Source organism: Aulonocara sp. 'chitande type north' Nkhata Bay, linkage group LG22 (genome assembly GCF_057382095.1).
Source record: "Aulonocara sp. 'chitande type north' Nkhata Bay isolate Kocher_YH1m ecotype deep benthic linkage group LG22, A_spYH_male_GT1.1, whole genome shotgun sequence".
Lineage (NCBI taxonomy): Eukaryota > Metazoa > Chordata > Actinopteri > Cichliformes > Cichlidae > Aulonocara > Aulonocara sp. 'chitande type north' Nkhata Bay.
In genome coordinates, this window is record NC_141364.1 from 2,037,144 (window position 1) to 2,107,977 (window position 70,834).

Below are 70,834 nucleotides of genomic sequence, written 5' to 3' on the forward strand. Positions count from 1 at the left end.
GCCCTGGAGTGAACCATCAGAGCTGAGACCAGCTCTGGAAACAGTGAACCCTCAGAGCTGGCACGAAATCAGTGAACTACTGGTCTGCTACACCGACCCCAGGTCTGTAACGCTCCTGCAACACTGAAGTATCAACAATTACTGGATCTGAGCTGTTTAAGATGGTAGCTAGGCACTAAGGCTAATAACGAAGTGACAACGTTAATGTTGAAGTAGTGAGCAAACGTCATCTGTCCTACCTGTGTGTAACGTTGGTGGACAGTGTCAGTGTGGGATAACAGTGTTTGTGTGCCCTGATCAAAACTGAGAAAAGTACCTGCAGCTTTGCTAACTATCAGCAAAGTGATGAGGAAGCACAGCACGACCTAAAAGGCTCTTATTTGTCAGACACAGTTACTTTACTGAGCAGAGATATGCAGAGAATGAAACTATCTCAGCAGGAAGTGAAAATGAAACAAGGAATCTCATTTTGGAAGCATTAAAGCTTAATGTGGTCGAAACATTGAGATATTTACATTTACAGTTGTGTCCAAAATGAATCCAGATGAATGTCTTACTAACGTTACTTCATCTTTTTGATTTAAAACACTCCCCTGTATGTAGCTGGTGCCAGTGTGTTAAAGGTTAAACGTGTTTCACACGCAGATGTAATACAAATAAATAAACAGTCGGTTTCGGTGACAAATCAGAATCAGAATCAGAATCAGAAAGGGGTTTATTGCCAAATGTTGAGCAGGTTTACAACATTAGGAAATTGCTGCGGTGCTTCAGTGCAAACATAGTGTCATAAATGGCACTTAAATAGACATGAAAAAATAAAAGTAGGGATAAGAATTAAAAGTGCTACGTGGAAAGATATGTGCATGAGATATACATGAGATATATACATGAGAATAAGAATTAAGAGTGCTACGTAGAAAGATATATACATGAGTGCAGGTGGTGATCAGTGCCAAACATGGAATGATGCAGTGACACAGCGTAGGGTCATGTGTTAGTGGTGGGAACAGTCATACGGTTATTGTTCATGTGTCCAACAGCAGAGGGGAAGAAACTGTTCTTATGGCGAGAGGTTCTGGTGCGAATGGACCGGAGCCTCCTGCCTGAGGGGAGCAGGTCAAACAGACTGTGTCCAGGGTGAGAAGGGTCAGCTGAGATCCGGGCTGCACGCCCCAGTATCCTGGAGGTGTACAGGTCCTGCAGAGATGGGAGTCTGCAGCCAATCACCTTCTCAGCAGAGCGCACAACACGCTGCAGTCTCTGTTTGTCCCTGATAGTGGCTCCAGCGTACCACACGGTGATGGAGGAGGTGAGGATGGACTCGATGATTGCAGTGTAGAACTGCATCATCGTCCGTGTTGGCAGGTTGAATTTCTTCAGCTGCCTCAGGAAGTACATCCTCTGCTGGGCTTTCTTGATGACGGAGGTGATGGTGGGCTCCCACTTCAGGTCCTGGGTGATGGTGGTACCCAGGAAGCGGAATGAGTCCACAGAGGTGATGGGGGTGTCAGTCAGGATGATGGGGGGGAGTGGGGCTGTGTGCTTCCTGAAGTCCACAATAATCTCCACTGTCTTCTGGGCATTCAGCACCAGGTTGTTGTGGCTGCACCAGGACACCAAACGTTCAACCTCCCTCCTGTAGGCAGACTCGTCCCCGTCCGAGATGAGTCCAATAACGGTGGTGTCATCTGCAAACTTGATTAGCTTGACAGACTGGTGGGTGGAGGTGCAGCAGTTGGTGTACAGGGAGAAGAGCAGAGGAGAAAGAACACAGCCCTGAGGGGAGCCGGTGCTGATGGTCCGTGTTACACGCTGGACCAGTAATGCAGCGCACACCAAAGGACAAACACAGAGCACCTGACATTTTATACAGCGTCAGTCTAAACAGTTATTTTTTGTAAAGCTTCATTATTTAGACCCAGACTTTATTAAAGCCACACTGGGGAAATTCACGTTACTGCAGCACAGGGGTCAGCAAGAACAGGGAATAAGAGATATGTTAGAAAATTAAGAAAAAATAGTGCACAACATATATTTTACCAATATTTTTGTTTTATTGGAGACATTTTCAGTTTTGCTGAACATAAGAAATATGAAACAAAACTGTTGCTTGTTCCTGCAGTTGTTTCTGACACCTGAGTCGCTGACAGCTGTATCCCGGACCGAGACGCTCAGTCCTGTGAAGCCCTGAAGTCTCCATCAGATGTACACACAACACCAGATTTACCAAAACATATTTACCAGTGTGCAGAGCATTAAGACTAAGGGTTTTTTTTAGTAGCACATTTTCCTTTTAATGCATTGTACAGATTAGGAAACTGATGAGTCAGCATTAAAATGAGGTTCTTTGAAATGAGTTTTTAAAAACGTGCCTTTTTAAGCTGAACCTCAGTCACAGTGAACGTCACATGAGGTCAGAGGTGAATTCAGGTTTTTATGTATGTTCATAAGTCTTGTTTCATTATTATTGTGTTTCCTGGTGTAATTTCAAGTGAGCCCTGCAGACTGGCCACATGTGCAGTGTGTGTCCAGAAAAGGATGGATGGAGAATTTCATGCAGTCCTTGTTGGAGCGATTTGTTCTTTATTTTTAATTAAGTTTGTTGTTGGTTTACTTATATTTTTTGTTATTTACAAGTTTTATTTGTAGGTTAATACTTGTTTAATTTTTTTGCTTTGATTTGTTGCTTATCTTAAGTCAGTCAGGAAGAACTGTGGGGCCATTTTTTCTAAAAAATAAAGGGACCTGGTATAGGACCAGCATGCACTGGGGAGGGCCAATGTTTTTTTTTGTTGTTTTTTTTTTTTACCAAAACAGGAGAAGCAGCAGTAAGCAACAGAAATGGATCTTTGTTATTGCTCGCCAAACTGGATAAATAAACCATAAAATGCAACTTTCAGGTTTTGGACATTTGACTTCTTTTGCCTGCATACAAAATACCACCACAGTGCAGCAGTGGCTTGTAGATTTTAAATTGTTGGATGTTTGGTTGGACAAACAAAGGAATTACCACTACAGTCCCATTGGAGGGAGGTTTTCAAGAAAGCAAAGAGAAAATAGATTTTAGTGTCTGAACTGAGTGTTTAAGTAGGAAAAGTGACAGTAGAAAGCATAAAAAATGACATGAGTCCATCTTTTGAATTAAAGGATCATTTATATGGCTGAAAGTGGCATCACTTTAGCTGCACAGTTCTGTACATGTGGCATTAAATACAGTCAGTCAGGTCAGGTGATGTTTAATCAATTAAAGATGTTTAATCAATATTTGATCCATTTAAAATTAAATAGCTTTGAAAAAACTAAGCAAAATTATTTTATTGTTGTATGTCTTAAATGTCACAGTTTGAAGCATTAACCTTTTATTTGAATTGAAAACATCAGGTTCCAAGTAGATTTCTTAATTGAACCATTATTACTGGTTGTTTGAGAACAGAGGGGGAGAGAAATTGGATTTTTATTCACTAAAAGAATTAATTATCTTCACTGATAAAGCAAAGAGCCGCAGATCGATCCTTCTGAGAGTCAGCACACAGATAAACAGCTGCTTTGAAAACATCTCTACTATTATTATTATTATCAGTTTACGCACCACGCGCATTACGGCATGACGTCAGCAGGCGGCGGCAGAACCCTCGCGTTTGAACCACAGCGGTGCAGCTGTGCGGTCTGTCGGCTTATCGAGCTCGTGTTTGGGTGTGTTGCAGCTTCAGCTGAGCCTCCACAGTCGGAGACGCTCTTCGGGAACAAACACACTCGGAGGTCGGAGTTTCTTCGGAGTTTCTTTATTTTTGTCGTTAAGGCTAACGTCGTTAGCTTATGCCTGCGTCGTTACCATGGTGACGCTCCGAGGCAGAGGGGACGCGGACCGGAGAAACGGGCCGAGCACGAGCACCGGGACCCCGGCACGATCTGAGATAAAGACCCGGAGGAGGAAGAACGCTCCCCGGACTCAAGAGTCCGGACGGTCCGATGTGAGTGTGTCCGTGTTCGGTGTGTAAGGTTCAACTCACGGCGACGTTTAAATGACCGTCAGTTTAACCGGAGGGAGGAAAACGTTAAACTGACCGGGAGAGGACCGGGGGGCAGCTTTTCAAACTTATTTTGGTAAAAATCAGTAAACAGGTGGAGTTTCCTCCTGGTCTCACTCGCTGCTTTTTAACGAGCTTTAGTAAAAGTCCGGTAATAAATAAAAACCCTGTGTTTAAAGATGGCCGCCGAGTGAGAGCGAAGCTTAGTCTCTGAGAACGAAATGTAAAGAAATACGTTTAAAAAACAAATTAAATGTATAAATTACATTTACAAAAAAAAGTAAACACATTTTTATCATTATTGTTATGAAAATAACAAAAAAAACAACCTTTGAGATATTATCATTAGTGTTGGGGTTTAAATCGGAAACTAAACGTTTTTTACGCTGCAGATATTTTACTAGCTTATTCTGAGCTCAGCCGCACAGAGAAGCGGCTTACAGCTGCCTCCTCACACAGTCACGTGAGCGCTCTCCTTCTGCCTGCATGATGGCAGGGTCATCTGTCATTCACAAAGTACCGGACATTCAGCTGGCTCTGAGCGGGTCTCTCTCTTATTTTGTTTTATTTTTCTTAACTTTACATCAGCCTCGTGTAAACTACTGTAAGGTCACATGACATGTGTAAAATACCCCTCTGGTCTTTAGCTGCAGTCGTGTGAAGCTCACTGAGTGTAAAACTATCTTTGATGCGGATATGACGTGTAGCGCTGCATGCGCTTCAAAACGAGTTTGAGTACCCCACCTCTCAAATCTTTCTCAGGTATTTAAATCAGAGGATGAGGAGCAGAACTTCACCGATTCCGAAACACCCGAGGATGAAGATGAGAAAGCAGCAGGCACCATCATCAGGTCAGACAAAAGTCACCAGTTAAAGCTGTTTTACTGAGCATGCTCAGAGCTAAAATGATTAGCTGGGCGATTACATTTCATCATGGCACCTGTGTCAGCGTGCAGGAGGAACTGTGCTCAGAAACAATCCAACTGCAGGCCACAGGACACAGATGTAAACGGTGCTTTTAAACCGGTGTTGTGCCAAAAAGTGATTAAATGCCAAAAACTGTTTCTGTGTAGTTTTTATGTGTAATATCTTTACGTATGTTGGTAAATAGACTTCAGCGAACAGCGTTTACAAAGGGGTTATATAGAGAATTAAAAAATATCAGTTTTTCAAGTATCTTCACAACTCTGTGTTATTGTGCTGACGTTATAACCAACCAGGCCTTTATCGCCACTTACAATATTTTTACAGAACTATTGTAATATTTGCTCCCAGTTCTGCTGTCCTGTTGGCCAACTTACTCTTACAAAAGACATTTTTGATGTTAATGAGATTTTTTTAACTGCATAAATAAAGGTTATATAAAAGTCGCTGCCAAAAACTGATCGCGGCTTCTAGCTTGTTACATGAATGTTGTTTGTGGCTCAAGATGACTTTATGTCATCCATGAGGGAAGCATTTGACATGTTTCACATATTATAGCCCAACAAGTTACTTATAGCAGTTTAAATACGAGCAATCACTTTTTGGCACAACACCGGCTCTAACTGTGGTTCAGGAGTCAGTGTGTGACGTGAATCTTTCATTTTACTGTCACTGACGTTGGTTTTGTGTTGGCAGGAAATCTCAGCGGCTCCAGAAGCGTTCAGGTGAGAAAAACAACGCTAGCAGGAAGACGTGAAAGGTCTCAGAGTTTACACTGTGCACTTTATTAAACTTTACACACAAAGACAGGAAAACATCTCACACAGGAACAGCGCAAGACCACAAAGTGCTCCATTATTTTTCCAGCTGCAGAACAAAGCATTTCTCTGAATATTTATTTATGTAAGAGCATCATTCAAAGTCCTGATATTTTATATGTTTATGAGGGGAAACGGTTTTAATATGTATTTAAAATATGCTGAGCTTCAGTGGTGGTTTTACCCATCAGTGCTGTGTACCTGCACGTCTCTAATATTATGACTTCATATTGAAGATGCATTGGACACAACATTAGAAACACCTCTTAATGTAAAACAGTCCAGCATCAGCTGGAAACACGAGCTCAGGAATTAAAGGTTGTAGTTTCTCCGCTGTGTGTGTGTGTGTGTGCGTGTGTGTGTGTGTGTGCGTGTGTGTGTGTGTGTGTGTGTGTGCGTGCGCGTGTCAGGCGGCCGGCTGAGGAGAAGCACGAGGCTGACCAAAGTGACGAGCAGGTACGAGGCCTCCAACATGTTCGACGGCATCAGCACCAAGTAAGAAAATCCTCCTGACATGTGAGGTGATGGACGTGCAGTAAAAGCCGTGACGTAGAAACTGAGATGAGTTCAGGTTATGATGCCATCAATGACACTTTGATTGTTAACACTGAGACAGCCAAAGAAAGAAGCACACAGAACAACAGCTCTGTGTTTGATCGTCCCTGCTGGGATTCACGGATGTCTTTGATACATTAAAAGTCTGAAGTTTAACCTGAGCAGCTCAGAGTGATGTGATGAATGAGGCCACATGTGGCCGTCCGCCGTGTTTGCACTGATCTTTATGCCACAAACCTGTACGATTGTGATAATACGGTAAATTGAATCGTGGTGACGTCCACGCTGTTCTCTCTGCAGCGCCGCCAGGTCGGTCCTGAACAGGATGGACAGCATGAAGAAGAAGAGGCGGCTCAGTAACAACAAGGAAGGAGTGAGTGGAGCCGTTAGAGTGGATCAGTGACTATAAGTATTTATAAGTATTTATCCTGCCTGTTTGCACAAAGAAACGTCTCTCTGTTCAGTTCTCAGTTATTACAGGCAAAATCATTCCTCTGGACACGCTCGGGTAGAAGGACTGGACTGAAAATGAGTGACAAAGAAAACCTTTTTCAGACTTTTGGCTCATTGGAAGAAAAATATAAAGAAACGAGGGTCAGCACAGTACTGTAATTAAAGAGCTCACAGATGCTCATCTGTATAAGCGAGGACTCAAACCAGACGCTGTGTCAAGTATTTTCTGCCACAAGTCAGAGGTCATCAAAGGTCACGACCCCGTTGACCAGGAGTGACATCGGCCCAAACAGTGTGCTCAGATACAGACAGCTGTGCGCTGGTCACCAGCTGTTCTGGGGTCAGTGTGATCGTCTCCATCATCACAAACAGTCCGAGTCTTTTTCGTTCTTTAAGGATCAAATAGAAAACACTGAACAGAGGACATGTTTCCCTCACCCTAACCTTTTGGCATCATTACCCAGACTGCACTGCAACACAAACATCTAAGGCAGCTGCAGTGTTTATAAAGGCACACGCGTGTGTGCGGTTTGTGGCGTCACTGTTGCCGTGGAGCTGTGTCGTGTTTTGTTGTTAGGAGCTGTGTTTATGTTTTTACGCTGATAATCAACGCTGAGAGTTTGTTTACATCCCGAGTCAGCTGTAAACCCTCAGCTGAGGCCGCCGTCTCGGTGGGCGCTGCCTCTCTTATCAGGTCTTTATGAGGGCGGTGGACCCGGCTGCACCCAGCCCCCCTCCCACTGCTCGCGGCTTGTGGGGAGGGGGCAGCGTCTATATCAGCTGGCACCATATTGGAAAGCAGCCGACAAGCACCAGCCCTTATTTTGTGCCCACATGTTCATATTTCCTCCTCACATGGAGTTTCTGCTGCTCTGAATGAGTAAAACAACGAGAGTCGTTGAGACGTTTGTAATCAGAGTGTGTGAAGTGTGGCGTGTGCTTTACAATCTGTCAGAGAACAACAGCAGGCTCGCAGATCTTCTGTCCCAGCCGTGGATGTTCACATCAGTCAGGTTTCTAATAATGAGTCTGTATGTGCAGTAATCCCAGTGAACCAAAAGCTTGCCTGAAACTCTCAGTTTGGTCAAGTTTTCTTCTACTCATGGATCTGTGTAATGTCTGAGTTGTCAGAGCTGTGACATCACACAGGCCCACAGCTCTGTGTCCAGAGTGGGAGTTTGTGTTTATATTAGCGGTTCTGAAATGTTCCTCAGTAACGAGTTAACTGATCTGTGAAATGTCCAAAAACAGTCCCATCCCTCGTTGTCACGTTGGTCACTTTAATCAGATGCATTACTTGGATAAACACAGGGATGATTAACTGATCGTTACACACCTAATAACTGATACATTTGCAGAAGATCTACTCTAAAGCCCAGAGGAGTAAAACACCAGTCCCACTACGAGGAGAGCTCAGCGACAGCGAGGACAGCCGAGGTCAGTGCAGATGGTTAGGAGCAGAGGAATGATGACGAGAGGGAGACGTGGTGGTAAAAACGTCTTCTCTGGTGTCTCCAGGGGCGGGCTTTGACGAGGACAGCAGGAAGGCCGTAACAGCAGATGAAGACAGCAACTGCAGCGTCGGCCACAACGTTGATGCCAAACTGAGCCGAGCCTCGTCGCTGTACCAAGGCCCGACCAGCGGTCAGTACGCCGCTCCAAACACGCCGTCTGTACATGCTGAGTAATACAATAAAAACCCTAAAAGCCTACAAATCGGTGAACAACGGGTTCTTCAGGAGAAAAATAAAACCACACACTTGAAACGTACTGAAGCTCCAGCTCTGATGATTTTGTTTTCTCTGGTATCGATTAGACGTCCTGAGAGGAACCTTCCCGGTCAGCGCCTCCGGAGCGAACACGACCCGCAGAGCAGCCTTCAGGTCAGAGCGTGGACACGCCTTTCCTCTCTCCTTCAAATAAAGCAGGACACAGCTGAACGCTGAAGTATGATGTAGTCTGAAGCAGGTTGGCTACACAGGCTAAACCCTCGAAAACTCAGGTCACACTTTTTCTGCATTCTTGTTTTTATTAATTTTCCCTCACAAATGTTCCTGTATCGTTTGATCCTGAGGGGCCACCATAGACTGACGTATAAACTGTGACATCACTGGCTTTTAAAACCTTTACAAACTTGCTTTTAAAGTCCTATGATTTCACCAAACTGGAGCTCAGCCCTGTTAGTGCTGTAACCTCAGCAGCCATGCTGTTGGTCAGCTGATGTCATCAAAAATGCTCCAGCAGCACAAACACAGTGCCGAGGTGGGTGATGTAAAATCACCGCCTTCACTACAGGAATAACAGATCTTATCATCATCACCAAAACTTCACCTGTTGGATGCTTCACCTTCATCCGTCACACTCAGGTCTCTGTTTCTTCCTGCAGACCCACTAAGAGCGCCTGGTCCAAACAATCTGATGAAGACTCTGATGATGAAGAGGAGGAGGCCCCTGACAGGTCAGAGACAGCCAATCTGATTGGATCATCAAACCACTTCCTGATACATCGTCCATCATCAATGCTTTTAACTGTGAAGCACGAGGCGTATGGAGTAGATTAGATGTGGATTGCTGCCTGTCTTACTGAGACTTGTCTCTCGCTCTCAGCTGTCTCCCACTCAGCCTGCGTACCGGCAACCTTTTGGAAACCCGCAACGACAAGATGGCTGCAGGAGCGGGCCTGGCGGACATCGATCCCATGGCCATCGACCAATCTGTGAGATTAAACCTTAGATATGTTCTCCTGTGACCTCGTGTTTTACACATGATTCACAGAAAAATCTTCTCATTGTGTTGTTTTGTTCTCCACCTGATCCTGTTATATCCTTCCTTTCCTTCCTTCCTTCCTTCCTTCCTTCCTTCCTTCCTTCCTTCCTTCCTTCCTCAGGTGGGTTTTGACAGTATTGGGGGTCTGTCAGGTCACATCTCAGCTCTGAAGGAGATGGTCGTCTTCCCCCTTCTCTACCCTGAGGTCTTTGACAACTTCAAGATTCAGCCTCCCAGGTGACACACACACACACGTCAGGTATTCATGTCTTGTGGGGACGTCTAATAGACGTCATGCGTTCCCTAGCCTCTTACCCTAACTTTAACCTAACTGTAACCCTGAGACTAAAATCCCTTCAAACTCTTTGGTACCAGAATTTTGGTCCCCACAAGTATAGTAAACTTTCTATATTTGGTCCCCACAAAGATATGAATACACGCTTGTGTACCCCAGATTCTAAATATATAAAGAAACCTTCAGAGGTGAGTGATGCTTGATGCAGGGACATGATGAGTTTACCTTCTCACAAAGGTAAATGTGTGCTGTAGTAGTTACTGAGTCCTGCTGAGACTGAATGATGTGAGTGGGCCGAGGTCAAAGGTTGGACTTCATGTTTTTAAGACGGATTACACAGTGAACACGCTCCACCTGCGTCTCTCTGCAGAGGGTGTCTGTTTTACGGCCCTCCCGGGACGGGGAAGACGCTGGTTGCACGGGCGTTGGCCAACGAGTGTAGCCACGGCAACAGGAAGGTGTCCTTCTTCATGAGGAAGGGAGCCGACGTCCTCAGCAAGTGGGTGGGCGAGTCAGAGCGGCAGCTGCGGCTGCTGTTTGAGCAGGTAAACGTTCACCTGAGTCATACTGAAGCAGGAAATATGATTTGAGTGAGTTTAATGAGTCTGAGCAGAGAGAAGCTGCTTCTGAGCAGACGCTGTGACCTGTATCTGCATACATCCGTTTGTGTCAGCAGCACTTTAAACTCTGAGAGTGTCTGTGTTAGAAACTTTGAAATCAAACTCGTTAAACAAACCCTGTGAATTTAAATTCATTTAATTCATCGTGAACAGGTTTAAAGTGTGTGTGGGTGTGTGTGGGTGTGTGTGGGTGTGGGGTACTCAGGCGTATCGGATGCGTCCGTCCATCATCTTCTTCGATGAGATCGACGGTCTGGCTCCGGTCCGATCCAGCAGGCAGGACCAGATCCACAGGTCAGTTTCAGCTTCTCCACACGTGTCACCTCAGCGGTGTCAGAGTTTGAGGTTCAGTGTAACGGGTCAGAGGCGCCGCCGCCGCTGTAGATTGTTTGTAAACGTTTGTAAAGTTATTCCTGACACAAAGGAAACGTGTGCCAGACTAAATAAATGGAAATCCTCGCAGCTCCATCGTGTCGACGCTCCTCGCTCTGATGGACGGGCTCGACAGGCGAGGGGAGGTCGTCGTGATCGGAGCCACAAACCGGCTCGACTCCATCGACCCTGCGCTGCGGCGGCCCGGGCGCTTTGACCGCGAGTTCCTGTTCGGCCTTCCCGACAGAGAGGTGACTCTTTACTTTATTAGATTTTATATATTTTCAGCTGCATCCATAATCTCTGCAGTGTCAGTGTGGGCTGGTGTTAAAAAATCTACCAGCACGGTTGTGATGAAGGGAAGTGATTGTTTCAGGATCAGGATGTAAACGTGTTTGTTTCCGCTGTAAAGTTTTACTGTGGGAGTCGGAGGCCGCCTCTGCTGGAGCCTCTGCTGGACATCAGAGGAACTGCAGCAGGGACCTTAATTTAGGTGTGTGTGTGTTTCAGGCTCGTAAAGACATTCTGAAGATCCACACTCGGCAGTGGAAACCTCCTCCGTCTGAAGACTTTCTCGATGAACTGTCAGAAAAATGTGTCGGTGAGAAAAATGGCAGCAGCTTTTTTTTGTCTCAGGAAAATGTAGTTATTTTTTTATTGGTAACCTGACTTCCTGAGCCTCTGTCGCTCTCAGGTTACTGCGGCGCTGATATCAGGGCGGTGTGCACCGAGGCGGCATTGTGCGCTCTGCGCCGACGCTACCCGCAGATCTACGGCACGTCCCAGAAGCTCCTGCTGGACGTCTCCTCCATCGCCGTCAGCAGCTGCGACTTTGCAGCAGCCCTGAAGAAGATGTCGCCCACCTCGCACCGCTCTGCCGCCTCCCCGGCCAAACCGCTGTCCCCTGTGGTCCACCTGCTTCTAGGCGGCGCCCTGCAAGAAATCCTCAATGCCCTGCAGAGGATGTTTCCACACGCTGAGGAGGGCATGAAGAGGAAGAGGGAACCAGGTGAGCCAGAGGCCAAAGTTCTGCTGTGTCTACACATCACTTCCTGTTTACAAACTTCCCGTTTCCTGTGTCAGACCTGACCTCGGGTATCGTCGATGACACTCTGATGTTTGACGAAGACGAGGGCCCCAGCATCTCCAAACCCTCCAAGAACAAAACCTTCCTGCACTTCTTCAGGTGAGCCTTTATCCACACCTGAGGGGCGTGACTATGAAGTGAATCACCATGGTAACAGAAGCCGAGTCTAAAGCTGGGTCAAAGCGCCACATTTTCACTGATTCCTGTGATCCGAGGTTAGATCCTGTGTGTTAAAGTGCAGTAAAGGTGCCGCAGCAAACACTGCGTTGCAGTATCGCAGGTATGACTTATACATGTACGTGATTTATGTGTTCAACTGGTCATGTAGAAAGCAGGGATGGTCTCTATAAACACTGCGTGCTCTCATCGATTATCTCCCCCACGCTGCATTCTCTGATCCTCTCCCCCGACCTGTAGGAGTGCCGTCAAACAGCCGACGTCTCACCGCCCCAGGATCTTGCTGGCAGGTCGTCCTGGCGCTGGTCAAACCTCCCACCTGGCCCCCGCCATCCTGCACGCTTTGGAGCGTTTCACCGTCCACAGCCTGGACTCAGCGGTGCTGTTTGGTGTCAGCAGCACCTCGCCAGAGGAAGCCTGTGCACAGGTGACTCCTCCAGACATGTGCATCTACAGGTCGACACGCATGTGCACACAAACATAAACACACTTCATAAAAACTTCATTTAATCATTTTAGAAGTGTTAACAGGCGGCTCTGTGGTTCTTTCTGACTCTGTAATGTTTTTAATTATTTAAAGCAGCCTGTCTGTGCCGGACAGTCTCAGGATGTGAACTTTGACCTTTCCCCTGATCAGGTGTTCTGTGAGGCCAAGCGGACGTCTCCCAGCATCCTCTACATACCGCACATCCAGCAGTGGTGGAACACTGCGGGGCCGGCACTGAGGGCATCCTTCCTCAGCCTGCTGGGCAGCATCCCGTCCTTCTCCCCCATCCTCCTCCTCGCCACCTGCAGCGTGTCCTTCCAGCAGCTGGACCCAGAGGTGAGGACTGAAGCTTTATCTTTCCTTTGTCCCTCAGCTGTGTCCCTGTGCGTGGAGGTTTTACAGGTTTTTATCTTTGATGCTGTGCTGCTCCCAGATCCAGAGCCTGTTTCGGGAGGACTACGGGGAGGTCTACGCCCTCAGAGTTCCCACCCAGCAGGAGAGGACCAGCTTCTTCCAGGATCTCATTCTGAACCAGGCGGCCGAGGCCCCTCCCTCTAAGAGAAAAACATGTGTGTGTGACTCCGCCTTCATGCTGTGGTTGTTAAGCCCAGAGTGTGATAGATCGCTCACTCTTTCCTCCTCCTCCTCTCTCAGTATCTCAGGCAATGGAGGTCCTCCCCCTAGCTCCACCGCCGCCTCCTCGCAAAATGTCGGCGCAAGAGCACCTCCGCCTGGAGGAGCAGGAGGAGGACGTGCTGCGAGAGCTCCGTCTCTTCCTGCGAAACATCACCGAGCGCCTGTCTCTGGACCGCCGCTTCAAAGCCTTCACCAAACCGGTCGACATCGAGGAGGTGAGAGTTTGAGAGAAAGACACGCCGACATCTGCCGCTCAGTTTTAAGGTCGTGAATAATTAAACAAACGGAATCGGATCAGTTCACGCCTTCCTCCCAGCTCCACGCCGTACATGTTATTAAAAAAGCGTGCAGCAGATTCAGTGCAGGTTGATGAGGTCAGATGGCAAGACCAGACTCACAGGTCAGCAGTCGTCTTAGCTGAGCCCGGTTCTGTCGGAGGTTTCTTCCTCTTAAAAGGGAGTTTTTCCTTCCCGCTGTCGCCACAGTGCTTGTTCATGAGGTCGTCTGACTGTGGGCTGTTCTGTTTTCTTTATATTATTGTAGGGTTTGTATCTTACCAGATAAAGCACCTTGAGGCAACTGTGATTTAGTGATGTATAGATAAAATTGAATAGAATGTTGGAACAAATCCACACATTCAGCATTCACTAAATCAGATTTTAGTTTCCCATCAGCACGCGGAGCAAACGTCAGAAATGTTGACTACAATCACGTCAGACCGCAGCCACACGCCGACACTGTGCATGACATCATGATTGGCCTGTTTCCTGTTCTGACTGTTGATTGGCTCATTGGTGTCAGGGGAAGGCCAACCAGGGGTTTATAAAACGGAAACAACGCTGCCGCTCTCGCCTGTTCGATCTGTGAATCAGCCCAGAGTATTTGTCTCTGCTGCCCCCGAGTGGCCAAACCAAACACCATCAGCAGAAACCCTCCTTCCTCTCCTCCAGGTCCCCGACTATCTGATGGTGATTAAGAAGCCCATGGACCTCTCCACCCTGCTCACCAACATCGACCAGCACAAGTACGTCACCGTCGGCGAGTTCATGGCGGACGCTGACTTCATCTGGAAGAACGCTCTGGAGTACAACCCGGACAGCGACCCCATGGGTGAGACGACATCACCCGTGACCGTTCTCTTGGTTTGTCCTCTGCCCCACAGTCTCCTTCCTTTTCTTAAGTTTCTTCTTCTTCTGCTGTCTGTATGAGACAGACGGAGCAGGCGTCTCCAGGTGGAAACATTTCCACAATGGGCGGGGCTATAAGTTCAGCTGTTGGGTGGGGAAAAAAAAAAATCCTTTTCTGTTTGTCTGCGTCTGTTTGAGGAGAGACGAACTAAACAGAAGCAGATTTCTCAGCTGGACTCACCTGTGGAGAGGTGATAAAAAACATGTTTGTTTTACTGCGTGTGTGCGTGCGTGCGTGCGTGTGTGTGTGTGTGTGTGCGTGCGTGTGCATGTGCCAGATCGCAACATCCGTCACCGAGCGTGCGCCCTGAAGGACACGGTCCGCGCCATCATCAGAGACGAGCTGGACGAAGACTTCGAGAGAGTCTGCGAGGAGATCAGAGAGTCGCGCATCCACAGAGGTGAAACTCAGCCAGATGTTCACGCCTCATCCAGCTGCTGCTAACAGTGTACTGTCAAACTTTATATTAAGACTTTTATTTTGGTGACAGCTCTGATGGTGGCCAACCCGCAGGAGGCCGATGGCGTCTGCAGATCGGCGTTCTCCAGAAACACTCTCCAACGTAAGTTCACCCCTGAACTGAAACAGCACGGGGCGGCTCAGAGTCTCTGCGCACTGTTAGTCACAGACGTCAGCAGCTGCTTTACAAAACTGTTAGAAATATGAGTGACGTGAGAGCAAACCAGCAGACATCACATCAGGTCTGATCACCGTCAGGGTCAGCGTGTACACCAGTGAGCCGTCAACCCCCCGTCAGGTTCTCCTCAGCCACTGTTAGTAGTGCTGATAAGCCCTGCCCCTACTTTTAATTGGTCCGTGAGAGAGAAGTGACAGTTGATGAGTGCACCAGTTTCACTTCCTGTTTCAGAGTCTGGACTCACGTACCAAACATTAGGACATCAGGCTGCTCCAAAAATATTCTTCAGAAGTTCTCAAAACTCAGCTGCTTTCACAAAATGCCAAAAAGATGACATTTAAATCACAAAAACAGTCGATTTTATAAGATTGTAACCATCAAACTTTATAAAAACCTCAAGTAATGAATCAGTTTTAAAGTCGTCTGTCAGCCAGCGAGCTGATTCTCCTCGTCTGTGGATCTACAGAAATGTGTTTTTTCTTTGGGATCGCCTCCTCAGAGCAGCTTTTAGATCAAATGAGAGTAAAACAGAAGTCGTCATGTTAACGATGGATTCACAGACTCGCAGCAGGACTGAGGCTCCGGGTTCGTCTCACGCTGTGAAACGTCTGATGAACAGAGAGCTTGGCGCTTCTTTCGGCTGCTGCAGCAAAAAGCTGCTTTTAAAAACGTCTCAGTGAAAGCGAAAGCAGCGAGAGCAGGAAGCCACAGTGTTTGCTCAAACGTGAGAGCCGCAGGGCAGGCGAGGACAGGAAGAGGCAGAGAGGACGAGAAGTGACCTTTCTCTCTAATGACCTTTACTCTTCCTCCTCCCCGCTCCACCCCCACCCCCACTTCTGTTTTCCAGCTCGTAAGAAGAAACGTTACAGACGGCCCCGAAAGTCCAAGTGGAGCACCGGCGTCATTAAGAAACCTAAGAAGAAGAAGAAGGAGGAGGAGCCACCAGTCCCATCCTCCTCCTCTTCCTCCTTCACCTCCCTCTCCTCCATGTCCAGTAAGTTCAGCTCTGAGTCGAGTGCGGGGGAGGTCAGAGCTGCTGGACGGCGAGCGGTGAACGGGTCTGCTGGTGCTGGCTCGTCCAGCCCATCAGAGAGCAGTGACGGCGGCCTGAGTGGGTTCCATCGCACCCCAAACCGCATCACAAGATCCCACAACGGAGTCCTCACGAACGGGTATCACCGCCACACCGAGCCGGTTCATCGCCAGCTGGCTGATGGCGTACCTGTAGGCGTGCGTCGAACCCGCTCATCAAAGACCCTCCCAGGCCCGGAGACCGTGCTGAACGGCCAGACCGCGGACAGCTTAGGTCTGTGCGCGTGAGCACGAGCAGTGCGAGCGCCTCGCTGTACTAACCGACTCACTGGACCGCTTCAGAGCGCAGCCGCTGCCGATCGAGCTTCTACAGGCCGCCGCTTCACGCTACGAGGCTCCGCAGCGCTCCGGGCATCGAGCAGGAGGAGCGTGTGAGGTGTCAGAGCCGGCTGCTTTAGTCTGAATGAAACGCACTGCAGGAGCACTAACGCGGCTCTGTGGTTCAGCACACACTGTAAATACCACACACACACACACACACACACACACACACACACACACACACACACACAGCGGAGCTTTGCATCTGTAAATCTGATGGCTGCATCACGCCAATCAGACCTGACCTGTTAGCTTCCGCCTCCAGGTATGAGAACACTGCAGTTCCTCTGACGCAGCGCTGAGTGGTGTTTTTTAAATTATCTGACCAATAACACGGCTGCTGTGTGTGTGTGTGTGTGTGTGTGTGTTGCAGCTTTCTAACAAATCAGAATATTAATCCCAAAGGAAATGATGTCTACCGTTAGCTGAAAACTCCACAGTCATTTCTTTTTGCCATAACCTGGTTGATTCCAGCTGTGAAGGCATAGAGTTGGCTGTTTGTGGGAGGCACTGCAGGGTAATGCCCTCTTCCTCTGCTTGTCTTCCTCCTCAGAGAAGAGCGAACAGTCTGAGTCGAGGGCCAACAAGGCGGCTTTGGAGCAGGTGTTGAGTCGGGACAGGCCGGAGCAGCAGGAAGAAACTCCACCGCTGATCGTCGATCGCAGCAAACTGAAGGTGAGTCCCAGCTCGCCTCTTTAAGGGGCTCAGACTGAATAAAACATGACGCTGTGTTCATTAGAGCCAGCATTCATCAGTGAGCAGATCCTGGATCAGCGTGAAGAGAATAACCTTCACACTGTACTCAGTGTGACCGTAAACCCATCAACGCAGAGTTAACAAGGTCACAGACACAGCTGGAGCCCCCTGCTGGCTGTTAACGTAACTGCAGATTTACATGTCCAGCTTCGTTTCACTCTTCATACCTGGATGGTCCGTCTGAGTTTACATACAGAGTGAAGTATACTTGACAAACATGAGGAACAAGAAGCTGCGGCTGTCCTGCTTTACCGGTCAGACGCCTTGAGTTTGTCCTTTTACGATGAGGAGGAAGCTCTTCATCGTCTCCGTCTGCTCTCAGCGAGTCGTCAGGAAGCTGAACATGAAGGAATCTGCTCACGTCTGACTGTAGGAAGCTGTCTGCTCACATCTTCAGTCTGCAGCACCAACGGTTGAAGAGCTGCTTTCAGACCGGAAACAAACAGGAAGTCGCACAGCATCCCCTCCCCCACCCCAGCAGCCAGTAATGAATAAAGCAGGGGCCGTGGGCCCCACGGGCCTCTGCAGGCACCACCTCAAACTGGTTTCTGTTTTCCAGGAGCTCCTGAGGAGAGCCGTGGCGAAGACGGATGGCGCAGAGGTGGAGCCACTGGAGAAGCTTTACGCCCGGCTCGCTCAGTGCATCTACCGACACAGAGACAACTGCAACAAGGCAGAGCTGCTGCAGGTACGACGCCCACAGAGACCCAGAGGGCGCTCATGTGACTTCAGTATAAATAACTGATTACAGTAGCTACTTTATCAGGTACCAGCCTGCAGCCTGCAGCGCACAGACACCAACAGCACATTTTCAGTTTTCTCACTTTTGCTTTCCAGGAAATGAAGACAGAAATCGATCGATTCTCCTGACCTCCAGCAGCTCGACTTCAATAAACCTCAGTGTTCAAACAAACGCGTCGTTCATTCGTCAGGAATCGTTCAGTTTCTCCTCTCAGGTGTGCTTTATCGCAGTGCTTTTCAAACAGTAATACCATGTTTATCTCCATGCTGTTTGTCTGATGTCGCTTTAATAAAGTCTCTGTGAGCGTGAATGAAGCCGCCGTCTGTTTCCTGTTCAGCTGACCGCTGAAAGCCTGCACATGCGACTCCAGCACGAAACCACAGAATAAAACCATGAAAACATGCAGCTGGGGTCACAGGCCTCAGAAGAGTTGACAGAAATGCAGATGTGGGAAACGTTAGTATCTGAGTGTTTACAGAGAGCTGGAAACAGTTTCAAGGGCTTCAGACTCAAAGAGCTTCTTTCAGTTTCTCACATGAATCCGTTAGTATTAAATAAAATAAATGATATTAGTGATTTGTAAGTAAGGCTAGAGTTCAGTGTATGATGGTGGATTTTCTCTCCTGTGTGTGTGTGTGTGTGTGTGTGATGGTACTTTTACTCTGAAAGTCGCAGCGCAGCCATGTGACGTAACCACAAAGGCTCTGCTCGTGCCCCCCATGCTCATATGTGTGTGTATATTTAAAAAATAAAAAATAATTAATGTATGTCACACACTGACCTCAGCACGCTGACAGACGCTTCCGCTTTCTTCAAAATAAAGTCTTTTTATACATTGTTAGTGGTTTGTCGATGCCACGGTGAGCTGAGTGCTGATAAGTGATCGTCATTAGCTTTCATTTAAATATATTTTCTTAGTTTCCTTTCATCTACATTGCGCTTGCGCGTACTTTTATTTTGACTGAACACATCCCAGAATATGAAACGCTGTAAAACAAACTTATTGTTTTTACTTGGAAGAAAACACCACCCAGGGCTGGAGCCTGTGCCGGCTACCGCAGGGCGAGAGGCGGGGTGCACCTAGACGGGTAACCAGGCTGTCAGGAGCTAACACAGACGGACGACCGTTCACTCACACAGTCCACGTAGAATCACCAGGTATCCTAAACGCTTTGGACTGTGAGAGGAAGCCGGAGTACCTGGAGATAACTTCCACACAGAAAAGCTCAGAGGATTCGAACCCACATCCTAAACATTATTACACTAACTGAAATTTAAAATAAAAAATAACAAAGGATCATTTTTAAATGAAATATTTCTAATACTATTAGTGATATGTAAGAACAGCACCGCAGGTTGTAGGTTTTGTGAGATGTAATTACTGTAATTTAACGTATTTAAATGGGTTTCGTCGCTGTGGTTGTTGACTTCAACTACAGCTGTGAGTGTGTCAATTACACAGTTACCCACAGTTCATGTTACTGGCGTTTCTCGTGTTTGCGTTGATGCTCTTATTGCGAAAAGCTCAAACCGGATACATTTCTCGGCCGTTGCTCGCTTGTAGTGGCGGTATGAAAAATGGCCATCGTCAGATTCGGTGAACTATCGGACCCTTTTCACTTAAACGGTCCGTCTCATTAACAAAGCGCGACAGCGAGCAATGCGAGTCGGAGCGGCGACCGGCCCAAACTGGAGCTAGCCGGCGGTAGTTAGCATGTTCCCCGGCCGCTGGAGCGGCTCTGTGTCCGGCTGAAGCAGATGGGAGCCGCGGTGAAATCAAGCAAAAGGCGGAAGACTGCGTATCAACAGACACGGCTACAGCTAACTGTTCGCTCCGGCATGCAGGAAAACGGAAACCGACAGTGCAGGTAAACACGCCCGGGCTCTCAGCAGGCTGCTAGCGGCGTCAGCTGGAGCCTGCTGCCCGCTGCAAGCAGCGGAGCGTCGGCTACCACAGCGCGGAGCGGCGGGGCTAGCTAACGTTAGCGGGAGGATGTTCAGTGAGGACAGGGGAGATTCGTGGAGCTCTAACATGTTTACGTGTGTGCTGGGCAGGAAGTACACCTAGTACGAACCGAGCCCCCACACCGCCGAGGCAAGGTACTGAGTACTGCAATCAGTGCTGAGCAGAAGTATCAGAAGTACCTTCCCTGCAGGAAATGTATCTCTGACTGAAGTAGTACTGGTAACGGTTTATAAACCGGTCCCCAAACTAAGGCCTGGGCCCCTCTGAAGGGTCACCAGGGATCATACGATGATTAATAAGAAAACAAAGGAGGACTTTGGACTAATCAATGATCCCGATCTGAAGCTATCAGCTGTTTACAGCTGTTTCAAAGGAATAAAGCACAGACTTAATTAAGTAGAGGCTACAGTCAAAGTAGGGCAGCAACAAGTGCAAATATTTACCTCAGAAATGCAGTACAGCAGCAGTATAAGATTAGGATATACTGCAGTAAAAGTTTATTTAGGTCTGCCACTGTACCAGACGCATCTCCAGGGTGCACAGTAGCAAAGTTACACTGGCTTTGGTGGAAAACTGCTTTCATTCTTTTATATCTCCCTGATGTCCCACAGTGAGCTGTAGGGTTAGTGGTCAGAGTTGTTACTCATGGAAAGGATCCTGTGATCATCCCCCACACTGGCACTATTTTAATTATGATGTTGTTGTTGTTTTGTTTACAGTATTTAAAATCACGTGTGGTTTTCTGCATACTCTGCGTTATTGCCCCCAAATCCACGGCTGAAAGGAAAATGAAATCTTTAGGGTCACCATGTTTCTGCCCAAACAAAGTCAGGCAGCTAGGAGCCTGACATAAACAAACAGAAGAAGAAGCCATCAGCTGACACTGACTCAGGCTCCTCCCCTTTCACCGATGTTAGTAAAAAAACGAATTAAACCAAAACTGGGACTATTGGCAACTTCTGATTTTATTAACAGTTAATAAACAAAACTGTAGAAAGCAGCTGAGGAGACAGACCCAACCAAGACAGCTTCAACACCTCTGAGTTTGTTTGTGTACGGGGGACGGCGGGTTAATTAAGTGGTAATAGAAACACAGTCACGTGGTCAGTAACACCTGATATGTAATATGACAGAATAATGATAAAGACTTTAGGAGTTAAATTTATCATCTAAAGGATCCTGCTGTCATACACCAAAGCTGTCTGTAGCTGTAGTTATGAAGGTTTATGTGACTAAACTATTTAACTCTCATACATTTGCTGTTTATGCCCAAAATATTCGTTTAAGTAATTATTGCTGTCGTCAGTGTAAGCTAAAGCCTCGTTAAATTATATAATCCAGCAGTTTGCAAAGTTGGACAGACCATGTCAGCGTAGGCTGGCCGTACTTTTCACCATAGCTTACAGGACAATGTGCTGCCGTCTTCCTGACCTGCAACTCGGAGCAACAGAAAGATTATTTGTTGTTGTTTTTTGTGTGTGTGTCTGTTTTTTTTTGGGTTTTTTGTATCCTCTGAGAATCAGACTGATTTCTGCGGCGTGACACTGTTTGTGTTGCCCTCGTTGCCCTGTGGCTACCATGAGCAGTTGCTCTTCTGAGACAGGCTAGTTAACTAGTCAGAGCTGCGGAATAACGAGCTGTCGCCCTCCATCTTTGCTGTAAACGGACATTTTTTTGTGTGATGTGTTAACAAATGGATCGTTGAGTTTACGATACTGAGCGTGGTCGTGATCACGCAATCATAGGAAGGATTCACTGATGGTGCTGGAACAGTTTAATAACTGATTTCATCAGCATGAACGTGTTTCAGCATTTACAGCATAATAACTGCACAGTTCATTTAAAAACATGTTACTTCACTGTATACAAAGCCTCTGACAGACAAGAGCGATGAAGGAGGATGAAGGTGGAGCGACCCGTACGTGATAATTTAACCCTTTAAGACCTACCATAGAACCAAGTCCGCCAGAGCTTATATATTTTTTTTTACATGCTGTGGAGCCATTTTCGGGAGCATTTCAAGTTGCTATACATCAATACAACTGTTATAGCCCAAATTCTAATAATATGTATGCATTAAGTCCATAGTAACTACATAAAATGCAAAAAAAGTGCAATAAACTACAAAAAATTTGAAATCTTTTTTATTTTTTTTACATATTTCTACTTGGAGAAATTTTAAATACAAAAAAGTTGCAAACAATAGTTTACAACAACAGGAAATTTATTTTGAGTGTCTTCATAGTTTTATTTTTGTGATACACCAATTTTTATAAACTGCAGAAAAAACGAAAAACAATCCTATGATGCAAATTTGCAAAGAAAACAGCATCAAAATAAAATAAACTATTTCCAGCAGTGCAATTTGAGTCCTAAGCATCCCAGCAACTATTCAGAAAATCATAAAGTCAAACATGACTTTTAAAAACACCACTATTGGCTTTTAAGGCCTACAAGTAAAAAACTACATTTTCCGCGAAAATGACGTCACTTCCGGTTTCGGGGAAGTAATGGCGGACATGCATAGTTCGCACTGACGTCTATTTCAATGTAGGAAGTGTTACGAACAGCTGATCGGATCGGCTAAGCCAGTTTCTGGAATATTATGTTTTTGTTCCTGCAAGTGCTTTTTATGCTGTTTTTGCAAAGCTTTATGTGGAAGGAAACCGTGATTTAGGACAAGCTGATGGCATCAGATGAAAGTACAACTCCTCTGGTTTCATATGCAAAAAAATGACTGCGCTAGCTTGTAGAACCGTGGTTCCGGTTCTACAGGGATTTAAAAATAGTTACGCAAAACGGAGCATGCCCACGCCATCCGGCTTTAAAGGGTTAACTGCTGATGTTTGATCTTAAAGAACAGGTGGCGTGATCGTGGGGATGTGCTCTGAGTAATGATGCATTTCTGTGCCACAGGGTTTAAAGACAGCGAAGGGAACATTTCGACTGGTGACCTCCTCCTTTATGGAGCCACGACAGGACGGCTTGAACTGAGTCGGCTCCAACACTCGGCTGAACGCGGCACTCACCCAAACTCAGGATGGCGAGCAGGAGGAAGTCCACCATCCCCTGCATGGTTCCTCCCCGAGAAACTGTGGACTTGGACCAGGAGATGGAGGATGTAACAGGTGCGGCGGATCCAGAGGACAGCAATGGCGCGGCAACCGTCTCCTCGGAGGCTTCCGGCCTGCTGGAGGAGCGAGGAGAGGAGGCCGACGGCAGGCGTGACGTCGCGGCGTCGGACCCCTACCTGGACTTGAATGCAGCGGAGGGAGGCTACGAGTGCAAATACTGCAGCTTCCAGACGTCGGAGCTCAACCTGTTCACCATGCACGTGGACACGGAGCATCCCGATGTCGTCCTCAACACCTCCTATGTCTGCATGGAGTGTGACTACCACACCAAGAGGTACCACGCTCACACCACCTGACAGGAAGTGCGTTTATTTAAAAAGAAATGTGAAAGATTAAGAGCCAAAACAGTCCAGATCCAGGCCCTGAAGGCAGGTTAGAGTAACTGATAACACCAAACACACCAACACGTGTCAAAGTTCATCATCTTCAGGCAGAAAAACGCCAACAGAGCGATTATGGCTCCACTCGTCCATTTTTAATGTTTCATTTTTAAACCTCCTGTAAATGCACAGCAGCAGTCCTTGTCCCAGCAAGCAGAAGGAAACAAAACTTTCATTCACTTCCTTAAAAAAAACACACAAACACAGCAGAAAGAGCGATTTTTAATCTCTACAAAGAGACGATTAAAGAAATCACTGTTTTAATCCCTAATTTCAGGGCTGAAAGCTGCTACTCAGTGACGTTTACGCCAAGATGTAAAAATGATCTGTAACTGAGCATCAACACTGTGGACTTTACCATAGTTTGAGTTCTGAATCTCCTTTTTTGCTTTATTTACCCATGATCCTCTGCTTCCAGCTACGACACGCTGCTGGCCCACAACGCTCGGCTGCACCCGGGCGAGGACAACTTCACGCGGACGATGGTGAAGCGCAACAACGAGACCATCTTCCAGCAGACGGTGAACGACCTGACCTTCGACGGCAGCTTCGTCAAAGTGGAGGAGGACGAGGCGGAGGAGACGGCACGCAGAGGCATCGCCTTCAGCAAGACGCCCATCATGAGGAACAAGAGCCGAGCTGAGCCCAAGAAGTTCACCGCCGCGCACAAGATGGCCGTCGACGATGTCATCAAAGTGGAAAGCGACGACGAGGATGATGACAAGGAGCCGCCTGCGCTGTCGCCCGCGCCGACGGCCCCCGCTACCGTCGCCCCTCGCCTCATCCCCATCACCGCGCCGCTGCAGGTCCAGGCCGTGCCGCAGAGCATCGTGGTGAACAGCCCCAACGTGCTGCAGATTAAAGGCGGGGCCTCCCCCGCTGGTGGCGGCGTGCTGCCTCCGGGGACGCTGGCGCAGGTTCTGTCAGCCCTGCAGAGCCAGCAGAACAGCACGCAGACGCAGCTCCTCATCCCCATCAGCAGCATCCCCACCTACAACGCAGCCATGGACAACAACGTCCTGCTGGTCAGCGCCTACAACAGGTAAGCACACCTGAGGTACACCTGAGGGGCGCCGCACACGTGGAACCGCCCACTGATTTTAGCTTTTTGTATATTTAATCACTGTCAGACAGTTGGCTCGCTCTTATTTTGAAAGGCCAGCTGTCGCTCATGCTTTATCTTATTTTACTGCACTTCTCTGTGCACCTGATGATATGAAAACCGACCCGCCCGGTTACTACACCCGCATTTACTGCATCAGTCACAGCTGGATGGAGGCTGGGTGGTAGCACAGACGGGTGGAGGTTACTGCTGTGCTCCACGAGCACACAGACGTGTTTCTTGGTGTGTAATCCCGCTGCCGTTTCAGTGTGCGTGCTTTTTGTGTCGCAGGTTTCCGTATCCCTCGGTGTCGGAGATCGTGGGCCTTTCGTCACAGACCAAGTTCAGCGAGGAGCAGATCAAAGTCTGGTTTTCTGCTCAGAGGCTCAAACACGGAGTCAGCTGGACGCCGGAGGAGGTGGGTGCTTCAGCAGACGCTCACACGCAGACTGACCGGCTGCAGTTAAACTTCCCGTCACGTCTGATGTTGTTCCAGTTACCACGCGAGAGTCTAATTTGATCAAATATCCTGAGTTTGTGTGCGAGCAGCCTGAAGGACGAGTCTCAGCAGGTCCCACAGCTCTGAAAGGCCACCAGAGGCTTCAAACTGAAAGTGGATTTTGCAGCAGAGGCTGTTCAGCAGTTTGTTTCAACGTGTCGCTGATGCTGCGTCTCCGGGTCCATCTGCAGTCAGCGTCAGCGACACGTTTCCTTCACAGTTTACAGATGAATCCTGGTAAAAGGAAGAATCTGCTCCTATGTCAGATTTACTCTCAGAGAAAAGCATCAGGAAACATTATTGTGCTGTTGAGTGTCACACTGTGTGAGTAGAAACTACATCGTTAACTTCTTCCTGGGTCATTAAAAAAAGTGCTTGAGCACAAACGTGGTCCAGTTTTTAAGAACTGCAGTTATGAGTGTTTATTAACTGCTGCCAGACTCGTCAGGTCGCTTTATAAAACAGGTTTTTACAGGCCGTCACCGCCTCACTGATCACGTGACTCCCGGTCAGATTTTGTTGTGGCTGATGATGATGATTGTGGTTCAGTTTCCTGACAGGAAGTCGTTCTGGTTGTTTCGTAGATGTAGAATAAGTCTGTGGCTCTGAGGAAGCCTGAGGCAGGAACTTGAGCAGTTCTGAGAAACATCTTCACTGCAGCATCTAAACAATAACTCCCACAACTTTAATAACTTTAGAAAGTCGGTGACGTCACACCTTACCTTTGACCTTCTACTGCTCCTCTCTGCAGGTGGAGGAGGCGCGGAGGAAGAAGTTTAACGGCACAGTGCAGACCATCCCTCAGACCATCACAGTCATCCCCGCTAACATCGCCGCCACCACAAACGGCCTGCAGAACATCTTCCAGACGTGTCAGATCGTCGGTCAGCCGGGCCTCGTCCTCACTCAGGTGGCCGGGAACAGCGGCGCGGTCCCCGTCGCCTCTCCCATCACGCTGACGGTCGCGGGTGTCCCCGGCAGCCAGCCCAAAGCCGCCGAGCCGTCTACGTCCGAATCGAACGCCGAGATGTCGTCTTCGTCGGCCGGCGTATCGCTCGGTCTGGACTCGACCACAAGCAAGCCGAAGAAGTCCAAAGAGCAGCTGGCAGAGCTGAAGGCGAGCTACAGCCGGCGGCAGTTCGCCACCGAGGCGGAGATCTCGCGCCTCATGCAGGTCACCAAACTCTCCAAGCGAGCGATAAAGAAGTGGTTCAGCGACACGCGCTACAACCAGAGGAACTCCAAGGACCACCACAGCCTGCTGCTGACGCAGGCCACGCCTGGCAGAGCCGCGGCCGGCGGCGGCCGAGGAGGAAGGAGCGGCGGCGGTGGCATCAGCATTAACGATAGCAACAACAGCGACAACACCTCCACCATCGTCATCGACTCCAGCGACGACGCCAGCGACTCCTCGCCGACCTCGGCCGGCGCTCCGGGCTCAGCCGGGTCCTCCAGCGACCTCCGCATTAAATTCCGCCACGCCTTCCCCGACTTCACGCCGCAGAAGTTCAAGGAAAAGACTCCGGAGCAGCTGCTCGTGCTGGAGGCCAGCTTCCAGAAGTCGGACACGCCCTCAGACGAGGAGCTGAGCCGGCTGCGGGCGGAGACAAAGCTGACGAGGCGCGAGGTAGACGCCTGGTTCACGGAGAGGAGGAAAATACCGTCGGCGGGTCAGTCGAAGGACAGCGACGCAGAGGGAGACGACGAGAAGGCGAAACCGGCCGCCGCGCCTTCGCCCTCGGCTCAGGAACGACAGGGCACGCCTCCCATCAGCAGGAAGTTGGTGAAGAAGACGCCGGAGCAGCTGCACATCCTGAAGAAGGCCTTCGTCCACTCGCAGTGGCCGACGCCCGAGGAGTACGACCAGATGGCGAAGGAGAGCGGGCTGCCGAGGACGTACATCGTAAACTGGTTCGGAGACACGCGCTACGCCTGCAAGAACAGCAACCTGAAGTGGTACTACCTCTACCAGAGCGGCAAGGTGCGCTCGCAGGAAACCTTTTTTGTGATGTAACACAAACGCCACGCTTCATCTCCTGGTAACATCTGACGTTTTTTTTTCTTGTTCCAGGTGGACGAGGCGTTGAACGGCGGCGCAAAGAGCCAGAAGAAGTCAAGGAAGCGTTTCCGTGGTTGGTCCAGGAGGACGCGCCGGCCGTATCCCTGCAAGCGCTCTCCACAGGGCGGCGACGGTGCCATCAAGGTGCGTTTTTAGAAAAAAAAGAAAAATTCCTACTCGGCTGGCCATCGTTGGGCGAGAGGCGGTACAACAGCCTGTCTCTGAACTGCTGGAGAGCAGCTGGAGAACTCGAGTATTCAGCTGGATTTTAGCAGGTCGTCTGCCAACCAGGGCGCTGGTTCGATCCCCGGATCGTCCACATTTCACAGTCCAGCCTCTCCTGGACTCATTGTGTAGCAAATGTGAGGATTACAAGTGACTGAAGGTGATCTTTGTTCCTCCTGCAGGTGAAGTCCGGTAAGGCTTTTCTGAAGGAGTACTACCTCAAGCACCGAGCCCTGAGCGAGAAGGACCTGGACGAGCTGGTGGCAAAGTCCAGCATGAGCTACGAGCAGGTCAGAGACTGGTTCTCCGAGACCGCCAGGAGGGCGGAGGAGGGCACGGAGCTCTTCAGCGATGAGGAGGCGGAGGAAGAGGACGAGGAAGAGGAGGAGGAGGCGACGGCGGAGCACGCAGACAGCGAGGGAGAAATGGAGGTGAAAGAACAAGGAGAGGAGGCATCGGACGACGACTGCGTGGAGGAAGACGAGAAGGACGCAGAAGAGGAGGAGGATGAAGAGATCCAGGAGGGATCTGAAGGTTTCAGCCAATCACAGCCTCAGGCAGAAGAGCAGACGTGAGCAGACAGGTGAGAAATGTTTTCAGTTTTATTCCTTTTTTATTTCCAGAGATTCAGCAGAAACTAAAACCAGGAAAATTACCGCACAGTTTGCAGACACGTGAGTCGACGAGCAGGTAGAAGCAGTTTCTGTTTCATGAAACCTTTTGTCCTCAGTCGACCCAACTACAGATAAGAAACAGATAAGAACCACAGCCTGTCAGCACAGGAGGAGCTGCCTGATATTACAGCTCCTGATTGGTTGAATCTGCTCTCTGCAGGGACATGTGCTGCAGCTTTGCCTCCTGACTTCAAATAGACTGAACTTTATTCATATAATAGTCGTTAACAGGAGACAGACTACATGGCCCGGTCTTTAACACTGCAGCTGTGCCACAGATTTGATGTTTGCTCCACTTTGCAGTGGTTGTTCAGGAGATTTCCATGTTTCTGTTTGATTTCTGAGCTTTGAACTGAATCCAGTGCAGTCAGTGTGTACAGCGCCGGCCCTCCTGTGGGTCCCTGTAGTCAGTGCACAGTCAGTGTGTACAGCGCCGGCCCTCCTGTGGGTCCCTGTAGTCAGTGCACAGTCAGTGTGTACAGCGCTGACCCTCCTGTGGGTCCCTGTAGTCAGTGCACCGTAGGCACGTCCATGATTCTGATTGGTCAGATGCTGCAAACTTGGCCTCGGGTGAAGGTGCTGTTAGCCATCTCACCAAACCTGGGGCTGACTTCCTGAGTCACCTCCATGTGACGCTGTTGGGATAACAAGATGAATCCTGAATGACCCGGCGTGTTTCTCCGTAGTTACCTGCCTCTCTTCTCCCCACCTGTCCTTCCTCAGGTTTATCGTTGCTCCCCCCGCGCAGAGATGACAGAGGATGTGGTGTTTCTCAGTTGGTGGTTCGGGACCCAAAGATGGCTGCGGTAAGGTCAGATGGACATTCGCTTGTCGAGCGGTGGGTTGGAGCCTCGGAGGCTTTGGGTCGCGGTGCAGCTGAGAATCGCCGCGACGGAGGACGGAGCGTGTGGATTTAGTCTGCCGGGGACCGAACGGCGCTGCGATTCAGCTCTGCTCCTGTACAAACGACAAGCTTTTACTCTGACAGCGACTCGGCTTTTACTCAGATTTTCATACAGAACTAAAAAGAAATCAGCGTTTGTACAAAGACAGAAGTCCAGGACATTTCTCAGAGGTCAGACCTCGCATGGTTTTCTCTTTATTAAAAGGACTTTTTTCAGAATAACGGAGGAACCGCGGGACGTTTTTTCCGGAGGGATCGTCCTCCGGCCCAGAAACACTCGGCTCCTCTGAAGATGAGGTTTTTAAAACCGCTCCGATCAGTGCCATTCTGTTTCTACGATTGTTTAAATAAAGACAAACGCAGCGCTGGAAAGAGACCCACAGCAGACCTTTTGTATTTTTCCAGGTGATTTCTTAAAGTCTGAACAACATAAAACATATAATGGAAGCTGAATCTGTTTTTGTTTTCAGGCGTTCGGGTTCAGTTTCAACATCATTTCAGTTTGAACCAAAACAACCAGAGAACACGTGACGCACCGTTAACGGGAAAATCCACTTTAAAACTCAGAGCGTGGTCAGTTTTACCCTCTGCGGGGTAACCACAGACGAGCACGCCTCGACATAAACAGATTTTTGATTCTCGCTGTTGTTTACTCGTCTGTGCCGACGGAAACATTTAACCGCTGGTTTGAAGCTTCTAATCAAACTACCTGCATCGCGACTGCACCGCTCACACCACCAGCATCCATGGATGGTGTTCGACGGATGCCGGTCCAGAGGGTTTCAGCCTCAGGTGGGTCTCGCTCATAGATCCCAGGATGCTAGAGGAGCGATCCCGTTTGATCCTGGTTACAGAGCGCTGCTCCAGCTCGTCCTCCTGGGGTGGGGGCGGGGCGGCTCCGGTCCCTGCAGGGCTGCGGTGCGAGCTTGGTTTGTTCCCTTCAGTGGACGGAAGATCTGGGCTGAGCGATGGCCTCCACCTCTGGGTTGGTCCACTGGGTTGGTCTTCAGCCGCAGGTCAGCTGGGTCCAGAATCAGCGAATCAGCAGGCTGGGAGTGAGAAGCCGCTCCAAGTTTGTCTGCAGGAACGGGACAGGTTGTCTGTCAGTTTTCCAGATGCTCTGCGTTCCCTGACCCCTGCTGACGGGCTGCGAGTGGTGACCGCAGGTCGGTCGCCTCCTGACCGCCCTGAAAGGAGGCAGCCGAGGTGGCTCGGACTCCCGAACACCTATCAGAGGTGTGGCCAGGACACACTGGAGAGGTAACAGGTAAACAGCTGTGATCCAGCTCAGCGCTCGGAAAGAACAGGGACATCACCGGACGTGTCACAGAGCAAAAACTAAAAGTTCAGATGGAAGTGGATTTTTCCTTTAACGCTGTGCGGACACAGACTCGCTGCTCGGATGATTTTTTTTCTGGGTTTTTTAAAAAAAATAATCGGAACTTTACAAACCGATGAAGTTGAGAAACGTTTGAACCTGAGCGCCGCCTCCTCGTCTCCTCGTCCAAAAAGCAAACACACACAGGCAGGTGCGCTCTACTTCAGGAAACAGGCAACTTTACCTCAGTCGGTTAAACTACAAACTCGGCAAGATTGTGACATTTACACTCGACGACAGGTTTCTCCTTTACTTTATGCATGAAAATAATTATGTCTTTCAGACAGCGTTCGCCACCACAGGCAGCGAATCGCTTCAAAGAGGAACAGCAGAAGAAGACATAGTTATTACTGCGTTTATTAGCTCAAATACGGGTGAACTAGTTAAACGAGATCTTTCAGGTTTCCTCGAATTAAAGACGATATTTTAGGGACAATAAACCACCAGGCTCAGTTCTTACGGGAGCTTTTTAACTTTTCATATGGGGGGAAAAAGCTTTTATTTTGCTTTTCTGTGCTCTTCCTGTGGTGAGGGAACCTCGTAGGTCTCTGATAGGATATGCAACCATCAAGGAACAATCAGCAGGTGGAGGTGGGCAGTAAAATCTTCTCTGTAACCTTTCAACCACTCGTCCTCTTCTTCTTTAAATCGCTTTAATAGTCGACGGTTTTTAGTAGTTAATTTATTTATTATATCTGGACTTTCATGGATCTTTTTTTGTCTGCAAGCAAAAAATAAAAAGTGAAAAAACGAGTTTTTCCTGTTTTATGTTTGTGTGAACGCGTTTTATCTTCATGTTCCATATACAGTCGAGTCTTTGTGCCTCTGAACGAACTTATAAAGATGTAAACGATCAAAAAAATGTCTCGAGTAAATAAAACTGACAGCGTGTTGGTGTTACTGAAGGTTAAAAAACCGGCACATTTAGCAGAAACGAGGAATAAAAAAGGAAAACCATTCGGAAATGTAAGAAAATCTCAGAAAGATGTGAGTGGGTCCTGGATGCTCATGTTTACTGACAGCATCTTGCTGCACTTTTAGTTTTCAGTGTAGTTTTATTTAACTGCATTTTCAGATATTGTTCTCAAATTATGTCTGAAACTGTAACTGCTGTAATTTACCTTTAAATTAAAAAAAGGAGTTTTTCTCCATAAATTCTTCAAACATTTGATGTTTTTTGTTTTTTAGAAATCATTTACAATAGATGGCAAACTCCGGTCTTTCAGCATCTTTACTCCAGCCCGCGGGTCACCTCGGTGTCTCGGCGCAGTGTTGGCTCCTCGGCCCGATGAGGACAAAGACCCTAAAATAAAGACGAACGCTACATTTTGACGTCATGTTTTTATCAGATGTTAAAACTAAGACCTGTTGTAACATTTAAAGACACACACAGCTTTGTTGTGTTTCTCTCTCATGACCACTAAAAAACAAACTCTGGGTTTGGGTGTTTTCACACCGGCTCCCAGGGCTCATTTAAAACCGCACTGGTGTTTCTGAAGGTCCTTCGTGGCCTCGCTGATGTCGCCGTAATGCACCAGCTGGAGGCTGAAACCTGAAGGCGGGGCTGTTGGAGGTGGAGCCCCCGAGGCTCAGGATCGACCTGCCCAAGGGACCTCGAGGCGTCTGAAAGGCGTTCTGATCTTATTTCAGGTTTTTCTCTTTAGTTTTGTTCTGCTGTGAAACAGGAAGGAGTCGGTGAGCTGAAGCCTGCAGACGTGAACCGCGGGCTGAGCAGCTCAGGTTTATCAGACCACCTTTAATGAAACATCCTCTGAACTCTGGTGGAAACACATGCAAATGTGAAATCAGCAGTAACATGCGAGGCTGCTGGATTTCTCTTAAATTCCTGAAACCACCAGCAGGTGTCGCACTGGCACCGGCGCTGCTGTGACGGCTCAGAGTGACTGATGTAGAGACTTCGGCAGGACGACATGAGCGTTCGTTTCAGATTAACAACGTGCTCGTCGGCCCTGGATGTGAGTCGCACCTAACCCCCTCCTCAGAGTCAGCTGATTTTTTTTTTTTTTTTAGTTTTCTGACAATTCGCTGAAAAAACCTGTTATAAACTACTGTGGAGTCACATGATGCAGCAGCTTTCCTGGTCCTTGTAGCTGCTGTGGTCTGAAGCTGATTCTTGATGCCGTGCGCTCCAGTGTTACAGACGCTCCTCCAAACTGGACCTTTTTAATGTTCGTGAGGTTCGGACAGATCAAACTGACACAGGCTGAAGTGTGCTGGTGGCCACCGGTGGGTTTTTGGTGATTCCCAGTGTTACCAGCTGGAGATGACTGGAGCTTTATGACGTGGTGTGTTGGCCTTTTGGAAGAAGCCGGGCAGTGTTTCCCGGTGGTCTGTGTCCAGTTTTGTTGAGTCTATGAGCTGTAGCCTCAGTTTCCTGCTCTGAGCCGACAGGAGCGTCGCCGGTGTGGTTGTCTGCTGCTGTAGCTCATCCGCCTCCATATTGGACACGTGGTGCACGGAGAGATGCTCTTGTGCAGGCCTCGGTTGTCTCCTCTGACCTCGATAAGACAGATATGACGCTTACTGGATATTGTACACTCTAATCCCAGTAAATGAGTTGGTGTCATGTGATTGAATGATTAGATATCTGTGTTGACAGTCGGTTAAGTGACCGGTGCGAGCACACGTGTATGTTCACTTTGAGCTTTACGATATCTGTGTCTGTCTGCGTCTAAAAAGATTCATTTCCAGCGTTCTCTGATTGTTCCTTCTTTAACTTGCGGCGCTGTTTTCCCTCCTCGCTGAACCGCCTCAATTATTCGAGGTATTCAGCGCCGCCACCAAAAACACCGCCACCATAGAAACCATCAGCACCATAGAAACCAGCCGAACCAGTCCTGGGAACACGCTGTTCTCCTCCAGATATTCAAACCACTGTATTCTCCTCTACATCTTCGCTTTAGCCCTCATCGCTCGGCGTTTCAGCGCCTTTCAGAAAACATCTTTGCTTACACTCGGTCCGGGTTCGGTGTGAATTTGTGCCACATTTTTGGGAGCCATGATGGGGCATTTTGGCTCGTCTGTGTGGTTAAAGGGGGGCTTGTCCTCGCACTGTCGCTGCTTTCCAGCAGATGGCGGTGTGAGCTCAGCCACCCGCCCCTCTCTAACCTCTACTGTAAATCATGTAAAGCTGGCCGGGTTGGGTAATACACCATTTGTTCACAGATCTGGGTTTTATCCAGCCTTCCTGGAAGTTCACTGGCTCCGTTTCCCTCTCTCCTTAATTTCCCAGATTTTTTTTGGCCTCTGTTTTTAACTCGAACTTCGGGGAGAAAAGGCTGATTCATGTCCTGCCTTCACAGCGCCGAGCTTGGCCCCATTTTGTGGCGTCGGGTCTCCCTCAAAAACACCAGTTACACGCCGCACGTGGTCTGGCAGAGGCCTCGGTGAAAACACGAGCCGACCGCCGAGGAGGAACCTCGCAGAGAGATAAAAGTTCACTCGGAGCGGGAAGAGTTAACCTACAGGAGACCCGTCTGAACCAGGGGTGGGACCTGCTCCCCTCCTAATCGGGGCAGAGAGAAAGGGATGAAGGGGGAGGAGGAAGGGGGCAGTGGGAGGAGGAGGGGCGAGGAAGAGAAAATTGGAGTCGACGCGAGTGGTGTGACGGGCCGAGCAGAGGCCGTGCGAGGACAGCCGAGAACCCTTTCACTACTGACCTACTTCCACGCACGTGTTTGAATCTATAGCGCCGCCGACGGGGCTAAACCTCCCGTTTAATGCTCCGCTCACACGCTGCGTCTCTGGAGCACACTCTGAAAAACACCGGTCCTGCTTCCCACCGCGTTAGCTTCACACACGAGCACGTAGAAGCACAGCAGAGCGTGCAGGGCCCTTTTAGAGCCGAGGCTTTCTGAGGCTGGCAGCCTCCGCAGAGGAAGCCAAGCAGGCATTAAAAGTTAGCTGAATTCATTATGAACAGCTCCTGTTTGCACTGCTGCAAACACACAACTCCCACCAATGAGTGCAACACTAACGGAGACGCACACGTGTGTCAGGCACAATCATGGGTGTCACTGCTACTGGGGTCATTAGTACAAAGAAAGTAATCTATTACTACTAGTACTTTTATCAAAAGTAATGCATCATCTACCGAGTGAGTTGCTAGAGAAAGTAATTTGTTACTTTTACTCAGTACTTTTGCGTTCAAACTTTCCTTTTTGCTAAAGCATATAGTTAGGGCTGGACCAGGTGACCCTGAATCCTCCCTTAGTTATGCTGCAATAGACGTAGGCTGCCGGGGATTCCCATGATGCACTGGGTGTTTCTTCTTCTCTCACTATGTGTTTATACACCTCTGTACGTGTATAACCCCAACTAGTCACAGCTGGAGGTTTCTTCCTGTTAAAAGGGAGTTTTTCCTTCCTACTGTTGCCAAGTGCTTGCTCACCTTGTATGAACCTCGAGGTGACTTTATCTCTAAGCCTCTGCTGCGTTGCAATCGCTCAGTTGTCCTGATGTTCGTGTCACGTGCTCTTGTAGTCATTTTGGAAGGCCGGCCATTCATTGGGCGACGTTCCAAGTTTTGTCCATGTGTGGATGACGGCTCTCGCATCAGCTGATCGGAGCAGAAGTGTGCATGCAGAAAGAGACTCTGTGCAGATAACTGAAGAACTTTGTGACTCATTACATTACTGTATTACTGAAAAATGTAATGTGTTACTTTGGAACATGTTACACCAAACATGTTTGCTGTCATGTTTGAGAGAGTCTCGGTGTCCTCAGCCTGCTCAGTCACGTCCTCTGGATACGAACCACGAAACAAGTTAAACTAACGTTTTTTCCTCGGCTCTCCGGAGGATAAATCCCCGCGTTTATTTTATGGTGAAAGTCAGAAACCAACGGCTGCTTATTGGTGAGCACTCAGTCAGAAGTCGTCAGCCAATGAGGATGCAGTGTGCCTCAGAGTGCGGTCGGACCAAAAGGGCCAAAGTGCAGGTGTGAGTAGGTGACGTCACTGCAGCTCCGTGGTTACGGGGAAACCTCTGACAGGAAACGGCGAGTGGAAAACGCCCCTGACGTGGCACTCCCAACAGCTTCGTGTGCCGGTGTGAGGATGGTTACCGTGTCAGTGAGACTCAGCTCATGTTAGCATGAAGTCATGTGACGGCGTCAGAAAGGCTGTTTTGGTCAGAGGTTTGGGTTTAATGAAGTTGCAGATCACAAAAACACTTCCTGTATTCATTCAGTTAGGGAACCCTCGGGTCCCTTACTGAACCCTTCATGAGAGCGTTTTTAGAGTGCAGGCGTCCCGCTCGTGTTCCTCTGCTTTTTTTCCCCTCGCTTTCTTTTTTCAGCCGATTACGCAGCAAAGAGCGAGCGAGCATGAGGAGATATAGAGTAAGAGAGAGGGGGAGGGGGTGAAGCTGTCTGGTGCTGATGTGGGTCATTCTGAGGACATCTCTCCTCGCTTTACCCCGTCGCTCTCTCCATCGCTCTTCCTATACCCCTCCACAGACCCCTCCCATCGCGGCTTGTGCCCGCGGTCGCTGCCTGCTCGCTGCATCGCCCTACATATCCGCACGCCCGGCAGCTTATTCATCCGTTCATTCGTTCGTGCGTCCGCTCGTTTGTATCGTGAGGACGTGATGGATCCCAACTGTGCGTCTGTCAGAGAGGAGCTGAAAAACGAGGCCGCGTGCCGACTCGCCGTAGATCCACATGTAACGCAGCAAACAGCTTGAGGCGCCGACCCGACCTCCACAAACTCTGCAGATCCAAATCTGTAGGAGCGGCCAGACCCAACGAGACCCCACGGGTCAGAGAGGACCGGCGGTGCTTTTCTCATCGCGTCATATTGATGTTCCTACGGTAACAACACCAAGGAGAGCATCCACAGACGGGCCGGGGGGTGAAAACAGTCAAATACAGGCCAGAGCGACCCCCTCGGTGTTGATCACCAGGTCACCGAGCCGCTGACCCTCGTGTTACTGTTTCAATCATTTCTCTCTCACAAACTTCAAAGTCCTCTGAGGTTTTAGTTTCACCTGTGGTGTCAAATATAAAGAAATATTTTCACCTGCACACGGCAGCTTGTAGAGGCTAGAGCAGCCGCTTGATCTGAAACAACAGATTTAGTCTCCACATTTTGTTTGGCCTTTTTCAGCTTATTTGACCGACATAGTGAAGGAAGGACAGGAGAGCAGGTGCAGGGAGAGAAGGGGGAAGACTTGCGGCAAAGGACTCGAACCCAGGCCGGCCTGTGTCAGCCGTATGGCATGTGGTCGCCCGCCCAACGCACTGAGCTAAACTTGCGCCAGTCTCCACATTTAAGCTTTATTCTCGGACCAAACAGTGTTTTTGTTCTTAATACTCTTTCGAACATATCCGATATGACACCAAAGTAAAGGCTGACTCGTTATATTCAGACTGTTTGGTCTTTAAAGTCGTGGTTTGGTTTTATGGCCTTTTGATAATAAAAATAAAAGCTGAGGCCTAAACTTTGTCCAAAGTCAATAAAGGAACAAATTTCAGCCTAAAGGTGGAGGAACGAGTCCCACCCCTGCCCTCCTGTAACGCCTTCAGCATCTACACAGACAATCACTGTGAGAACTTTGTTTAAGTGGAGTTCCTCTAAACTCTCTCTGAGGAGAAGGCGGGACAGGGGGAGGGGTTTGTTTCCACGAACATGTGCATGACGATGACCTCATGCGACCCGCTGACCTCACAGTGTAACTTAGCCTCCCTCTGCTGCGTCTGTGAGCGCGATACGTCCGACTCTGAGTCCAGGTGGCAGCTGTCCTGTATTTATTTGTCATTCTAAGCTGTTGGTCTATTTTTTCAGTGGCGATCTCTCATAAACGGAGACGTCAGTATCCACACGAACACGCTGGCTGGCAACCTGCTGACAGTCATCGCACCTCTCATTATATCCATTCAATCAGAAAAAACGGCACAAACAGCGTTTCTCTCCACAGTACGACTCTCTGTTAACTGTCAGAGCTCCTCCCCCTCCTCCCCCATAATCCCTCCAACATGAGAATAAATAATTCACCGCTGTCGGCTCGCAGACGCGTCACTGCAGCTTTTTGTGTTTTCTCCTCCCTGGATTCCTGAAGTTTACAGCCTGCACGTGCGAGCCGAGCGCTGAGCCTTTAAATACGACATCAGAAGGAACGCTGCTTAAAATTCATCCAGGATTTTCCTTCAATTACACATAATTTAATTATACATCGTTTTTTTTCAATAGGAACACACGATAATAACTCATTAAACCGCAGTCATAAAAGGAGGGGATCGCTATCTGTCCGGCACACTGCACTTCATTTACTGGCAGCTCTTATCAGGGTCCCTACAAGTGTTTTAATAATATTGATAAGGACTATAAGTAGCCCCTAGAAGCAAACAAATCCATTCTCTCTGATGATTATGTTCAGACCCGGCAAACATCGATCCTATCTTCCATGTTAGAGCTGGTGAAAAAAGACGCAGACAAACAGGTCCGGTCACATTCGTTTTCTTAACTGCACATCTGGCTCAGGGCCGCTGGGGGGGGTGGAGCCCGGTAAAGGCTTGATTAACTAGGCTCCACCCACTGCTGCTGGTTCATGGGTGATTCAAGTTGGCCAAACAGTCACAAAGAGAACAAGCTAACAGTAAGATACGATCCTTAGAAATGCGGTTCATGCAGACTATGATGCGTCTGAGGCTTGAAGCAGGTTAGAGAGACAAACCGTGCTGAGTAGAAACTTTAGATGCTGACCCTCGGAGAGGCTGTAACCTCGGTTTGGTCGCAGGCTTTTCAGCCCTGAGGATTTCCTCTGGATCTCCTGGATTCGCAAACTTCTGACGACTCAAAAAATCAGAATCAGAAAACTTTATTTATCCCCAAGGGACAATTAACAAAAACAAAAAGCTGGAATTAGAAACAAAACACCGAATTTCGACCCACCCAGATGTACTTCGAGGGCCTAAATAAACCCTGTCAGTAACTCTGAAAGTGTTTATAGCAGGCTTTGTTAAATATAGCAGTTATTTTAAAGGATAATCAGCTGATTCTGATTCAGGTGGGATTCAGACTCAAACAAATTCTCTTGGCTGAAGTCTGAGTCAGGTTTTAGACTTCCTGCCTTACTGGACCTTTCTTCCTACTTCCTGTGCTCATGTGTCTACATATTGTTTGGTTTTTTAGGAATTGACAGTTGAAGTTGTGCCAATGGAGACGTGTGGACAGCTGCAGTGAACTTCTTAGAAGTTTATGTTAAGGGTTTTTTTCCCAACAGAACAAAAACCTGTGAAACCTTTAAAACATCAAAGAAAAACAAACTGCACACCTGACCTGACCTGTTGCTTCAGGGTCCTTTTCTTATCCATCTAACTGATGCAGACGTGATCGCATTTCAGGTTTATGACGCTGACAGAGACGAGCAGAGAGGCGACGGCTGCGACAGTCCAGACACCGTGCAGACACCATTTAGATGCAGATAAACAAAAGTGGTGTTGTTCATTTCTTTAAAAACAGGCTTCTGGTAACACCAGTCTGCATCTGATCACAGCCGCTTCATAACCACATTAGTTACCAAATGTTTTTTGTATGAAACAAACACGAAACAGATAAGCTGGACCTCTGTTCTCCGTCTGCGGATCAGATTGTGCGGTCTGGTTTTGGGGTCATAACCCTCCAAACCTGCATTTAAACATGAAGGACATGCATGGATATTGACACCTTTACTTCACTGTAGGTTCACATCCATGACACACGTCTGGGTTTGGTGGGATTAGTGAGCACTGTCAGTGGTTTATATGTCTCCTCCAACTTTGAATGAAAGAAAAACGGCTGAAATCAGGTTAAAAAGCCGCCGTTGTGCTGACCTTTAAAAATCTGAGAACTTTTTTGAAAAAAAAACAAAAAACCTTCACTCAAAGCAGAGGAAACAGTTTGTATCCCGCCGCAGTGAAATATAGTCCCTCCAGCCCACCGCGCTTCCCTGGCTCTGTTCTCAGATAATCCCTTTAACATGAGAACATTTGCCGCGGCCTCCCCTCACCCAGCCGCCCCTCCCTGAATTAACTGATGGCCGCCTGTCCCGGATGCCTCAGCTCTGACAGATTGCTTGGCTGGACCGCCGTGTCCTCAGAAGACCCCTGACAGGCTGAAGTCTGGCCTTCGGTGAATGCTTACAGGGAGAGACAAATATCCAGCACTCACTGATTCTTTGTTTGAATTGAGCTCAAGACTGAACTGCTTTTACTTTACTGCACGCTGGTATTAAAACTGTCTAAACCCAAATCAAGAGTCAGCCAGCTTCATGTGTAATGCACGCTGACCCTCTGAGACCGACCTGAAGCGCTGATTTATTCTGGTTACACCGAGGAACTCTAAGCTCACAGAAAATGTTCAAGACGAACCCAAACCACGCATAATTAGCAGAACACACAACGCTGGGGCTGCATGTATAAATTATGTGTACTTATATACGTCTTTTCCCAGCAAGAGCCTGAAGAATGAAGCCAGAAACCGCAGTGTCTCCGATGTCCACCAGAGGCCACTCCAAAAGTGAATTCGTGGGTGAATAACAATTAGCTTGAGCTGCATGCTAAAAGATCTTTTGTTAAAAGGGTTGGCGTAATAAGCAAATGCTTTGATTAGCCTTGTCTCGTGCTTTCTTGCTTTGTGGTAGAGCTTTATTCTGTACTCACTGAGATATTTGAATGCTAATCAATAGTCAATACTCAATCGCAGTAGGTGTGACTTTGGCCAGAACGGGCTAGGACAATGGTCCAGTCTGTCTGACTGGATGGTTTTACAGTGTGAAAGGACTCAGTTTGGATTTTTTATGGAGGTTTTGGCCTGTAACAACAGTCCTGGACGCCTGTTGCGATAAGTTGGACTTTTTCCTGGAGGGTGGTGGATTTCACCAGGACTGATGTTGTTCTGCATCATCAGGTGGTGCCCTCCAGTTCATGCTGAAGTGGTTCTGAGGCCGTGGTCCTCAGCCAGCATGTTAACTCTGGGTCAGTGATGAGCTTCTGCCCCAACTGGAGAAAGGTAGTATCTCTGGGTCTTATTCACGAGAGAGGGCAGCGAGAGATTCACAGACAGATTGCGACGGTGTCTGCAGTCCATCGTGGTGAAGACAGAGCTGAGCAAATACATGAAGCTATCGATTTACTGGTCAATCTATGTTCCTACCCTCATCTATAGTATGGCGCAAGTTTTGATAGCGACTGAAAGAACGAGAATGCAAATACAAGCAACAGAAATGAGCTTTATCCGAAGGCTGGCTGACCTGTCCCTTAGAGATAGGGTGAGGAGTTCAGTCATTCGAGAGGGTCTCAGAGTAGACCCACTACTCCTCCACATCGAAAGGAGGCAGTTGAGGTGTTTAGGCATGACGATGGGTCTCCTGGCTCTGTCTTGCTTGTGATGAATAGATTACATTTTGCATCAGGAAGCATCATAAACCGAACACGACACAGCAAATAGCAGTCAGAGTCTCCAACATTACCTCAGTCAGAGGTGGTGGAAGTGTCCTCTGAGGACTGCATGGCTGGGTTGTTGGATCATCAGCTTCAGGTTGCCCTGTGACTGATTGGCCACCTGTCCAGGATGTAACCCCACCTCTCGATCTGTGACAGCTGGGATAGGCTCCAACCACCCGTGACCTTGGACTGGATCCGCAGAAGAAGATGGACAGATGGGCAGTTTCTGGGTTTAAGTGTTTAAGCAGCAGCTGGATCCAGAGTTCAGCTTTTAAGCTATTTTTTAGCAGTTAGTTTAGCTGCCTCTCCCTGAGCCTGGTTCAGCCCAGGGTTTCTTCCTTTTAAAAGGGAGCTTTTTCTTCCTACTGTTGCCAAGTGGTTGGTCATAGGGGGTCGTCTGATTGTTGTGGGTTTTCTCTGTATTACTGTGGGGTGATACGAGATAAGCCTGTTGTGAATTGGTGGTATAGAAAAAAACACCTAAAACAACCTAAAATATGATTTCATAAATCACATTTCCACTTACTCTGCAACCCAAGGGCAGCACTGCATAAACAAGCATATTTGCTCCCAAAAGCATCGCTGACGCACAAAACTGGTGAAACCCGATGAACTCTCGGAAACAGACAAACAGCACTTTGCCAAATTCTGCTTCAAATTACACAAAATTATGTGAAAGGTCAGAAACATGAGACAGACGTCATATTCTGGCCTCCTCACTCACCGAGTCTCCTAAAACCGGACGAGTTGGTTATTCGCTTGCTGTCAGGCCCACCAGAGATAATTGAAGTTTATTGGTTCATTTCACTTCTGTATTCGTCAGCTTGTGTTTATGAATGTGCAGTGCTTAATTGCAGTTCCATGTTAGCTGCCTAATCTGCTGCCTCTTTGTCTTCTGGAAGCACATAATAAAAACATCCAGCCCCTCCCAAGCATCGCTTTCTGTGCATGGCATTGGCAGAACTAACACACAACAAAAACCCAATATTATTATATTTGCGCCTGCAAGCACGAAGTCGACTGTTTTCTGCTGCAGTTTTACTTTTTAATACATCATCTGTTCACCGGAGTCACTCGGTGCAGTTATTTATGAGACCAGAACAAACCCTGAACGTCTCGTGCTCTCAGAAAGATTTTTATCTCAAACTTTAAGACAAAAAAGTCGCCCTCACGTCGAGGTGTTTCCAAGTCTGACCCCGATGCTTCTTATTGGCTGCTGCACAAACAAACTGCACCAAGAAGCAAAGCGAACCAAGCTCCTTTTAACCAGACGGAGCAGGTCAGGTGTGAGCCTCCCTCAGACTCTGTTGTCCTGGTTCGATTCCTGTGACAGAACCACAGTCGAGAGACGCTTCCACGAAATCAGTGTAGACGAAGGCTGATGTGTGTCTCATAGTCTGAACGCAGCTCCGAGAATTCAACCTTAATTAAACGACAGTATGGTGGCGTCAACTGATTTAACATGTGAATGAAGCTTTTGCTGATGTCACAAAATGTCTAATGTAAGCATTCAAACTACGACACGTGTGACCTGGACATGAAACGGTTATTCTGTTTTTCTCTTCTTCTGTTTTTATGTCTGTGAATTTAAGATCAGCGCCGTTACTGAAGCCGACTTTTTCTGTTGCACGATTTTGAGAAACTTTCAGCTGCAGCGAGGTCAGATAGAGGTCAAGCCGAGGACATGTGTGACTGCAGAAACGCAGGAGATGTAGCCGTGTGTGTGTGTGCATGCATGTGTGTGTGCATGCATGTGTGTGTGTGTGTGTGCGTGTGAGATAAATCTGCTTCCAGAGTCCCGCTGTAAACAGCTGCTCCTCATGATGGGAATCAGAACTTTAAGGAGGATGAAGGCTGGGTTAATGCGAGGGTAAAATTGAGGGTAAGAGTGTGTGTGTGTGTGTGTGTGTGATGTGGCGGAAAGCCGGCCTGTGTGACGGGTCTTCCCAGGATACCAGGCAGCCGGCTGAATGTACACACCGCCTCATGTTCTCTGACGCGCTCACGTTTGAGCGAACAAACACACTCCAGCTCGGCACGTGTGCACTCGCCGAGGCTATATGACCTCCATTTAATAAAAAAAGAAAAGAAAACATAAATACACTCCTCGGCGGGCGAGTCACCTGGTCAGGAGAGACCTTATATACTCTCACTCCTGTTTGTTCACGGCTTTAAAACCATCCGCTCACCAACTCCCAGTTTCAGGTCAGTGCGTCGGGAAACCTAAACACACGCCGGCCAACACGTATGCAGGCGGGGGGGGGGGGCACGCATGAGCGCACAAACACACTCTGAGCCTCCACTGAGGAAAAAACGCCTCTGAGCGTCCTCAGGTGACCCCACATATGCCGCTTCTGCACGGTGGCTTTAAATAGAAACGCTTCCATCTCAGGGAGTGACCGGCCCGACTGACACCTCCAACACCGACTGGTTGATTCACTAACCCGGTGAACGCAGCGTGACCTCTGCCGGACAGCTGCTGAAGCGGGGAAGACAAATAATCAACCTGGAAATACATGTGGGAGGAGCCAACATCTGGATTCAGCAGGAGATCAAAGGGAAACTGCTTTTCCTCACTTCCTGTCATGCTCCAGTGATGGCTGCTCCTATTAAACACGTCCATAAACTCAAATAATGAGGTCTGCGTATGTTTAATAATCCCTGAAGCTCCTCTTCGATCATTGCTGCATCTGCGAATTAAGAAAATATTCTGTGACCTGTGAGGCCGACTGAGACTGCTTCACTCAGACTGTAACACAGACCTGCATCGCTCACCGAGCTCAGCCGGTATTTATTATTTATGAACATCTTTCTGTATATACGCAGTGCTTCCCACACGGACTTTAACCATCCACAGTAGAAAAGATGGACATTAGCTTCAGGGTCAGGAAGTGAAGCCTACGTGGAGCTGCACTCTCTCTGATGACCATCAGGGGGCGATACCTGCAGCTACAGAAGGACCTCTGGCCCTGACCTCTGGAAGCGCTGAGAGTCACCAGCTGTTCGTGTTTCTCTGTGATTTCACAGTCTGAGTTCAAAACACCGACGTGACAACAGGAAAATGCTCGGAGCTGTTTAACCAATGAGTGACACCGCAGCAGCTGCATCCACCCTTCAGGCTCTGGACACCTACATATATTACCCATTACTGCATGACTGTTTAAACCGTGAACATCTCTGCTTTGTGCCATTACATGATTTACTGATCTCCAAAATAATTTCTTTAGAAAATATGTAAACAAGCTGATCCTTGATCAGCTGATCAGACAAAATAGCCCCACCGAACAGCCAATCAGATCTGATTTAGGAAGTGAGACACAGCTGCGCTCCATGAATCTGAGGACAGTTAGTTTGTAACAGCTGATCACAGAGTTTCCAGATGCGCTCTGAGGGTTTGGACCAATCAAAGGTTGGGGAGACGAGTCAGCAACCATCAGCTGAGAAAAGTGTGAAGACCCCACAACGAGTGGTTGCTGGAGGTGGTTGGCTCTCGCTAGCGTGAAATCTGAGCTTCATCTTTTAGGTTTTGTGCTCAGTGAAGTTGGCGAGAGCGCTGCTCAAACCCAGAGACCTGGCAGGCGTTTTTTGAATTATGCGAGACATCTTTGAGCTGCCATCAGCAACCAGAGGAAAGAGCTCAGGGTGGAGTTTGACTGTGAAAATCAATCTGGACCAACGCCCTGCTGAAGCTAACGTTAGCGACCGCTGCTCACTGTTGATGCAGCGAGGCTCTGGGCAGCGAGCGCACACGTCACACCTGTGCTTTCACTTGCACTGAGATAACTGCACAGTACTTCAAACAGTCAGTGAAGCTCTCATTATTACGTTTCTGTTCAGAAAGCCAATAAACACTAGAGATGGACCGATCCGATATTACGTATCGGTATCGGTCCGATACTGACCTAAATTACTGGATCGGATATCGGAGAAAAATAAAAAATGTAATCCGATCCATTAAATATCACGAAAGCACCTCACAAAACTTGCAACACGCCGTAACTCACCTCAGAACGTTAGCATGTCAGAGCAGTATGCATCACGTGATAGAGCGGCTGTGGCATGCGGGACCTGTCGGTGGTCTGGATAGCATGTGGAGCTTCGCTAGCAACCCGGCATTTCATCTCCGACAAAGTTATCCCCGAGAGAAGTAAAGCAAGTGTGTAAGTCCATCTCTGAATGTTTGTAAAGCATTCCTGCGTTAAGCTTAACAAGCGATATATGGAGCGACTGCCTCTTCTTGCTGCTACTTCAATCGTGAAACTGCTTAACGATCAGCTGATCGGCTTTTCTGTCGCGAGTCCGTGTCTGTAGTTTGCTTTTGGCCCACTTTGCACCAGAAAGAGGAAACCAGCGGCTGAACAACAGCAGCACGTTTAAGCTTGATAAGCTGTTGTTAGAATTTATTTAATATTACTTTCTACACCAGGATCTTTTTCTACAGCTGACGCTGGTAACTGTGCAGGGGCGGATCTAGCAAAGTTTAGCCAGGGGGGCCGATAGGGCATGAACAGGGAAAAGGGGGCACAAAGACATACTTTTCTTTCTTATTCTCATTTAAAATGTCGAGCTTTTAATAAATAATTATCTGACACCCAAAGTTTTAATTTGATGTAAAATGAATAGAAGTCCATTACTGTATATAGTGACTATTAAGTCTAATATATATACCCTAGTAAGCTATAGTACTTTTTCCTTTGGGAAGGTACCATCTGTGCAGTCTGCAATTTTGTTGAAGAAAGATGTTGAATCTATTTAATATTTCTTGAAAAATTATTGATTTCTGTGCATTTTTTTTCACACTGCATCAAATTAAGGTTGATTACGTCGATTAAGCATCATGAGGTGGAGGGTGAGGGGTGGTTCCCTATTTTTTATTTATTTATTTTTGTTGTTGCTGGGAGTTGGAACCCTATTAGTTAGGTTGCTTAATATTTATGCTAAGTACTCTTTAAAATACCAGAATAGGGAGGATGGTGTAGGTCTAAGTTTATTAGATTGATCAGTATTGCTGAACTATGAAATATTTTTTTTTGCATACAGGTATAACAGAATAGCTTTAGTGTAGTTGTTGTTTTAAACTTGAGTATGAACTTATACAAAATGCAGCAAGATATTTAAAAAACAGTTTTGTTGATTAAAAAAAACACTATATCGGATTCATATCGGTATCGGCAGATATCCAAATTTATGATATCGGTATCGGACATAAAAAAGTGGTATCGTGCCATCTCTAATAAACACACTGAGAAATGTTAAGTCCAATTGTTGAATGTGTCATTGTGTTTCTTAAATTTGTAAACTCTGAGTTCAATCTATAGGATCAAGACATTCCTTTGATCCTGAGCACCTCTGCAGCCACTCGGTGCTGGGGGAGGTTTTATTGCAGATACAGCCTATCTGACAGATCTGTTTCTTGTGTTGTTGCTTCCTGCTTTTATGACCCTTTTGGTGAGCAGGAAGTCATGCATACAGACACACACACACACACAGTGCCTTGTCTTAGAACCATTGGAGGTTTACGGTGGGAGGTGCTTTTGCTGTGATGTGTTTTGTGTGAACTGTTTTCCCAATAAAAGGCAGCAAGCGGAGGCCGTCGTCGGGGTCAGTCTGCGGTAGGATTCAGAGTGCTCGCTGAGACACCGGCGGGGCCTCCCTTGATGTTCGCCTTGTTTTTGTCGTTAGCGGGAATACGTTTCTAACCTAGCGGGGCTTGTGGAAACACAGACCCAACAGAAAGTTTCCAAACACACCTTTAAGTGTTTAGCGTGTTGGCAGAAGTGCGACCGCACAGAAACGTGTCGGCTGTATTTCACTCATCGAAATTCACAAAGTGTAGGACCCGTCACCGCCGCTCAAACGCCACCGCATTACCACCTTTGTCTAATTGATGCAGTCGAGGACGCTGTGAGCACGAGGAGGAGGAGGAGGATGATGATCACCTGTCACACGTTCTGTTTGCATTCACACACACTCGTATATAGAGAGTCCCTCTGTAAAGACCTCAGACAAACTCCAGCGGAGGAGTGTTTGTGTGTCTCTCATCTATTAGTATTCTTTTCGTCACTCGTCTCGCTTCGTCGCTTCTCCCTCTGCTCGGTTTTGTTCTCTCCATCCTCTGTCTCCACTCTCTCCCCCCGTCTCGCTCTTTTACGCCCTCCTCACTCCTTATAACCTGATCTCTGCCTCACCCTGCCCTCATTCTCCAGCCTTTCATTTCAGCTCTCCACCTGTTTTTCTGGCTCCCAAACGTCACCAAAACAGAAAATGAGGCACTATTTTCTCTGCTTCCAGTTTCCTTTAAAAGCTGCAATTGAAGTGATTAAACTGCGGCACGGCTCGCTCACACAGCTTGCTTTCGATTTTCACAGTTTCCACGTTGCAAACCGAAGCCTTTCGCCTCCTTCGCTCAGGTGTGGCAGGGCCGTTCTCCTCCTTTGTGCCATTAAAAATATCCAGCTGGTTAGAACGATCAAACATAAATGCTTTGTGCAGAGAAATATGAAAATAAGAGTCAGCCCAGTTTAAAGTTTGAGCTGAGAAAGCGTTTCATGCATTTTCATATTCTCTGTGACGGCTGAACCTGAAATAAATGCCAGAAAATTCACATTTTTCTCCTTTTAACTGCAGTGTTTGTTGACAAATTAGAAATTAATTAAATAATGATTTTGCATATATGAGTAATAATTTGTATAATTTTCCTCCATCTTTTATTTTTCACAGTTTATCTTAAAGAAATGAAAGCATAAGAATAAAAAATCACCCTGATGATGATGGAGGATGATATCACATACTGGGTAATGAATTCAGTGCCTAAGATGGAGCATTTGTTATTTTCATGGGTAGCAGATTCAAACCTTTTATTTTGATTTTATTTTATTTTGTCGAACCTTTTACGGCTTCACTGCAGCTCAGAGAGCAGCTGTGAAACATCTGCAGACAAGTCGACATCGTCAGCGACCAAAGCAAAGAGCAGTTTCACCCGGTGAAACCAGCTGAGGGGTTTACAGAGGTTACCCCAGGTCAGGGGTCAGCAACCTTTAACACCCAAAGAGCCGTTTGGAGCAAAAGAAAACACTGTGAGCCGCAAATACATCTCTGCTGTTGTTGGTGTGTGTCGGGCTGTGAGCTGCAAAGCTACAAAGCTGCAAAGCGGCTGTATGCGTACAGGAACCGTGTGTGAAAAGTGGTCAATAAAGAGACGCTGTAAAGCGCGTTCATGGAAACATCGTCGGGTCTGCTGTGATATGTTTACAACGGGACTTCTGCTCCTGAACCTCTGCGCACAGCGTCTGCAGGTCGGGGCTGTACGCAGTCACTTTCATCTCTACAGGACTGTAAGCTGTCGTCTGTGAGGCGCGAGCGTGTTTGTTGTAACATCGTTCACGGTGGAGAATAACTGCCGCAGGTTGCCGACCCCTGCCCAAGCAACAGGCAGTTGGGGTCACTGACCTTATTCAGGTTACCTTGACAAGTTAACATGGAGTGGACACATGACTGCCATACATGGGTCAGCAGGGCAAATGTGTCCATATAAAAACTGTAAACACACAAAAAGGGGAAATAAATCTGAAGCTAAGTTAGCATGAATGCTCACGGCTGGTCCTGACCTACAGTGGACCCCACCCAGGCTTCAGGAAGTGGACTGGTACTCATACAGGACAACAGCCGAAGCACTTGTAGCCTGACGTTCACACTCTCGCACTCCTTTGGATGCATCGGGGCAAACCTGGGGTTCGGCATGTTGCCAAGGATACCTGCAGGCTGGAGGAGCTTCACTGGCTTTCTGCTGGTTAACGTGAGCTTACCTGAGTGAGCAGACGTCACATCATTGCCAATAAATAAATAAACACACCATTATTTATTGGTGTTTATACATGTATACATGTGTGGCTCCAAGTCCAAACTCTGATAACTGTGTTAGTATTCTAATGTCAATCATTACCTCCCGCCTGTAACGCACAGGGAACCCTGACTGCATCGCTGTGACACTAAAGGAAACACTCGTTACTCCTCACAGGCAGGTCCTGACGAGTCTTTTTGACACATCTAAGCTGATTTAATGATGTTTCCTTTCTTCCTCCCTCGGATCGTCCTGCTGATTATCTTGTACAAACAAGATCATGTAATTTTGAGAAGTTTAAAATCCCATCCGGATCAGTGCCCAGGAGCCACATCCACCTCCCCGGAAGGTTAATCCCGTCCAAAATAGGGCTTAAAGGATAATTCTGCTTTATTTCAACCTGGTGGGTTTCCCATTAGTGAGGCTATTGTGGCTCTGAGTCTCTGTGAGTTTGTGCTCTCCTTCTCTGCCGAGAGGCCGGGGGGAAACGAGGAGCCACACAAAACATTACAGTGTGTGCACAGAGAGTCTCGGGGAAGCATTTAAAATAAAAAGTGCACTAATCCAGCTTTTTACAGTCCACACACCACTGACCTGGACACAGTGACCAGCTGCCACTGATGTCCAATCCAGCTCCGTGTCAGGCGCACCATCACCAAAGCACCAAGCGGGCCGGCGGGCCTGAGGAGTGACGGTAACATGAAGCACACGTGCTAACTCCACCACCGTGAAGCTCGTCAATGACTCTTTTTGAAGCCGTTTGAATTTTGTGTCAAATGAGTCACGAACATTTAAAGGATGCTTGTAAAATCAGGTTCAAGACTTTGGGTCTGACTGGAAGTTTGTACACGTTTCAACACTCCTGGATCTTTATGACTTTAGAAGGAATGGGCTTATATGGATGCTATTAACAAAGAAGCTCCACCCACCTGCTGTTCAAATGGTCTGTTTGAGGGGCAGCCAATCAGAAGAGAGTTGTCTTGGAACTGGGTGGAGCTAAAGCTGCTGGTTTGAGACAGGATAAATGTTTGTTTGCACTAAGACCCAGAGTGGGAGAAAGGAGGATTAGTTTAAAATGTGAACGGCTAAACAGTCCCAGGATAAGAATAAGGAACACCAAAATACTTCAGGTACAGGAAAAGCCCGAGGTGTGGGCTGAAGGTAACCTCAGGGAACACATCTGCTTCTGTTTTCATCAGCTGCTGAGTGAAAATACTTGAATGTACTTTTATTTCAGCGGGTTTCTATTCTTGCTGAAAGCATTTTATAACTTGATGCCAACTGAAGGGCATTCCACACCGAGCGCGTGGTGGATCTTTCCTGCAATGACGAGCTGTTGCTACACAAGAAAAGGAAGAAACAGATTCTGGTTCATCCAAATCTCAGCAGCAGGGAGGATTTCATGGTGTGTAAAGCGCTGCGTCTGAGGGAAAACACGATTTTAAAGTTTCTTTGTAAGTTTTTGTATTTTCAGTACTGCTGCTTTTTTTGAGCTACGAGCACACTTTCCAAACGCAGTCGTCTGATTGGCCAGATCTGTTTATTCAGATCTAAAAAATCTGAAAGAAAAAAAGTCAAGCTTGAGCTAAAATAATAAACAGCGTCCTGTGACAGTGGCAGGTCTGTGTGAACGGCGGCAATAAGAATACGTGAGTCCGAAAAATGTTTTTAACGCACATTTCTGATGTGCAGCTCTCGTGCCCGTTAAGCCCACAGCCCGGAGCTCAGACGAGTCTGGGCATAGCCGGGATTTATTTGTCAGGAAAAGACTTTTTATTCTGCGTTTGGCCTTCACAGGGTCATCGTAACTCAGTCATAACAGACTTTTAAAAATGATGCGGTAGATCTGCACAGAGGAGGAACGTTTTAACAGAAACCTCACGAGCTGCTTTACTTCCACAAACTTTGCTCGAAGTGTTTCCTGCAGCTGCGACGTCTGGGGAAATGCTGATTGTGACAGCTGTGATTCAGAGTCAACGTGTTAATTATTTGGATGCTAAAATGCTACACAACACCGTTGGAGGCGCGACGAATTCCTGTTAATTTTACAGCTAAAACACTCTGAGCCACCTTTCAGTCGGTTCTACACGGCTGATTCTTTTATTTCTCAGAATAAAAGAATGCCCAAAAGTATGAGGACACACTTTTTTATCCAACTGAATCTTGGCCTTGGGCTATTTTCCAAGGTTCAGACTAAGCCCATCAGTTCCAGTGAAAGCTAGGCTCCTCCATACTATTGTGTGTGAGTCTCGAGGGTAAAGACCTCTCACATTTATTATGTTTTTCTTGTAATCCTTTTTTTTTTGTTAAGTGTGCCGCTGCTGTGGTTTTGGCTGCTCTGACAGTCAGTCGGCCACTTTCAGTCAGATACGTGAACGGAGAGGACTGCCTGCTCTCGGCTGGAGCAGCTGCTTCAAGTGGAGGAGTTCAAGTACCGTCAAGTCTGGCACACAAGTGGTAAAAAGGGACGAGGGACACCGACAGGTGGATCGAAGTGGGGCGCTGACTGTTTACTGCTGATCTATATTCCCATCCCCACAAACGCACCCCGCCGTGGGCAGAGCCTGAAAGAATCAGTCAGAAGATACAAGCTTCTTCCAAAAGCTCGTCTGGGATCTCCCTACGTGCGTGGAGCGTGGTGGCTTTAATCTGATGTTCAACAAGCGGTGCACAATTTCACTGACGGCACAAAAACGTGGACAGCGGCCACCGAGGACTTCCATTATCCCGCGCGGCGTTTCTGCTCAGCGCTGCAGAAGTGCAGGCTGGTTCACGGAGCGCTGCGGGTGAAACGTTTCGTTGTGTCGACGAACGGTGAGGTCGGGGATGGACGACGGTCAAAGGGACCGGTGGACGCTCCCTCATCGAGGTGACTTTACCTCAGTGCTTTAAATGATTATGGGACTCCGCCGCATCACAGGGTTCATGTAGCGTCTCCACAATAACCGCACAGATGTGTTTGGGTGTGTGTGTGTGGAGTGATCCCTCATCATCATCATCACCATGAAAGAGAGATGGATGGTTACAGGGTGTCTGTGTTACGATGTGAATGAGGAGATACACTTCATCTGAAGTGGTCACACAGTGTCCACATACTTCTGGCCCCACTCTCACCCTCTCCGTCTTCTCCCTTTGGTTTTATCCCATTTTTCCTGCTTTCCTTTTCCTCATCAAGTCTCTGCGTCTCCTCTCTTCATCCTACACTTTTCACCCCTGCGCTACTTTCCTCCCCCTCCCTCCTCTCGTTCTGCCTCCATCTCTGTGAAAGGAGGTCCGTTACACAATTGCATCGAGGCTATTGAGGTCTTCAGCGCACAAAGACTGCATTCAAACCTCTGTGCTATATTCAGGGAGCCGGCTCAGCACAGTCGCACTAACCATCTGCTGTGTGTGTTTACAGTGTGTGTGTGTGTGTGACCTCTCTCACCTGAATACAGATCCAATTCAAATCAGCAATGAACCGAAATCCGCAGGGTCAAAACTTTTGAAACAATTGTGATAGGAGGATTGTTCAGCGTTCACAGGAAACTGCATGGCTGGGAAACTGGGGTGCAGTGCTCCTTTAACTTATGCACGTGTACACACACACAGACACACACACACACACACACAGACACACACACACACAGACACACACTCTCTCTTTTCAATCCTGTATTTACATCTGCGAGGCGAACTCTCAGAATCTTGTTTCTGACCTCAGATCTCAAAAATAAAACCTTCCCTGAAGCTGACAGACCTCACAACTAGAGTAAACCCTTATCTCTCACACACACACACACACACACACACACACACACACACACACACACACACACAGACTCTCACACACACACACACACACACACACACACACAAACAGACTCACACACACACACACACACAAACAGACTCACACACACACACACACACACACACACACACACACACACTGTCTCTCACACACACACACACACACACACACACAAACAGACTCACACACACACACACACACAAACAGACTCACACACACACACACACACACACTGTCTCTCACACACACACACACACACACACACACACACACACACAAACAGACTCACACACACACACACACACACACAGAGCCATGTGGGTCTATTTGGGTCAGTGCTGAAATGAAAGTGTTGTCACAGGAACAGAGAATTACACCAGCTCGGATTCTGTGTGTGTTCATATATATTAATGTGTGTGTGTATACATGTGCGTTGGTGCCCCTGTCAGCGGCGCTCCTCTTGTCGGGCCACGTTTGGACACGAGCGTCAGCGTTCCTCCTCTCGAGCTGTCACGTTTATTCTCGGCTGTATACCTTTATGTTCCCGTGTCGTATTAACCTATATTAACACCGCAAAGCGGCGTACAGAAACCGCCTGACTCCTCTGCATCAAAGCTGCCGCAGCTGTTTGAGTCTGTCACTTCTAACTAGACTAACGTGTTTTCCTTTACATTCCCTGCGCGCCGCCGGGTCGCCGGAGCGAGATGCAAACTCCCCTGTGTAATGTCTGAGAGTTTGAAGAGTGGCTCTCTGCCTGCATTAGGAGGCAGATCCGTGTGCAGATGTGAGCGCTGCAGCGGCGTTATATAATGTTCTCAGAATTTAGTGTTAGTCTCGGCGGGGCAGCAGGTGGGCGCCGATCGACACGCCAAGACAAACACGTGCCAGTTTGCAGCTTAAAGCGGCAACGCGTCAGTTTTAATGCCGTTTATGAAGATTCATTCCAGTGACTACGTCACGGGTCTCAAACATACGGCCCGGGGTTTAAAACTGGCCTGTCGGACGCCTCGATCCGGCCCACTGAAAGGACTCTGTGTGGTTTGTGGAGTGGATCACGTCACGAGCCACAGGTCTGAGTCACAGTTTTACCGTCTCAGTTTTTATCTGTGAGGATGACAGAAAAGAATGACACCTGGACTGTTGGCCCAGCCTCCATCTCTGTCCAGGAACTGCCTGCACACTCTCGCATAGGACGATCCAGGACCCCTGCACCAGCATAGGGTCAGCAGGTCCAAGGACTTCGCCCTGATACCTGATGGCAGTGAGGGTGGTGTAGCCTCCTCTGTCTCTACACGGATATGCCTCTCCGCACCATCACCGACCACCACCAGACCATGTGCTGGAACGATGCTGGGCAGCATTTCTCCAGACCCTGTCACATCTGTCACATGTGCTCAGGCTGAACCTGTTTCTATGGTAAATGCCACTCAGGCTCCACGGTGCCGGGCAGAGAGCACAGCGCCCCCTAGAGGATGTGGGGACCTCAGGACACCCTCATGAAGTCTGCCCCTTCTGCTACTTAACTGACCGGATCAATATCCCAGAAGTTTACCTGACATGACCTTGTCCTCTGATTAAAAAGCACTCTTTTGAATTCACTGCTCTAAAAATTACGTTTCAAGGGCTGTTTTTCTATCATCGTTTCAAAATTCCATCATCTAGAAAACTGTCCCTGAAACATGTGGACGTCTGACAGCAGGCTTGGAGGCCTGCAGAAACCACAGTTTAAGGCTGTTTTAGTTACAGTTTCTCGTATATTCTGCAGAATTTTCTTTAAAACAAATCAGGTGAATGCTCTCTCACTTATTAAAGCTTGAATATGTTTCAGAGATATTCCCCAGGTGTGACACCATGCACCAAAGCCAAAAATTGTCAAGGTGTTGTCTCCCATTTCCCCCATTATGAATTTTTTAAATGCTCATATTTATGAACAACAGCCAAAAATTTGTTTCAGAAGTAGAAAACGTTTTATTTCGGTTTCCTCATCGTCACAGCCCAGCAAGGAGTTTCATCCTGGCCAAGAACAGAGGACGCGTGAGTCCCTCCTTCTTCCAGGCAAATCAGGTGGGACACATTTGATGACACAAAAACATCCACTACAGTCCACACTCGCCCATTTTAACACCACAATTCAGTTTTTATCATCTTGCCTAAGGACACTCGATAAACAGTTCAGCAGTGCCGGTTCTACAGTCTGTCGTGGCCCCGGGCAAAAACTCACAGGGGGGCCCTTCAGCCGGGCTTCATCACATTTATTTAATCAATCATCTGACACCAGCGAGGACAGCAGCAGTCCTGTAACACTATACTACACCAATACTCTGGTTCATTTCAGCAGCAATGCTCAAAGGTAACCGACGTCACCATCATGAGATACTCGTGGAAGTTGTTCAAGCATCTCTCCGTCACATTTAAGGCTGAACTAGCAGCGTGTAGTCTCTCTCCATCCTCCTGCTCTTCCTGTTCTTTAACTCACACGAGGAGATCTCTTCTTTCCCACTGATGGACGGATGAATTTACTAAGCAGGTGCTGTGTCGGGTGTCTTTGCCCTTGTTGGGTTTGACTAAGCCTCAATCACACCGCCTACAGACCACCTGGTGACCCCTGGTAACCTTCAATCACTGTTGTGACAGATTTCATCCCCTGTAAAGAGGACACAGCTCCAAAACCCCACCATTACTGCTGTTGTCGAACGTGCTCTGCTGACCTGTCTGCAAACACTCGCCAACAGACCAGCGAGTGACATTTGGAAGACCGGGAAAAATAGAAACGGAGACGATTCACCTTCAAAGTGAAAGTTGTGCCTTACTGTTGAAACCAACATGTTTCTAAAGGTGCCGCTTTTACTCTGAAGGCAAACGTTTCCAGCGTGGTTCAGGATCTGAGCTCCATCAGATTTATCAGACTGTCTCGACTCAGGAGACCAAAAACGGTCCCAGCTGCAAAGACTCGGAAACACCACCCAATGAGACAAACACCTCCCTGAAACACCAGCTCACACGGTCTTACTTGGGTTACTCACACCCACATCAGGTCTGAATCATTTAAAATTAATAAACTTAAAAGTTAAATGCTAATAAACCTTTAATAGATCCCCTGCAGTATTTGGCTCTGGCTCTAAACGCACAGATTAACCAGGACTGCTGAGTCCCATCGTGCAAATCAGTGTTTCTATTTCTGAGATAACAGTTAAAATCAACAATAAAACAGTAAAAAATACTGAACCAGGGAAACAATAAACCTCTAATGATCATTACAACAAAGAAATCAAACATTGTGTCTGATACATTTCTGTTACATCTGAAAATCAGAAATGAGCTGAAATTAGAGCGCAGACATCTTTAATGTGTAAGCTGATCTTGTTTGACGGCGTTTCTGTTAGAAACTCGGAGACACGCTCAGGTAAAAGGTAAACGCAGCCTTTCTTACTTTAAGAGGATTAGTTGCAGGGCGACAAAGTGAAAACAAAATGTTCTGTGGAACATCTTCATCATCTTGTTTAGTCGGATTCACTCTGTGGAAAATAAGACATCAAACGCCTCCATCAGAGCAGCGTGAGCGTCTATTCACTCAGCCTTCAGTATTAATGGAAGACGATGGTTATTTATGTTAGGTCAACAATAATAATAAAAAGGATTCATGGATACAGGTGGAGGTGATGGAGGACTGAGGGTCATTCCATAGATGTCAGGCGTGAAACTAGCGTACGCTCTGACCATGAAGTCCATCTCGTGGAGAAACCGCTGGTCCTGCAGCCTCCACCTCAGGATGGCAGGGGTAACATGGAGACCCAGAGCTGAACACCAACCAACACCTCGGTTGTACACCACCCAAACATGGGGGTAGCTTCCGGGTCGGAACAATGAGGCTAATGTGGAAATGCCCTAAACCTAAAAAAAAAAAAAAAAAAAAAAAAAGGAAATGCCCTAAACCTGCATTCTGTCTGAAGACCACCAGATGGCGACAGCTGTGAGTACAAAGGCTTCCTGACAGGAAGAAGTTATAAAAAACGTCTCGTCAGCTCTGGAAACAGATTCCTGCTGAGCTCATGAGCTCAGGACTCGATACGCGTCAATAAAAAGTCTGGTTTATATTTCCTGTTCGTCAGAAGGACTCCTCTCGCGTCAAAAACAGGACTTCACGCCAGCGGGTGGCGTCACGGTCGCCACGTTCACGGGATACGAGCTTAGCATGGAGTCTTCTCCAAGCTACTTCCTGTCTCCTCCTAAAATCTGCCCCTCAGACGGCATTCATAAGCTCCTTCTCCATTTCTGGTGTTTGGTGAAGAGCTTTTCCCACCAAAGTTGAAATATTTTAACTCAAGCAAACACAGATTCACCTCTGTTACTTCAACCGGCATAAACTCACCTGACTGGACCTTGAAAATAATCGCACCGCCTTAAAAATTCGCTTCTCGGTCGACATCAATGTCCTGGGAAGAGCCGATAGTCACTTCCTGTATCCTTCAGTGACTTCAACTGATGACAGGAAGTAACTGCTGATGATGCAAATGTGGCGGTCCGAAATACGACTGATGACATCAAAGGATTCTGTCGACTATAAGACAGCAGGTTACCAAGGCAACGAAAGCCTGTAACGTCTGAATCGCTTCATCGTTTGTTTTAAATGTAATTCTCCAACAGCAGCACACGGAAACTAGCCAAGGTCCAAAACATTTTATTCTTACGTTTACTAAAAACTCAGATTTTCTGCATGAACAATAAAAAGTCGTTTATCTTTAGGGCAATATGGCCAAAAGTATTTATCACGATATATTTGAAAATTTGCGATAACAATAAAACTGACGATACAATTGATGCGAGACAAAATACTTTACAGCTCCACAACTTTATTAGTGCAACTTAGTGCACCGTCGATTTTTGAGAAAATGAAAGGCTTTTAAGAGCGCCTTATAGTCCGAAAAATACGGTAATAATGACGGCTCGCGTTCATGCTCTACAAAAACATGTGCTTCGGTTTGTATCTGATTGACAAAACTTAAGTTGCACCATTTCTACCATGTGCGTATGAAAACAATGCGTTTTACCCATATTCTATCGCTATTTCATTTTCTAATCATTGCCTAACAATATACCGGTCTTACCGTGAACGGCATAAAATGGCCCAACTCTAGTTCCCCCCGTCACCAACGGGTCAGACTTCACAGGTCACGCCCCGCCGCGAGTCTTCACCTCACATTTGGCGTAAAGTCAGGTGAAGTCCGGTGTGTTTGCAGTTTTTGCATCAGAAACTATTCAATAAACTAGATTTTTTTCAAACATAATTCTGAGACATTTCAGACAGTGAAGTTACGATGCTGAAGAGCTGCGGGAGATTGTCAGTTAAATTAACAATACTGTGCACCGATGTTGATGATTAGATAATAGTTTTAGTCATTTTGCAGTAAAAAACATTTTCCAGCTCCTGTGATAATAAACAGACTTGTTTCCTATTAAATTAGTAATCAATCAATTCAAATAAATTAAAAGATAAAAAGCAAACCTGCAGAATAGTCTCTGGATTCAGGATGCTTTCCTGTTGAACAAAGAAGTGACGATGACCTGGTGTTTGCTTTCTGGAGGACTTTCTCACATTTCTGAGACGAAACGATCAATGAGGTCTCCGGAGAACCGATCATCCAATTAATTAGATGTAAAAAAAAAAAAGCGTGAAACTACTAAATTACTCGTCTGTCTAAGGCTGCTGTTCGTCCGTGCAGGTGTTTCTATTTTTTGGTGTGTGATCACAGCATAAAGACGCTTTAGTCTGAATCCCAAAAATAAAAAGCAAAGCATATGACACACACACACACACACACACACACACGCACACACACACACACACACACACGCACACACACGCACGCACACGCACACACATGCACACACACGCAGCCTCATGATGATTTACAGGACATAAGTTCCTCCATTGATCACCAACACAGACAGCCTGACTTCAGGTGCTTTAATGAAACATAAAACAAACCAGGAACGTTTTCAAAGAGTATTTGATCAGAGCGGGAGACATTTAACCAAATCCCCAAATATAGAGAAGTCACAGCTGCAGTATGGGACAGATAATCCTGTAAAACCTCTAAAAATCAGCGAGTTCAGCAGGCGGCAGAGTAAATATGTGTGTGTGTGTGAGCGCCTGCACTTCTGTGTGTTGCTTTTTTGCTGTTTCTGACACCTTCTGCAGCGCCGCAGCCTGTCAGATGTCTCGTTTTCAGATACTCTGACAGATTGGGATGTTAAAACTGTGATTTCAGCCTGGTTACATCAACCCCCAACTCCTCCTCCTCCTCCTCCTCCTCCCCCATCTAACAGCGCAGGAATCAGCAGCAGCCATTAAAGATGTTGTCAGAGGGAATTATAGCGTGTCCTCCGAGCGCTCAGGATGCCTCCTCCTCCTCCTCCTCTGCGGCTCACCTGGAGGAGCTGTGGGAGCTGCAGGAGGAGGTCAGGTGGTGTTTGTCGTTGGGTTTGCTGTACTTTCAGTTTACATTTGTCCCGTGAACAGGGCTGACAAAGGCGCGTCTGCTTTAAAAGCCGAGCGACGCCGTTTTAAGCGACTGTGACAGAGCAGGTTCGGGGTCAGGCTGAGACTCACCTCCCTGTGTGTCAGAAAATTTCACGTCAATTTGATGCAGGCGACTTTTTTTCCCTCCCTCGCTCTGACGAGAATACATTAACACGGTTTCATCAGTGATTATTTCTAATCTCCTCAGATTGTTTGAGATGTTATTTATTTGGAGGGAAATTGAACAAACTGGCAGGTTTATGTCTCAGACTGGAACAAGTCAACAAACAGCAGCAGAATTAAGCAGCAGAGACGAACACGCCTGAAATCTGCTTCAGTTTCTGCTCATTGTTTTTCCTTTTGCCTAATTCTTCCATCCATGTTTCACTCTTTAAAACATTGAATATGTTTTCAGTTTAAACACAAAAACGTCTGAGGTTCTCCAAGTTCAGAAAAGCTCCTGCTTTCAGTACAGACAAAGATTTACTCTGATATTCAATAAATCCTGAAAACAGTAAACATCTAAACCACTGCAGGTATAAGCAGTTTGTTTTACGATTTAAAGCATATTAAAGGGTAATTCAGTTCAGTTTTATTTCTACAGCATCAAATCATGACAACAGTCGACTCACGGTGCTTTATATTGTAAGGTAAGAACCACAAAATAATACAGAGGAAACCCAACAATCATATGACCCCCTATGACTGAGAACTTTGGCGACAGTGGGAAGGAAAAACTCCCTTTTAACAGGAAGAAACTTCCAGCAGAACCAGGCTCAGGGAGGGGCGGGGCTATCTGCTGTGACCGGTTTGGGTGGGCAGGATAAAGACAGGCTGTGGAGGAATTCCATATAAAATCAGTAAAAAGGTTCCCACCTGGTCTCAGAATCAGGAGAACCAGAAATAAGGTGATATTATTAGCGGAGAACAACATGATCTGTATAAATACATCTGTAATGATAGACAGACCACCTCCCCTCACAACTGATGAATCCCCAAACACAGTTCTTTATATAAATATACTGACTTAGACCCACTCACCAGACAAAGACTTTCATTTCATGATTTCGCCTATTATACTGTAAGGTAAAGACCTTAAATTAACAGTAACCGACCTCCACTTTGGAGAACCCAAAATAAGATGTTGACCCTGCTGTGCTGTGACAGGAGATCCAAACACGTAACCACATGTTCACCAGAGACCCAAAACACGAGGCCAAACAAACGTGGCCACCAGATGATCAAAGACACGAACACGTTTCTGATAACCAAAGATAATCCCGATGGAGAACCAAGCAAACCTACACAAAGAGACACGCCTGACTTTCCTGTCAGCCAACCAGCTCCACATATCAGAGAACCAACAGAGACGTCATTGGTTCTCCGTTATTTGGAGCTGAAAAACCAAAGAAACCATCCTGTCACCTTCATACGATAAAAACCTGAATCATGGAGCTCTTGACTGTAGGAGGAAGAGGACCTGCCAAATATTTAGCTCATTTACAACCAACAGAGGCTAAAGCAACCTAAAAACTGCAGTTCCGCTAATGTCCACTAGAGGCGCCAGCAACGAGTCCGCCCCCACAGACTCCTGTGTTAAAAATCCAACTTCACAGCAGAAATAAACACATTCACAGCCTCTGGTCTCGTCATAAGAGCGTTAATAACTCACCTGGCCTGTTTGACTGACAGGTGGAGGCCGACACAGGCTGCTGTAGCTGCCAGCCTTCACCTCCGATGTGTTTGTGCTTCAGCTTTGGAGGCTGAGGTTTGAGTATTTTATTAGTGTCGAGGCTTAAAACTGGACGCTCGCAACTGAATTAACTACATCCATCGTTTTTAAACATTCAGTGCTGTCAGATTTAATGCTTGAACAGACGGAGGCGCTACATCAAAATAATCCAGTCTTTCATTCTTGGGATTCAGGCGCTCTCTAACAATGAGAGGAAGTCATCACCGAAGACATGCGTGTTTAATTTCACTGAACACAGGCTGATTTTCTCCTCATTACTACTGAGTGTCAGCTCTGTGTAAGATTTCGTGTTGCATTTGCACAAAGAAGAAGAAGCTGATGCAAGCAGCGGAGGACTTCAGCAGGAAGCAGAAACCCTCGGCGAAGATAAAACTGCGGTTTGGATGTTTACTTGCCCCCGCGGCTGCAGAAACGATGAACACGAGGACGAGAATAAGACGTACCTGGGACACATCGGGAAGCCGGAATCACGGCCCCGCCTGTGCAAGAAGCACTTTATCACCGTCTTAAAGCGGAAGAGGAGGATGATGAAGGGCAGCTCCTCAGCGCTCGGCAGGATAAACGGTCGGCTGCACCATCAGCAGCTCCTGCACGCGAGTTTGATCCCTGAAGGGGGACGGAGTGTTATTACAGCGGCGGGTTCATTAACGAGGGCGCTCGGCTAATTGAAAACACACATTAAAGGAAATTCATTAAACGCAGGTTATCACGAGCTCCTGAATACAGGCGCGATATTAAAGAGACTAAATGAGAAGCCACATGTGTTGAATCTTTACTTTCTGATATTCTTTATGAAGCGTTTGATTGCGGCTTCAAACAGACGTATATTCTCACTCACACGCTTTCGCTTCACAGGCAGGCGACAGATGATCAAAATACCCGCGGCTCACACACAATCGCTGCCGAAGGATTCGACCTGAAACGGGCTCGCACTGACGATGAATCACAGAAACATCTTCACTAACAACAGGTTCAGCGATCGATATGCAGCAGCCTAACCCCCGAGTCTTTATCGCAGCTTTGATCCGCGCTGGCATGCTCAGACAGCGCCTAATCAATACTGCATTAGAGCTGAATCAGGTGAGCTGGTGGTGGAGTTTAAAACGTACAGCGAGAGGCTGCAAAAACAAAGCGGCCCGACAAACAGCCTGCACACATCGGCTTTTAGAAATGTGTGATTGTCTTGATTTTTCTCTGCAGCGAGCGGTGAACGCTGGCCTTGACTGACAAACACAGAGGCTCGGTTTCTGATTACACATCCTCCAGGTGGATGCAGGTGCCAGAAATGCAGCACACAAAAGCAAAAACATGCGATATGGCAAAAAATGAAAGAAAAACAAACTTTAGCAGCAGTCAAGAATCATTTCTGACTAAAACCTTTACCTGACAAAAAAAGGTTTTAGAGGAAAGTAACCTTTACGCTCGGTAGGCCTTCGGCCATATTCCACATAAATACTGTTCAGGTTCCTTCACACAGCATCAAATCACAACAGCAGCCACCTGTAAGGTAAAGACTGCACAAGAACGCAGAGGAAAGCAACAACCGAACGCCCCCCTGTGAGCCAGCGCTTGGCGACAGTGGGAAGGAAAAAACCGTGACGTAAGGATGTTGTCTCACACTATCAGGAATAATGCGACGCCAACAGCGAGACCAGCGGGCACGTCTGGGGGAGAACCTCAGGTCAGCCTCCGATGACGGTTAAATACCCCAAAAATAAAGAAGAAGAGCAAATTCAACAACCTTCAACAAAGCGCTGTGCCATTACATTACCGCTAAATATTCAAGAAAACCGACAACCAGGCTATAAAGAGGACGCTGGCCTGTGACAGGAAGTATGGAGGGAAGCTGCTGATGTGGTTAAAACGCAGAACTTTCATGACTAAAAAACAAGAACAATCTGCAGGGTTAAGCGTTTGCATACAGGCTCAGATAAATGCTGGCAGGGCCGAGGCCTGTTAACTCCTGGGTAGCGTCCACGATCGGCTGCAGCTGGGATCCTCTTTGCAGCATAAAAAGGATTTGTTTGACAGAACAGACGGACGCTCCGGACAACGAAAAAGTCAAAGGAACTTGGATTTAAGTTTGGGAGGTCTCTTGGACCCGTTTCTAAAAAGATTTCACAATCATCAGTTCAGCCAATTATTCATAAGCAGAAGTTATTTGGATGTTTGTGCGCTTTGCCAAAGTCTGGAAGGAGATCCAACCTGTCGCCCTCAGATGAGAGGAAACTTGCTAGGATGTCCAGGAACCGTCCAGGAGTCACAAGCAGAACTGGGAACAGCGTTTACCTGGCAGTGGTTCTGGTAGATGGAATAATGATTCTTCACCTCAAATCAGCAGCTAGACGGTTCAAACCGGGACACAGTTGGTGCTCCTACAGGACAGTGATCCCAAATAAAGGATACAGGATAACACTAAGCTTCTGGAAACAAACTCTGCAAACAACACTGGTCAGATAGCCAGACAGAGTTATTCCAGAAGCTTGCTCGCAAAAGCATCCGGCCGAGGTTTAACGTGCTCTGGAACCTTTAAGCAAAGATCAGCGGGGTGTTTGTGTTTGAGCCTGTGTGGATCAGAGAAAATCCAAAATGCATGAACGCTTGTGCACACAGTCCTTGTTTTTAAGGTCATTAAAGATGTTTACTGAACAGATCTCAGCTTTACAACGTTTTAAAGAAATATCACAAGAAATGCGAGCCGAAGAAACCCATCAGCACAGCTCACGCAGGTCTGTAAATCATCACCACACTGCTCCAGTATGAAAAATGGACATTTCCTTTAAATTCACAGAATTTTATCTTTTTAAAGAAAACTCCTTTGAGCTGCAGAAACTGTTTCTGCTTCCAAACTGTATTTAAAAATTAATATTAGTGAGAAAATGAGCGCGATCACAACCACAGATTTTAAATCTGTTTTGTTCTTCCTAAAAATATAATTTGGATTTGCTACCTGGTGAAATGCTGGTGTGTTTTTCCATATTCAGGTTTTAATCTCTGTGAAAGCATTCGGCTGATTTGGATTGTTTGGGGGGAAAAAAATCTGTTTTCTGCTTACGAGGAAATAAAAAAATCAGCCCCCTTCCTGCCAACTGTGATTTCCACAAAGCTCCAAACATTTCAGGGACTTCAACCTGAGCTTCACTGTGAGAGCCAGAAACGTCCAAAGGTTTTATTGGACAGTCGGGACCTGAAGTTTTGCACGTCATAGATTTTATCTTCCCTCCCTGGTAAATAAGTCTGTGATGTCAGGTTGTTTAATGAGATGAGGCTGAGGTAGCCTTTGATGCAGCGTGGCAGGCTGAGGATATGAACGAGTGTCTCAAGGCCGTAAAGCTGATAATGATTCATGAGTTTGGGTCTGATTAAAGTTCAGGGATGACAAATCAAACACACACAGTCATAAAGAAACAAGGACTCACCGGGACGAGCGGCAGTGAAACTCGGGTGCTCAGTTGTCTCGTCTTTCCCACCTGCTGCTGATCTACAGCTCGGGCTCTCTGCTGCCCCTGCTGGTGGGAAGCTGTAATACAACAACGCTGCTGAGGGAGCCAGGCCGGCTGGTTGCTTTTGGTTTTCTGGTTTTGAACAAATGATCAGAAACAGATCAAACATCCAGGCTCGTTTCTGCTCCTCGACGTCACGGACGTTAAACTGGTGCAGGTTTGGGGTTGAAACCAGCAGATGTCCCGTGATGCCGGCGCTCAGAGTTGGTTATGGAAATAAATCGTGCTGAACAAAATCCGATTTTGTCTTGCAACAGCAACCTGATCTGTTTACAGTTGTGAACAGAGATTAAACGTGTTTTTCAGCCCTGAACGTTTCATGTGGGTACTTCAAAGGCTCCGAGGTGAGAGGCGCTGCTGATGTTGTATTTTCTCCAGCTTGGATTCTGTTTTGCTTCCTTGGTTTCTGTAAGTGTGATGTGTGTGTTGCTTCTCTGGTGGGGTCTTGACTTCAGTTATCTGTTGAGGGCTGGCTTTGGTTAGGTTTTCAGTGTGAACAGGTTCTGGATCCCATATGAAGATGGTTTGCCAACGTGAAGGCTCAGATCTTCACTGGGAGTGAGGAGGATCTTTAACTTGATCTGCTGGAGAACAGCAACAGTTATTTGGCAGGTGGGGAAACCCTGAGATCAGATGTAGTGGTTTCTCATTACTCACTAGAAGCAACGATGTCTGCAGCACATGAAAAATGACCCGTTCAACAGTAAAATGGATTGACCTGCTCTCAGACTGAATGGCTGAAGGTGCCGGAGCGCCATTCAGTCGAACTGGTTTAAAGCCAGGGGACGATATATTGGATTAAAGATGTTCAATACAGAGCATCCCAGTAGGAGGGAAAGAGGAACACTCTGGGAAGATCCATGGATGTACTGGAGGAGGACGTGCAGCAGGTTGGAGTGACAGAGGATAGGAGGAGATGCAGATGATCTGACAGCAGAGACACTCGATGCTTCGCTGGGTTCATGTCTGTATACTGAGCAAAATCCCGTTTTGGTTGTCCGGTCGGGGTCTTTGAGGTCTTTGAATTTCATGTTTTGGTTGTTTTTGTTCTCCATTTCAAACGTTGGTGGTTATTTATTTAGTTCTCCAGATGTGATTTCATTTTTGATTATCCAGCAGATGTGTCCAGATGTTTGAGTCTTCGTGGTTCCAAAGGGGCTGTTTTTCTGGCCTTTCCTGTCATGAAACTTTTGGTTCCCTCTTAGAGTTTGAACCTTAATTTGGGCTTCTCTTCTTTAAAAGTCTCTGTGTGGTTGTTAGCGTTAGTCGGGCAGGAATGAAAGCTCCCTCTTCATATCTGTGTCTCCCACAGACACTCAGAGGTTCAGAGACTGAGGCTGTAAATGGGACTCAAACCCACAGCCTTCATGCTATCAGCTCAGTCCTGCAGCTGCTTCACTGGCAGCTTTTCAGTCTTTACACCGCCGCCGGCTTTCAAACAGCCTTTCAGAAGCAGAGATGTGACTTGATCTCATCACCTCTAAACCTGTCTGCTTTGCTGATTGAGCCATTGAGTCTTCATAAGCGAGAGCTTTTTCAAGTTTTTCCTTTAGATGCTGCCTCTTGATTGTCAAAAGCAAAAGCAGTGTGTCAACTCCAAATATGCCACAACTCAGCGCAGCTGCGTACTGCAGTGAGCTAATACTTTGCATAGCCTCAGCACTCTTCTCGTGAAGCTTTTCAATATTTCCACTACATGTAGGCTTTGAAAACACTTGCAAATTAGAAATTTGAAAGGAAACTTGAACCTGTGACCTTGAGTTCTTCATCCAAGCTCTTGGCCCATTCAGCCACTGAATCTAGTTATTTCTGAGTGTATTCTCTCATATTTTTTCTTCTCTTTTGGATGCTGGCACTTAAAATACAACCACAAATTTGCCATCGGCATATAAAGGATTGGATTCATCCTCTTCACAAATTAGCGAACAGCTCCTTCTTTAATGCCGGTGAATCGGAGGATGCTTCAGCTCATCTGAGGTTATTCTAAACCGTCTGTTAGCGCTCGGTTACAAAACAAAACCTTCTCACCCGGAGGGTCTGACAAACGTGACGGCTGAGTTTCTGACAATGTGCTGAGCTGCTTCAGTTACACCGCCTGATCGTGAAGAAACGTCTTTTCTTTGATTTCCCATCACGCTAAATATGCTGTGGTTTTTGTATCATGTGGTTAGTCTGTTGTCGTCATCTCGCCCGGGGTCACCGAGGCTTTAGGTCCAGAGCAGGTCGTACTGGGCGCGTGCTGGTGTTATCAGCTGTTAAAGTTTTTGTTGCTGCATCCAAGTGGAACACATTTAATGTTTCCAAGAGGAGCCACGACACGAACGACCTTCATTGTTCCTGGATTGCAGTTTAAGGGCTGAAATGCTTTGTTATGAATAGATGGTAGAAATGAAGTGAAGACCAGAAGAGTTCAGGGTAGTGGCAAAGATGGTGGCTCATCTGCCCCAAACAGCCAATCAGCAGCTAAAAGAGAAACATGTGATCAGACGGTGCAACGGAGCTGTGTGATAAAAGGCTTTGTTAAAACAACATGGACAGCATTTCTGACTCTGCTCTTTGTTCTTCCCTGATGAAACGTACCAGCTTAAATTTAGGGAAGAAACGCTTAAAGGGAGAAAAAACTTTTCAGTTTCTCACTGCAGTGTTTCTTCTTATGCTGTTAGCTGTGAATGGCTCTCTTATTTATTTCTTATTCCAAATACGTAGTTTTGATCCATAATCCTAAATAATGTGGTCACGCATGGCCACAAGCCTCAGCCGCCTGGGCGAAAGTCCAAGAGTTTCATTAACCTTTCAAAAATTAACAGAAGGGCTCCAAAGTACAAACACGTATCTTTGACTCAACCAGCCTCATATTCTTATTACTTACATGTTTCTGATTAATCTCAGAGGTCCAAAAACAACAGCTGGAGTCAAAGTAGGGCTGGGTATCGATTTCGATTTCTATAATCATTTCAATTCGATTCACAAGGTCGATTCGAAACCCCTTAAAAAGATCCTGCAGTAGATCAAAAACTGAAGAAAACTACGAATCAACATCTGAACATTACCTGATGCTGCTGAAGTTACAGAGGTTTGATTACAGACACAGCTGAGCGTTCTGCATCATTTTAAAAAGTTTTCATTTCTTCAGTGTTGAACAGCAGAAACGAGGCTTTCTTGTCGGAGACCGACAGTGCTGTACACAACAGTAGACTGGTGACAAAGTGATAAAGGGTGGGTTGGATCTTCTTTTTCTGCCGGTTCAGTGAATTCTGGTCAGAGTGACGAAACATGCATCATCAGAATCTGTGAGCCGTCGACTTTCAGGCCCGACGGCGTGTCTGTGTGCGTGGCGTCGGGTGAACGCTCCACGCTTTGTGTTTACACGAATCCGTGTGCCTGCTCTCATTTACTGTTTCAGCTGTTTGGATGTTGTTGAAACAGTTTTGTGAGCTTTAACCTGAGATCCTGGCGTTTCAGGCAAAATACGTTTATATTTAAAAATCGATTTATGATTTAATGCCAAAGTGAATTTAGCGTTAAATCATGAATTGATATGGCGTTATTTAATTTAAAATTGATATTAATTGGGATTTTTTTAAACCAACCCCTAAGTTGGAGCAGTTTCCTCCATCTTTCATACAGTTTATTCTCACTCAGTGCAAATATGACACACAGAAAATGGGCAGAGGTGAGCAAAGGCAGCGCAGAGCCTGCAGGTGGAGACTCGATGTGCCGTTCAGACGAGGACGGTGTTGCACATTCAGTCTTTAGGTAATCGCTTTGTTTCCACAACTACTTGCAATCAATATCTTTGATGTGTTCACGAAGCAACCACGAGTCTTCCTATTCACATCATGACGCATCGCAGCTCAAGCTTCAACCAACTTACAGACTTTACTCGATAAATCACCTGAAGCCAGTCACGAATGCTGAAAGGACACATAATAAATGTAAATAGAGACCAATAATGACATCAGAGCCTGGAGTCAGAGTTCCTCAGTAAATAATATTGATAAAGACTGAGTTTGACCTTGTCTTACTTCCAGGGACAGAAGCTCCTCCACACCTGGAGGAAATATAGGGCACAGTCCAAAAATACTATGGGAGTAATGATTCGCCAAAACTACTTTATCTATAACCCTCGTCTGATGCGACTCCCCCCTCAGGACTCTACGTCTCGCTGACCGATTTGTTCTTAAATAAATGGAGCACGTTACACCATCAGCGGTTTTTCCAGCTTTTGCTCTAATTCTTGATGAAACGATGGAGCAAACGTAACTGTGATGAGCACCTTTACACAGAGAAAGGATGTCATTGCAGTCATTAACACTGGAGTTTACAAAGAAAGTGCATCCAAATATTCTCAGTGACCTTTTCTGTAGAATTATAACATTAATTTTGTTGCTTTGCATATTTCTGCCTTCTTTTGGCAGATTTCCCGACTGAGCAGGTGAAGAAGGCCGTCGAGACAAATCTGAGAGCAGCACGATCAAGGGCAGGCTGGCTGACAGTGAGCAGTCTTTACAGCTCCAGTCATTTTTCTCAGCACATTTTAAAGGACGTCCATTCTTCTGGTGCCTTCAACCAGCTGACCGCACCACATCAAACGGCGTGTGTTTAATCGAGAACGCTTTTAGGGCTGGAAATAAAGAAAATGCCTCTGAAATTAGAAAAATGACTGTGCAGAGCGATGCTTGTTTACCAGCAGTGAAAGCAAAGCAGACACTGAAATATTCAGACCTGAAGAAACTCGTTAGGGAAGTACTCATGTAAATGTGAACGGCATGAGTTACATTGCTTTGGTGAAATCATTTAAAAAGTTACATTGCTCATCGGGGGAAAATGGTCCAGATTCTTTCAGCTGCCATAAAATGATGATTGCTGCTTTTCTCACGGCTGTTACCATAAAGCTTAAGATCCAGACACGGAAACGAGGATATACAGGTCTCAGCGTCAGAAGGACGTCAGCAAGCCTGTTTCCATGTAAAGGAGATTCATGATGGTCACGTTTCTAAACAGATCCAGCTCTACACTAGTGTTAAACGACAAAAATCTGAGGTTTGGACGGTTAGTGAAGTCAGGCTAGCTGACGCATGATGAGCTGCTAACTGCTGCATAGCTACAGATGGTATGGCTAGGCTCATTACCACAGGGAAGATGGAGAATTAGGGTGAAATAATTCTCAGTAAATTTCATCTTGAAGGGCAGAGACAAAAGGCATCATGTGACAGGACGACAATGCTGACCAGACTTCATCCCAGAGAACAGAGGGGGTTGGTTGTGGCTCAGGTGGTAGAGCAGATCGGGAGGTTGGTGGTTCGATCCTTGGCTTCCCCAGTCTGCATGCCAAATATCCTTGGGTAAGATATTTGAAGCGTTCATCGGAGTGTGAATGTAGTTTAGTTTGCACTTGCGTTTAGAAGTGCTTGTATGATTGGGTGAATGTGGCATGTTATATCCAGCGCTTTGAGTACTCCAGGAAAGTAGAAAAGCGCTGTAATAGATAAATTACCATTTATCTGAGCTTAGCCCTTAAGTCACGCAGACTGGTTGGTAACTGGTTGCTGGCTGGAGGAAACTGGTCAATCAGAGATACACTGCACTGCACCAGAAACCTCCTGGTGGATGTTTTGGTTGCTGGCAGATTTTCACGGCCGCGTCTACTTTGGATGGAAGATGGCGATTTTTCTGCAAACAAAAGACGAAGCTTAGGTAGCGTGAACAGATGATTCACACACAGCACAGAAGGACCAACCTAGGCAGGCCGCGGGTTGCAAAGCAGCTTGCAGATACAGCTTAAACAGCTGGACTCGCTTCATTGTCCTGTTGAACAGACACGACCTGACTCTGCTGTCAGAGGAAGACCTCGACTATGTTACACATGCGGCACGAAGCCGAGCCTTCAGCGGGCTGATGCTGATTTTCTGGATCTTCGTCTCGAGCAGGCAGATGACTCAGCATCTGTGCAGAATTTAAATGAGGACATTCAGGGTGATAGTCTGCGGTTCAGGAAGTTATGTCAGCTAACAAAGATCATACAGTTTGATGCATACAATATGTACTTGTATCAGGCCGTGTGTGTGTCTGTGTGACCTCTCGGTTGTCGTCACAGCTCCTCAGATTTCCCAGAGGCCTCGAGGATCTGAAGACCATCTTTGTTCCAGAAAGTTCTGCCAGCGAAGCCGAACCATCAAAGACTCATATTTATTCTTCACAGCTGGTTACGCTGCAAAAAAAATCACATTGTTAGTTTATTTATTGTCATAATTTTCTTTATGAAGTAACTGAGAAGCAGAAGTGATAATTTGGTGTGTTTTTTAATTCAGCTCGCCTTGTTTCAGGTGTTAGCAGAGATGAAGTGTTGACATTTTGTGATCAGGCAGCTCGTACTTGATTTGAAATACACCCACTTCAGCGAAGAATGAATTCCTGAAGCGATTTGTGATGCAATTAAAAAAGGAAATGAGTTCCCCTCAGTTGTAGATTGTTTGTTTCAACGTTGAATGAGTCCAGAGTTTTATCTGAAATCCACATTAAGAGACAAAATGCTGCAGAGACAAAGGCGCTCGTCTCAACAGAATAAACACAAAGTAAAAGAGAAAATAAACTTTGTTTTGAATGTTTTTATGAGTTCTGCTGGATTCTGAGAAGCGACTGTGCTTAAAGACAAAGCTGACTCCTCGTCTTAAATCACTTATCTAATGGAGCACTGTTTTAAAGTC

The 70,834-nt window shown here is 47.0% G+C and overlaps 2 protein-coding genes across 4 annotated transcripts; both read left to right on the forward strand.

Moving 5' to 3' along the window:
- The first annotated feature begins 3,612 nt into the window (after positions 1–3,612).
- LOC147303157 (ATPase family AAA domain-containing protein 2-like) lies at positions 3,613–18,125 on the forward strand. 2 transcript variants are annotated; one of them, XM_086280052.1, is made up of 28 exons: positions 3,613–3,971; positions 4,791–4,879; positions 5,649–5,677; positions 6,181–6,265; positions 6,626–6,698; positions 8,137–8,215; positions 8,297–8,422; positions 8,595–8,661; positions 9,165–9,236; positions 9,386–9,494; positions 9,666–9,781; positions 10,210–10,384; positions 10,665–10,753; positions 10,923–11,082; positions 11,342–11,432; positions 11,526–11,840; positions 11,915–12,017; positions 12,336–12,522; positions 12,733–12,918; positions 13,016–13,151; positions 13,237–13,433; positions 14,169–14,328; positions 14,684–14,806; positions 14,897–14,968; positions 15,891–16,349; positions 17,010–17,131; positions 17,772–17,900; positions 18,050–18,125. In XM_086280052.1, exons 1-28 carry the CDS (start codon positions 3,834–3,836, stop codon positions 18,080–18,082), a joined length of 3,720 nt encoding a protein of 1,239 aa, XP_086136178.1. In that variant the 5' UTR covers positions 3,613–3,833; the 3' UTR covers positions 18,083–18,125. The 2 variants fall into 2 exon arrangements, 1 of the variants encoding a protein (XP_086136178.1); XR_015126828.1 differs by lacking the exons at positions 17,772–17,900; positions 18,050–18,125 and having other exon boundaries at positions 15,891–16,589.
- An 848-nt stretch (positions 18,126–18,973) lies between these two features.
- Positions 18,974–31,028, forward strand: LOC147303158 (zinc fingers and homeoboxes protein 1-like). Of its 2 annotated transcripts, none has more exons than XM_086280273.1 (8): positions 18,974–19,112; positions 22,837–23,328; positions 23,853–24,476; positions 24,828–24,954; positions 25,787–27,016; positions 27,107–27,238; positions 27,502–27,902; positions 28,717–31,028. In XM_086280273.1, exons 2-7 carry the CDS (start codon positions 22,961–22,963, stop codon positions 27,892–27,894), a joined length of 2,874 nt encoding a protein of 957 aa, XP_086136399.1. In that variant the 5' UTR covers positions 18,974–19,112; positions 22,837–22,960; the 3' UTR covers positions 27,895–27,902; positions 28,717–31,028. The 2 variants fall into 2 exon arrangements, with proteins under 2 accessions (XP_086136399.1, XP_086136398.1); XM_086280272.1 differs by lacking the exon at positions 18,974–19,112 and adding an exon at positions 19,475–19,822.
- Positions 31,029–70,834: the final 39,806 nt, after the last annotated feature.

Bases quoted from the DNA above. Each gene is read 5' to 3' on its own strand.
- LOC147303158 (XM_086280273.1), top strand. From the start codon at position 22,961: ATGGCGAGCAGGAGGAAGTCCACCATCCCCTGCATGGTTCCTCCCCGA. The intron at 24,955-25,786 runs GTGGGTGCTTCA...TCCTCTCTGCAG, and splicing joins TCAGCTGGACGCCGGAGGAG to GTGGAGGAGGCGCGGAGGAA. The intron at 27,017-27,106 runs GTGCGCTCGCAG...TTCTTGTTCCAG, and splicing joins ACCTCTACCAGAGCGGCAAG to GTGGACGAGGCGTTGAACGG.
- LOC147303157 (XM_086280052.1), top strand. From the start codon at position 3,834: ATGGTGACGCTCCGAGGCAGAGGGGACGCGGACCGGAGAAACGGGCCG. The intron at 4,880-5,648 runs GTCAGACAAAAG...TTGTGTTGGCAG, and splicing joins GCAGCAGGCACCATCATCAG to GAAATCTCAGCGGCTCCAGA. The intron at 17,132-17,771 runs GTGAGTCCCAGC...TCTGTTTTCCAG, and splicing joins TCGATCGCAGCAAACTGAAG to GAGCTCCTGAGGAGAGCCGT.